Source organism: Eublepharis macularius, chromosome 12 (assembly GCF_028583425.1).
Source record: "Eublepharis macularius isolate TG4126 chromosome 12, MPM_Emac_v1.0, whole genome shotgun sequence".
Taxonomy (NCBI): Eukaryota; Metazoa; Chordata; class Lepidosauria; order Squamata; family Eublepharidae; genus Eublepharis; species Eublepharis macularius.
In genome coordinates, this window is record NC_072801.1 from 55,230,207 (window position 1) to 55,291,958 (window position 61,752).

General features: G+C 43.2%; 3 protein-coding genes across 3 annotated transcripts; all 3 read right to left on the bottom strand.

Annotated features, from left to right (window-relative positions):
- Positions 1-5,687: 5,687 nt before the first annotated feature.
- Positions 5,688-13,917, bottom strand: LOC129339431 (vomeronasal type-2 receptor 26-like). Its single transcript, XM_054994009.1, has 4 exons — positions 13,882-13,917; positions 12,387-12,614; positions 11,565-11,691; positions 5,688-6,589 (listed from the first exon to the last, which is right to left on the bottom strand). Exons 1-4 carry the CDS (start codon positions 13,915-13,917, stop codon positions 5,688-5,690), a joined length of 1,293 nt encoding a protein of 430 aa, XP_054849984.1.
- A 6,079-nt stretch (positions 13,918-19,996) lies between these two features.
- LOC129339432 (vomeronasal type-2 receptor 26-like) lies at positions 19,997-35,711 on the bottom strand. The gene is made up of 6 exons (XM_054994010.1): positions 35,676-35,711; positions 34,884-35,036; positions 34,209-34,514; positions 32,375-32,602; positions 23,088-23,214; positions 19,997-20,895 (listed from the first exon to the last, which is right to left on the bottom strand). The coding sequence occupies exons 1-6, from the start codon at positions 35,709-35,711 to the stop codon at positions 19,997-19,999; spliced, it is 1,749 nt and encodes a 582-aa protein (XP_054849985.1).
- Positions 35,712-42,972: 7,261 nt separating this feature from the next.
- LOC129339433 (vomeronasal type-2 receptor 26-like) lies at positions 42,973-55,459 on the bottom strand. Its single transcript, XM_054994011.1, has 7 exons — positions 55,146-55,459; positions 51,399-51,690; positions 49,187-49,385; positions 48,789-48,988; positions 46,556-46,682; positions 44,940-44,945; positions 42,973-43,874 (listed from the first exon to the last, which is right to left on the bottom strand). Exons 1-7 carry the CDS (start codon positions 55,457-55,459, stop codon positions 42,973-42,975), a joined length of 2,040 nt encoding a protein of 679 aa, XP_054849986.1.
- Between the last annotated feature and the right edge of the window lie 6,293 nt (positions 55,460-61,752).

Consider the following 61,752-nt stretch of genomic DNA (forward strand, 5'->3'; position numbering starts at 1 on the left):
AGTCAATACCACACGCCACACACGCAACCCCCAAAATTCAAGGCCCCGTTGCACAAGCCAAGTCAGCCCCCCCCCTGAAAGGCTAGGGCCAACCAGCAGCAAAACAAAACACATCCACCCAGCAGAGCTTCTGGCCTGTGCAGGCCAAAAGCTGGCACACTCATTTTTTAGTCCTGTGAAACATTAGTTCAAGCCCACCCCACACTCAAACTTGACAAATGAAACATGAAAGAAAGCAGGCACTGCAATCAATGCTGGCCCCCCTAACCCCCAAACAATGTCCTCTTGCCCAACCAGAAAATGCCCCCCCTAGCCCAAGCCATAAAGACCAAGCCAAAGCATATGCTCGCAGGTAGGCACAGCAGCAGACATAAGCTCAAAAAACAAATTTTACAACAACCCTACCAGTCCTCCACTACAGATGTCCAGCAATGTTGATCCTCCACGCAGAGATCTGCAGGCCGATGTCCACCAAGTGCAGTCCAGTCCAGAAGAGGTCCACCAACGATAAACAACCTGATTGTGAAGCAAAACTGTGAGTGCCAGGCCAGCAAACAGGAAGGGTTACCAAAGACGGAGCAGCAGGCCTGTGTGTGGGCCACAGGCTGGCACAGTTGTTCAGGACGGAGCCTGTTGGGAATCCTTGCAAGCAGGGGGCCAGACACAGGAAAAAAGCCCACACCATTCCAGTTTGTGAAGCAAAACTGTGAGTGCCAGGCCAGCAACCAAAAAGGGTTACCAAAGCCAGAGCAGCAGACCTGTGTGTGGGCCACAGGCTGGCACAGTTGTTCAGGACGGAGCCTGTTGGGAAGCCTTGGAAGCAGGGGACCAGACACAGGAAAAAAGCCCACACCATTCCAGTTTGTGAAGCAAAACTGTGAGTGCCAGGCCAGCAACCAAAAAGGGTTACCAAAGCCAGAGCAGCAGACCTGTGTGTGGGCCACAGGCTGGCACAGTTGTTCAGGAGCCTGTTGGGAAGCCTTGGAAGCAGGGGGCCAGACACAGGAAAAAAGCCCACACCATTCCAGTTTGTGAAGCAAAACTGTGAGTGCCAGGCCAGCAACCAAAAAGGGTTACCAAAGCCAGAGCAGCAGACCTGTGTGTGGGCCACAGGCTGGCACAGTTGTTCAGGAGCCTGTTGGGAAGCCTTGGAAGCAGGGGACCAGACACAGGAAAAAAGCCCACACCATTCCAGTTTGTGAAGCAAAAATGTGAGTGCCAGGCCAGCAACCAAAAAGGGTTACCAAAGCCAGAGCAACAGACCTGTGTGTGGGCCACAGGCTGGCACAGTTGTTCAGGACGGAGCCTGTTGGGAATCCTTGCAAGCAGGGGGCCAGACACAGGAAAAAAAGCCCACACCATTCCAGTTTGTGAAGCAAAACTGTGAGTGCCAGGCCAGCAACCAAAAAGGGTTACCAAAGCCAGAGCAGCAGACCTGTGTGTGGGCCACAGGCTGGCACAGTTGTTCAGGACGGAGCCTGTTGGGAATCCTTGCAAGCAGGGGGCCAGACACAGGAAAAAAGCCCACACCATTCCAGTTTGTGAAGCAAAACTGTGAGTGCCAGGCCAGCAACCAAAAAGGGTTACCAAAGCCAGAGCAGCAGACCTGTGTGTGGGCCACAGGCTGGCACAGTTGTTCAGGATGGAGCCTGTTGGGAAGCCTTGGAAGCAGGGGACCAGACACAGGAAAAAAGCCCACACCATTCCAGTTTGTGAAGCAAAACTGTGAGTGCCAGCCAGAAGAAAGGCACCAAAGACACCCAGCAGAGCTTCTGGCCTGTGTAGGCCCAAAGCTGGCACACTCTTGTTTTAATCTTAAAACAGTAGATCAAGCTTAAAGAAGGCAAGCACAACAACCAATGCTGAACCCCCCCCCCCACCATCAAACATTGTCTGCCCAACCTGTCCCCCAGGCCATGCCAAGAATAAACTGCAACACCTTTTTGCAGAGGCAGGCCACAGCAGCACATTGCCCAGCATCAAAAAAATTTACAAAAATTTTAAAAAGGCCTACCAGGTCTCCTCTCAGGACGTCCAGCACAGATGATCCTCCAGGCAGATGTCCTCCAGATGCAGTCTCTCTCCTCCTCTCTCAGGCAGCAGCAGCAACAGAAGTGTTCCAGACCAGTCTTGCTCCAAATTTAAATCCCCTGCTGCAGCCTCAGCCAAAGATTTAAATCTATTGGCTGGCATGAAAATACAGCAGAGGGATTGGTGACTCCTAAAGTCCCCCCTCCCCTGCCTTTCCCCACCCACACTCCAAGAGTCACCCTCCTCCTACTCCCCCTCCCCTACCTGTTAATTTTGGCGGGAATCTCTGCTGCTTTGCAAATGCAAAGTGCAATGCAATGCACTTTGTTATCCGCCCTGAGCCTGCGAAAGCAGGGAGGGCGGAATATAAATATAATAAATTAAATTAAATTAAATTAAATTAAATTAAATTTGCAAGGCAAAGCAGGATTCCCTATCCTCCTTTGCAAGAGGGGTGGGGGGTGACAGAAGGAGTGAGTGATTCACTCCTTCTCCCCCCCTCCCCTCTTCTAAGAGCCTGCAGGAAGCCTTAGCTTCCAGCAGGATTTTGCTAGCCGCTTGCTAAGGCAAACGGCTAGCAAAAACAAAATGGCGATTCTCGAATGCCGAAAGAAAGCCGAAAGAAGCCGAAACGTTTCGGCTTTTTTTCTTTCGGCTAAGCCGAAACGTTTTGGCTTTCTCCGAAACGTTTCGGCTTATCCGAAAGAAGCCGAAACACTTTTGTTTCGGCTTTCTTTCGGCATTCGGAAAGCCGAAACGCACATCCCTAGTCCCCACAATATGCAGTAGAAATCTTAGATCACTGCCTGACAGCTGTGGCCAAATGGCTGAAAATGAACAAATTGAAATTGAACCCGGACAAGATGGAAGTGATGCTTGTTGGGAAGGCAGCAATCTTGAAGGACATTGTACTCCCCATTTTTGATGGAGTTCATCTAACCCTTGCAGACTTTGTTAAGAGACTAGGGATTTTACTGGATCCAGCATTAGTACTAGAAAAGCAAGTTAAGGCAGCCACAAAAAAAATGCTTTCTACAACCTTTCCAGTGGTGTACCAACAGAGGGAGTGAAAACTCCTCTGAGGGTTGGGGAAAGCCAGGAGAGTGGCACATTGCCAGGTGGAGACTTGGATGGCTGGATCCAAAAAGGAAAGGTGACATCATGCAGCTTTTCTGAGCATATGCCAATTCTCTCTTTGTGTTCTTGTTTACAGTGTGGGCATAGAAGAATAGTGTTGACTGTGACATAGGAATACCATGACAGGGATCTTCCTACTCTGTTTCTAAGATGAGAGTTAATTAGCCTCATGTTCACCTACTTTGAGATCTTTAGGTTCTTGATCCAAGAGAAACGGCAGGGTATGTATGTATAAAGAAAGAAAGAAAGAAAGAAAGAAAGAAAGAAAGAAAGAAAGAAAGAAAGAAAGAAAGAAAGAAAGAAAGAAAGAAAGAAAGAAAGAAAGAAAGTTGATCTAGTTCAGTGTTTTCAGTCTGGGGTTCTACAGGACATTGTCAGGGGTTCCACAAGAAATTGTGGAATAAATACATTTAGAAAATTGACATACCATGAAAAATCCAAAATACCTGGCAAAATATTTTATTTCTTTCTTTATTAAGACATTTATTAGTTACCTTGCCTCCAAAGATACTCAAGGCAGCTTACAAAGTGAGCTGGTTATCTTTTGTATATATATGTGGGGGAGAGGAGAGCATTTATTGTATAACTAAAAGTCATTACAAACAAGCACAGAGAATTAAAAGAAAAGAAATATAAATTATGAACATCACCACTAAAACAACCAAGTTTAAAAATTCTTATATTAAAACATTGCACCCTTCAGATGCATTTTCCTAGCTGCCAAAGCAAAGAATTTTCAGGAATAGCAACCATCAAGTAAAGCTGTTGGCATGGTCTAAAACTGGATAGATATAAGTGCTATTCTGAGACTATGGAGAGTGATACAAGTCAGATAGGAGACTTAGGCGTGGTCTCTTTTAAAGCATTTATACCAGGGTGAAAATTTGGAGCTGGAGATTAATTGTCTATCTGAGGTGAATGTTTTGAATATTTGTGCCAGCTGTAGGGACACCATGGGAATAATCTGAGATGAAATAATGATGAGAAATGTTGTTATGACAAGCTACCTAGGCAGCATCTTTCTGCATTATCATAGACATTGCCTGCATAGTAAATGGGAAGTGAAATTCATGGTTCCCCCCCCCCAGAATCTGAGCATGGTGACATGTTCATGTGCCCTGAATGAAGGCCAGCCAAGTTCTGCCCACATCAGGGCTGCTGATGTACCTCTGGGTAGGACTAGAATTCTCTTTTAAAAGATATTTTGAATGGATTCCAATTTGTGACCTGGTGAACATTCCTGCCCTATACCTCCCCTCTCTCTTTCACACAGACACAAGCACACACACACAGAGCAACTCTTTGCAAATCAATTTTCTTGACAATAATTTAGCAGTAACTGAACTGTGCTCCCTGCCTTCAACTTTTTCTGGACTATAAAAGCATAATAATAATATTTGAATTATATATTGCCCTTTAGGACAACTTAATGCTCAGAAAGGTTTACAAAGTGTGTTATTATTATCCTCACAACAACAGTTACCCTATGAGGTGGGTGGGCCTGAGAGAGCTCTGAAAGAGCTGTGATTGACCCAAGGTCACCCAGCTGGCTTCAAGCAGAGGAGTGGGGAATCAAACCCAGTTCTCCAGATTAGAGTCCTGCTGCTCTTAACCACTACACCAAACTGACTCCTTGGGATCTGAAAAACTAATTTTGAGGGTTCCTTTATGGGAGAAAAGGTTAGGAAACACTGGTCTAATCGCACTTTTGTTCTGGTGTGAGTCTTTCTCTTTTATAAGTACTTTACCTGATCCAGGCCAAGCCTCGGCACTCAGATCAAATTGTGGGGCTGAGAACTGTGAACCTGTGATAACATTTCAACTGTCTGCTAGAGATGGCAACTGTAATAAATTTGTAATCCTGGACAATAGGAAGAGAAATGCATTCACTTGACAAACAGCATAGAGAAAAAAGGCAATGAATTCTATGACAGTCTTCTAAAACTGGCGTTAGAATATTCTCAGTTAACCCTGTAACACTTCTTTAGGCAGCTATTCCAATCCAGAATGGAAAATCTTCAGCTTGCAAAACTGATCTATATGAATGCATATTTGAATAAGCATCCATGCCTTCTCTCTCAGGTCAGTGTTCACTGGAACCATTCTGTACACACTGGATGCTGCATTCAGTGTAGATGTATTTCACGCTGTTGTGGGTGATTAGTTGGATCAGTGCAACTGTCTTCCCTAGACACCTTGAGTGAGGGCCTACCACTCAGCTATTTTTCTGAGGATGTTTCATAGTGAAGGTTAAAGGAATGAGAATTCCTTGACAAATGTTATTTTTTTTCCCAAGCCGCACTATCTGTGATGGTTTTCCACAAGGAGCCACAGGAATTGAAATGATCTAACATTTCCAAGGAACATGTTGACACAGAATGCAGATATAAACTCTGGGCCAAGCTACACATGACGAATGACACTTGAACAGCAAGTGTATTTCTCCCTGTTCACTTGCCCTCCACTCAATCCACTTGCCGTTCAAGTGTCATTCGTCATGTGTAGCTTGGCCCTCTGTTTCAATTTTTTCTCCTTATTATCTGCTCCCTGTTGTTCATCGTTGGTCTCAGGACAATGATGTAGCACTTTGGGAAAAAAATGCAACCCAGTAAGCCAGCACTGGAGGCCAAGATGGAGAAGATCTCCACAGCTACCATGTACTTTCCCTTGGTGCTTAGGTAGGTAGGGACAAAGCACAGCCATACACTGCAAAAGACCAACATGCTGAAGGTGAGAAACTTGGCTTCATTGAAACTGTCAGGCAACTTCCTGGCTGGGAAAGCCACCATGAAGCTGACAGTGGCCAGGAAACCCAAATAGCCCAGGACACAGTAAAACATGAAAGCAGAGCCCTCATTACATTCCAGTATGACTTTTGCATTCAGGGTGTGTGTGTCCATGTCAGGAAATGCAGGACATGTACTTAACCAAAAGATACAGATAATTGTTTGAATAAAGGAGCATAAAAGAACAATAAAATTTGCCACTCTTTTCCCTACCCATTTCCTCACCCTTGATCCCGGTTTGGTTGCCCTGAATGCCAGAACCACAGTGATGGTTTTGGCCAACACACTGGAAAGGGCCACAGCAAAGATGATGCCAAAAGCTGTTTGTCGGAGAAGGCAGGTCACTTTTCTAGGCTGCCCAATGAAGATCAAGGAGCAAAGGAAGCAAAGAAGGAGACAGAGGAGGAGAATGTAGGAGAGGTTCTGGTTGTTGGCTTTGACTATGGGGGTGTCGCGGTACTTTATAAAGATTCCAAGCACCGAAGCTGTGATCAGAGAGAAAGAAACAGCCAGGATGGCTAGGGTGATTCCTAATGGTTCATTGTAAGAGAGGTAGCTGATACCCTTTGGAATGCATTCATTTTGATCGTTGTTGGGGTAACTGTCTTCTAGACACAGGTCACAGGAATCCATGTCTGGAAAAAAAAAAAGGAATGGTTTAAATATTTCATAAATTCTTGTGGTTGTGGTTGATATACATAGTACTCTTATGGTGTTCTGCTTCTCACAGATTAATTACAAATAAGCTGCTCCCGCTCTTCAGGAGTTTACAGCAATTGGAAATGTAACTGGAGACCAAGTTGGGCAGAAAAGGAAGACTCAAGATTATTCAGTTACCTGTATGTGGAGCAGGACTTCCCAAAGCTTCCCAGAAAAGGTGTGTTTTGGGGAGGTATTTGAGCAAAGAGGCAAGATGGCATCACAATCTTCTAAGCTAATATCAATTGCTGTTTTTGTCTTCCTGCTCTTTGAACAGAGTGTGTGGGAGTTTCTGAGCTGGTGTAAAATAGATTTGACTGTGACAAAGGGAAACTCAGTGCAAGATCTCTCCACTCACATGAACTTATTGGATGGCTTTTGGTAAGGTATGCTCTATGCTTTAGCCTTGTACAGAGATCTGTCCTTCATGGTTATTGTAAGAACAACTGGTATTGTGCATGTGCAGCACTCTGCCTGCTCAGAAAATGGCACGTGTATTTTATGCAGTATTATCATGACTACGAAGATGACCTTACTTGCCACTGGAGATTACATTGACTATATAGGGAAGCTATATTAGCATAGCAATTATGTTTTTTACTACTCTATAGGCAGATGTTGAAGTCCATGCACTCCTGTAGGACTGCTGTATACTAGCTGCCCATTTATCAAGAGAAAATGTGTAGAATCTTGAAGGACACATACAGCAAAAAATGCAGGAAGGGTTTAGGTTAACAGCAGCCTCTCTGAAGTTTGTGATGTCTGAATCACAGAATCAAAACAATTTTAGGTGTGGCAATCATCCCCCATAGTCCTGCCTTTCCTCCGGATCTCTGAACCAATCACTGTGATTTTGACTTCATGCAAATCCAGGTGATTGTCAACCAATTAGAGCCCATGGAGCTGCCCTGGGGGTGAGCCAGCCTCAGTTAAGAAGGGGAAAAGAAACTTTCCCCCTCAGACAGGGTATTTGTGACTCTGGATAAGAACATCAGCATAGCCAGGTTTTTATCTAGCTTATTAGGTAGGATTTGAGGTATGTTTAGGAAGGAAAACCTGTTTTGGTGTGATAAATAGGCATGTTTAGGGCCTGACTTACAATCTCTCTTGTAGTGAAGCTGAGAGCTAGTTTTACTTTGTGTACTGAAATATTCCATAAAAAACTTTTACCCTGTTAAAGAACTTATTTTCTGTTAAATAAAAATCTCTTTATCTCCATCTGTGATTTGTCTTTCTAGTCCAATAGTTATAAGGAAGGGACTTATACTTACTTCATAAACAAGTACAACCATATCCTATTAGGGTCCCAAATAACAAATCTTGAGGGAGCACATAGCTTACATGTTATCAACACTTTAATTTAAGCTAGTGTCTTCTTTTTACCAGATTGCAGGCAGCTGGAGTTTTAAAAAAAGATATAAGGTGAGGCCAGAGTGTGGGACTGACCCTTTTGAAAAATTGTCTCACAGTCCTCCCACTTTCCCCTCCCCCAAAACTGCCACAGTAGCTATGTTGGTTTGCACTAGAAAAGCAAGATTTGAATCCACTAGCACCTTTCTGATGGGATATTAGGACTCAAAGATCACTATTTGTATTTGTATCAGACGGACTTTTACTCTAAAAATCTTAGGATCTTAGTCATCCTCACTTGTGCTCTCACTGATCAAGAGATGAATGTCAAGAATCTTGAAGGGCCCCCTGAACAAAAATACAGCAGTGAGGCTGGAGGTTACCAGTGCCCTGTCTGAATGTTACATTGTCTGAATCACAACAAGCGTGTTTTGCTAGAACCTGATCTAGGGATGAGATTCACTATAGTTTGGAATCTTATTTCACAAGAAGATTGATAAATAAATGACTTTGCCCCACTATTAGGAATAAGAGACAGACACAGTATTTTGGGTTATAAAATGGGCCGCTTTATTTTAAACAACAACCAGAAAACATTAACTACGGCAAGGGCCTAACTAGCGGTACAGGTCAGGCCCTGGGGTCGTTCCCTACCCCGCCCTGACCTGTCTGGGCGAGACACCCGCTGCCCCGGGTGTGAGCCATCACCAAATGGCTGGGACCCGGCCTGGCCAGGCGAAGTGGTTCACCCCTGTAAAGCTCCCCGTACGGCAGCGGGGGGAGACTGGCTTGTCCAGGGGTTCCACACCAGGGCGTCTAACCACGCAGCTGGGCCGTACGGCAGCCAGCCACATCTGGCAGACCCCAATTCCCCACCAATGGGGAGGTGCCAAGGGTGCTCACCGGCCCGCTACAGATTCTTCCCTAACTAACATCCTGCCACCCGTGGCATTAACTCAGACCCACCAAGCCAATTAACCCCCCCTCAAACAGTACGAAGTAGGTGAAAAAACTCCAGCCCCATGGCCAATCAGGGACTGTGAGAGAAAAAATTCCTACCTGGCTCCAAATTGGCAGCCGGCTAGTCCCGCACTGAAATAGGGTGAGGTGGGTGGGCCGAGCACGAGGCAAGACTGCAGCCACAGGGGCGGAGAAACAGCAAACACTGTGAGGCTCCGTCCCCAAGGCTGAGGCCCCGGATATGAGGCTTAATCGTCTGCCTCCATCCCTGCAGTGGGTCAAATGGCTGCCACCTGCTCAAAGGGGGCAAGCCCCTAGCAGGGTTGGCAGTATTTGTTGTAATTCTGACCAAAGCACACATTGCATAAACCATATTTACTAAATGTTCACTGAGTATGGTCATTTATGTGGCATGTATTGGAAATACAATGTCTTGTATACAGAGAAGGCAGAAGACACAGAATACCTGCAAGGGGCAGTGGGTCAGACTCAAGATCATTCCTAAGATATACCAGAGCCTACATTGTAGCAGAGGATGGTTTGTGGATTGATCTCTGATTAAAGGAATAAGACTCACTGGAGGCTCCCCTCATGAGCTGTGAGAGAGAGAGAGAGGGGAAAAAAAGATACAAAATGGCCACTTATAGCATTCAGCAAGTTGCAGTGATAGAAAGGCTGAACGAAAGAAATTATGAAATCTGGAAAGCCCACATGCCTGAACGCTCCACATGGGAAGACATAACAAAAATGCCTGCCAGAGAAGCAGAGAAGTGGAGAAGAGCTGCAGAAGAAGAGAATGAATCTCTTATCAAAAATCAGACATAGACCCTTGAAAAACTCCCTCCAGGGAAGAGAACAGTTGAGTGCAAGTGGATTTTCAAGACCAAACATGATGCAAAAAGTGAAGTGCAAAGATTGATTGCCGAAGGCTACACTCAGAAATACAGTGAAGACTACGATGAAACCTTTGCACCAGTGGTGAGACACACTTCAATAAGGGTACGCATGAGTATAGCTGCAGTGCAAAAGATGCACATGGAGCATCTAGACATAAAAACAGCCTTTCTGCATGGTGAAATTAAAGATGAAGTTTACATGGAAGAGCCACCAGAATTGGAACAATCCCAGGAAAGGCTTCTCATGTGTAAACTGCAAAAAAGCTTATATGGACTCAAACAAGCTGCAAAATGTTGGAATGAAAAACTACACCAAATGTTGACCAAAGAAGGTTTTAAGTAAGACAAAGCTGAACAATGCCTTTACTTAAGATACCAAGACAATAGATGGACTTACATTCTAGTTTACATCGATGATCTGATTTTGTGTTATGAAGAGAAGGACTACAATGAAATAGTCTAACATCTGAATCAAGAGGTTGAAGTGAAAGAGTTAGGAGTTATCACCTGGGAGTCCAAGTAGAAAGAGAAGAAGATGGGAGCTATGTTTTCAGCCAAAACCAGAAAGTCCTACAGTTTCTAGAACATATACAAATGAAAAATTGTAAACCAGCAAATACTCCTATGGAAGTAAATTACCTAAAGCAACATGGAAATGATGAAATCCTGCCCGACAATAAACAGTACAGGGAAGCAGTTGGAAAGTTGCTGTACATAAGTACCCTGACGCGTCCAGATATAGCAGCAGCAGTTGGCATGTTGTGCCGGAAGTCTGAGTCACCAAATAAAAGAGATTGGAATGCAGTCAAGAGATTGGCCAAATACCTGAATGGGACTATGCATCTGAAACTGAAGTTGCCGACAAGTGATAATCCCAGATTGGTGGGATATATGGATGCAGATTGGACACAATATACCAAAGACAGAAAGTCTACCAGTGGACATTTGTTCTTTTATGTCCAACTAATGAATGGCTTTGGGACAGAAGACCTCAAACCAAAAAACTCTTCAAAGACAATCAAAGGAGCATAAAACTTGCACAAACAGAAAAGATGAATTCTAGAAGCAAACATATTGATGTGAAACAACATCTAGTGAGAAATATGCAAGAGAATGGACTTATTGAGTTGAAGTATTGCTGCACAGAAGAGACGATGGCTGATATACTCACTAAGCCACTCCCTAAAGAAAAGTTTGAAAGTCTACGCAAGAAGTTAAACCTTGTGGATTATGTACACTAGACCTTCAGAAGGGATGTTGGAAATACAATGTCTTCTTGTGTACAGAGAAGGTAGTAGAAGTCACACAATACCTGCAGTGGGCAGCAAATCTGACAGATTAAAAAAAATAATAACTTTCTTAATCTCTTCTGTCCTTCTTGCATGTCTCCAGACTGGTATTCTTAGGCTACTTCCTGCTTCTTCCTGGAACTCTCTCTCTCTCCCAGTTTAGTAAGATAGTTAGTATCTATTCTATTTCTCTGCTTTTCTATCAGAGTTGTAGTTCCTGAATAAGCTCTCTTCATTCACTCCTTAATCAGACTCAGGATCATTCCTAAAAATATACCAGAACCTACAGTTTTAAGCTCTCAGTAGGTTTCACTCCAAGCCTTGACTATGTTTACTTTCTGCTTCCAAGATGTTAAAAACAGTAAAGCAGACTTTTTTTTAAAAAAGTTCAGTGGGCAACAAATCATATCCCCTACCTTTCTGGTCTGAGATCATCCCTTCTGGACAAGGAGCACAATCATAACAGCAAAATTTCTTGCCCTCCTTTTTCTTCCTGCTGTAGCCAGGATGGCACTGGTCATTGCACACAGAAAGGGGCACCACCTATTTGTAAACAGAGAGGAGATGCTGATCAGGATCAAGTAAATGCCAAATGGGAATGGGTGTTCTAGAACAGTAAAATGTTAATTATGGAATCTTGTACAATGGAACAAGTTGTTAACATTTCCTTTTCTGCTTTTGCCGAGACATGGGAGACATCTGTGATAAATCATATGGAGACCAGAAAGGGGCCATGACTTTGTGGGTGAGCATGCAGAAAATCCCCAGGTGCGTCTCCAAGTTCTCCATTAAAAAGAACCAGGTAGGAGATGATGTGAAAGACCTCTTTCTGACATCCTGGAGTGTCACTGCCAGTTTGAGTAGACAGTAGTGAATTGGAAGGACCAATGGCTTGATTCAGTATGAGGCAGCTTCATGAGGTCACGTATGACCTTCATAAATCTTTGCTGATCTCGCGCCCAGAATACGTAGATGTTTAGTTAGCTGACACAGAAAATCTGAATGAATAAATATGGTGTTATAGCTTGTGAAGCAGAAATTTACTAAGGCATTCAGAAAGATTGACACTGGTTCAAATGGCCAAGTCTGGCCAGAAAACAATAAGGGAACAAGGGAAACAACTCTGCTTTAAAGAATTTCTTGCTATCCAACCCCATTCACCACTTGAAGGTTAGGCAGAATGCTGGGCTACCTAAAATGGAACCTCCTTTATTTTTAATAGACCTTTTGCATCTCACCTGGTTAAAGCTTCTGTGCCACACAATCTGGTCGTCACTAAGGGTGAGCTCCCTGCCTGGAGATGCCTGAGGATCCAGACTTCCCACTTTTATTCTCACAAAAGAATTGTTTGGGAATGTTATCCAGTTTGTAACATCAAAACCTGCAATTAATTCTCCATTGCCATTGAACTGTATAGAGTCCCCTGCGCTGTTGTTGAACAAAATTATCCTTAGAAAATGATGGAGCTACATTATAAGATAAAATAAAATATATGTTGGACTCTTAACCATGAACGTCACAACTTTTCATGGCTTACCTCGCTCTAGATTATGAACATAAAAAATCAGTTCACTTTTACCACACATCTAAAAATTACTACATAACCAAATACATTGGCAAAGATTAGTAATTATGATTTAGATAGCACTCTTTTATTCAGCAATGTGTGAGAATGTGTGAGAAAGGGAGCATGAAGCATCAGTCTCTGAATCCATCACTGATTGCTGTGCTAGGCTCCCTTAAATGTCTACAGGCATTTCTGAGCTGAAATTACCTGCCAGGGTTGCACGTTTTGAAATTTTTCCCTTCTTCCTTCTGCCAAAGTTCTGGATTTGGCCCTTAAACTGTAAATGGCATGCAAGGAACGCGCTATGGCATGGACAGCATTGTAGATGTTGTAGCTCTGGCCAGTCATGCTCATTTCAAACAAAGTTCCTGGAAGGCTCTCCAGTTTCTCCTCTCCAGTGCATGGTTTATTGCACTCCTCGTGTTCATCAGAACATTTAAAAGTACAGTCGAATGCTTGCTCCCAGAATTCCTGGATAAAGCCATCACCTTTTGCCCAGGAAGGTGTTATGATCTGAAGGAATTTTTGGAAGCCTGGTGGCTGAATGGAGTGAATGGTGAAGGAAATGGCACCGTGGAAGATTTGAGTATCCCAGATCCTTTGAAATGACATTGATTGAAAAATCCATCGGGATGTAGTAATCCACACTTTACCAAGAGGAAGCGATGTAGCTCCTTCTACTGTGAACAGCAACATTCTCAAGGCATGCATTGATGGAGGTTGTCCGTATACAAAATATACATTGGCTTTGCTATCCAAAAGAACTGGATATTTGTCCATTAGTGCTGAAAGCAATTCTATCAAATCATCCGTGTAAGTCCGTTTTGGGGTTCTCAGTATGAAGTCATAACAGATTCTATTTTGGAAAAGGAGGGGCATCACTGTCTGCAAAAACTTGTCCCCAGTGTCATCTTCCACAGCAAAGAGGCCTATCCATGTCCATTTAAAGTGCTGAAGCAATCGGACAACGCCCATGTACTGAAAGGCATTGTCTGGGACCATCTTGTACGTGTAAGGAAACAGTGTTTTGTCACTGTGCACAGGTGAAAATGATCCATATGTGAACTGAAATAAAATATAGATTCATTTTTCATGTCAGTTACAACGGAAAGTTAAATTATATGCATCAGTTGTAAAATCTCCACACTCCCAAGCCTCTGACGTACCTGTGGTATCTTATAGATAGCTAATATGGTAGCCATATCGGCAGAAGTTTCACTGTCATGGGCTCCAATGACAGGTATAAGATTTTTCTGGGTATCACACTTGAAATTGGGGATAAAGTTATGCTGTGTTGAAAGTAGATTCAGGGTGACCTTATAAGTCATCTTTCCAAGGTAGAAACCATTGAGGAGGATGTGAAACCCCAAAGTGATATTTGGTAGGATTTGGGGATTCTCGTTGACCTCTTTTACAGCAAAGGCCAAGGCCAAAATGTTCTGGTAGTGCTTTGGGAGTGAACTGCAATGAGAATTATAGGCTGGTTAAACTAAATGCATTTGTCCCTTTCCTCATAAGAGCAGTAAATTATTATTTTTCTTGATGCTGTAAAAAAACCCTCACCTACATTGGTACACATCGGATGATGGTGGCAATGTTATGATCAATCAATAGCAATTGTTGGCAAATGGATTTTCTTGTGTGGACAAGAGAATCCAGTTGTGAACTATTGCTGTGATTGCATTTTATCTAATGACATGTTGATGCAGAAGAAATCTACAATTTGAATACAGGAACACAGAAATTATGTGATCCACCCTGAGCCCACTTGTGGGGAGGACGAAATAGAAGTTTAATAAAGTAAATAAATCAATAAACTCAAGAAGCTGCTTTATACTGAGTCAGACCCTTAGTCCACCAAGGTCAACATTGCTGGCTCAGGCTGGCAGCAGCTCTCTGGGTTTTAAGGCAGGTTTAGGTCTTCCACATCACTTCTTGATTCTTTTAATGGGAAATGCCAGGATTCAACCTTGGACATTCTGATGTCCAAGATGGTAAAGCTGATGCTCTACCACTGAGTCATGACCCTACTATTGAAAAGCCAATCGTACGAGGTTGAAGCGCTCTGTTACTTTAAATCTGCTTTCAGTTATTGTAAGCTGAACATTTTACAGAAGGAGGGAAAAAATCCTTACGGAGGTTTATGAATCGATTTCAGCGTAGGCTGCTCCATGAAAGAGGGGGAGTCTTGAAAAAAGAAGATGTGACTGATCAGCTCACCGATGATAACATCACCAGGCTGATAAAATCCATGAGAAATAGGGAGGAGGTCATCATATACGTTGCAATTAATAGAAAGTCCCTTGCATATAGTAGGAAAGAGGACAACAAACAGCAACAGCACAGTCATCGCTGTCTTGGTGCTAAGATGCAAATCCATACGATTCCACCTGCAGGTTTATTTGGTTTGCATCATTTTTTAAGAGTCTCCCTTGAATGGCAGATGATTCTGTTGGATTTGAAGACAACAAGAATCTTTCTCTGCACCCCTGTCTTAAAGCTAACAGTAGTTTGAGTTGTTCCTCTTTATCCTACATGAAAATCTCTTCCAATGGGTAGCCATGAGAGCCAGCAAAAATAAACAGGTACCACAAAATTCCTTTTTGGTCTTGTCCCTTGGAATCTCTGTAAAGCATATTCCTTTCACATTCTTATTTTGGGATTAGTACTCTGTTGTTTTGTCCCTTGTGTGGGTTTCTCTTAAAATGTCAGAATGCAACTGTGCAGGTACAGGAGTCCATAACGTTTGCAAGGAAAAACCAGGAAGATTCTCAGACCCCCACCCCCGCACTCCCTCCAGTACTGATAAGCAATAGGACTAGCAGCAGTGGAGGATGCAGTTCCATGGCCAGTTAGAAGAGCCCTGTATAAGTGTATACTTGTGTATTAAAAAAATCCTACTTTATGAGATAGAATTTTTTTCATTGTGAAGTCTAAACTGTTTAATCTTGGAAGGAAGAAGAGCCTTGGTGAAAAGTTTTTTAAAGTACTTTTTCTGTAAAAGTATGGAAATAATGCATGTGAGGAAATATAGCCTAACATATAAAAGGAAAATGTATACACGAAAGATTAACAGAATCCTGCTTCTCCCTACTTTGGTGTTATCATTATGTTGGTTTTTTATAGCATCTTTCAGGCCTCATATTGTTGGTTTAGTTGGTAGCCTCTAAAAATCCATTGGGGAGTAAAAAGAAAAGCATTCATTTTGGCAAATGATGGTGGAGATAATCCCCTCCCAGTGGACTGGCCTCTGCCAAGGCATTACGTGTAGCAAGGTAACTAGAAAGTTTATTCCCCTGAAATCCCACCTAAAAGTATTTCTTTCCTTCCAGAAATACTTGAATAAAGTAGCACATGGCCAACCATGGATGGATCTGTATGCTATATCTGCACCTCAATGAACCACTAAATATGCCAAGAGAATTAAAATATACTGGGTACCTTGAAAGATATTTATAATATAGGGACGATGCCAGTTGGTATTGTCACTGGAACAGAGAAGACGTTTTCCTGTTGTGTAGTGGAACAGTTTCATCTTGAAACATGCTTAAAAAAATGCATTTTACTTTGGAGGTTTGGGCTGTACCAGCCCTCCAGAGTAAAACACCTGTAGTTTTATAAAGTTTTCCTCTGTCTTTTAGCAGAGAACCAAGAGGAAGTGGAAGTCAAATATGCTCCATCAGTACCCAGCCGGGCTTTTAATATGCGAAAGGCCTGCTTGGCTGAAGACAATGGAGTAGTCATAGACACTCAGCAGGGAAGAGATTTGGGAGGTTTAAATCTCTTCCTGGAGACTTCAGGAAAGGCTTCTTTGACTCATGAAAGGGTGGGCAATAAGAGATAATAAAACTCCTTGGCATGGAGGAGAAGGGCTCTATTGGAGCTGATTCCATCTAGGCAGAAAGAACTCTCATACCTCACCTTCTGTTGTCTGTGTCCATTGTTATGCAGAGGGGACAAAGGGCTGCAATCCTGAACAAAGGCTACAAGGTAATGGGAAGCTTTTAGAACACCACAACTTCTCTAAGTTAAAGAACCTGCCTTAGAACCTGTTGACGGTCACACAGGAATCTTCCTACTCTGCCTCATGATCAAGCTAGGCAGCCTTTGGCAAGTCTCGGTCTCTGTATCAGCTCCATATCTACAATATGAGTATAACTCAACAACAACATTTGGCTACTCTGCTTTTTAAGGAGATCTATGTTGATTGCCAGTGCATTCAGCAGCAGCAAGCACCACAAGTAGGGTATGCATAATGGAATTTCCAAGCTGAAAATATATACAAAAATCACTGTTTCAGGTCAATACTGTGATTGTCCAGAATGGTAACACATACAGAATTCTTGGGAATTACTACCACTCTCCTTGAAAAATCAGTGTTGTTTTTCATGTTTGACTGCTAACCACCATCATTAGCAGATGTCTTGTTTTTCTTTGGTTCTCCAAATTTCACAGGCAGTGGTCCAGGGAAGATGGTTCTTGGCCAGTGCAAGCCAAGTTCAGGGACTGACAGAGCTGCAGTTCTGGCTCGTTCCTTGTCCTTCCTTCCCTTCTTTGTTGGGCTGGAGCCCTTTTTTCTTTTGCGAGTAGGAGGGCTGGGAGCATCTTATTCAGGACTCCACAGAATTGGATGGACCCCTTTGTTCAATTTCCTTGAAACTTGCAAGTTCTTTGGTGGACAGGAAGCACTAGCTTCCTCACTAGTTTAATGCCAATTGGTTGACAAACAGCCCCTTCAGACCCCTACAAAAGTCCTCCAAAGGGAATAATGGCAGAACTGAGTTTCTCCTTCCCGCCCTCCTTTGTTGTTTTTCTGCAAGTATAATGGCTGGGACACGAGTTCAGCAGCCCATAGCATTGGACTCCTTGCTCCAATTTGCTTGAGGAGTTATACATGTCACAGACAGGTGGAAAGTGGGACAGATGGGTTCTTTTATATTATAGAAGGTTTTGCACTTTACATACATAATGTTGCCTTCTGTAAAATCCTATGGTTAATATCTATTAACAAATGGAAATTATATTGTGTGACTGCATTAGGCTTCTTGGTTACCTTTCCATTTATACAAATGCTGTGATTAGAAGATCTGCGGTCAGTGTTCCCAACTGATTCATCACATTTACATCCTGTACTAGGTCCTGAGTGCAATTATGACCAAACACACAGTTTCCATGACTTATAGTTCTAAGGCACTGTCATTTGTACGTACTGTCTAGATATTTTTTGATCTTTTTTGTCACAGCTGGAACATGCAGAAAACAGCCACACTGACAGGCAGGAGGGAAGCTTGACCTTTTAATTTAATTTGGGATATGAGCTCTGCCTTCACCGAGGCCCTACCCCTGACTCTCCACCCCCTGGGTTCGTCTTTGGGGTGTATTCACAACTCAATCAGTAAATCCAGACTCCACTTATATCTTTTATTAGGTTTAGAGTGTGTTGCAAAACATGAAAGCACTACCCCCACAAACAAAACAGGCATCAGATACAAAACAACCTTACTGTTGCTAAACTAAATCTGTCTATCAAAAACTTTAAGAGCAGACTAACTTAAGCTTCTCTGGTTGGCATCCAATAGCTGTTCATCTTACCCATCTGGTAGCAAGTAGGCCCTCTCCATGCTGAGTTGGTACAGCATGGAGGCTTGCCAAAGTGAAGGAGAATGGTAGGTTGAGATATAACGTGTACTCAGAAGCCATCTTTTCTAGCCCTAAGCACATCACCAGGAGAGACAGGGGCCAATGAGGGCAAAGCAACTAATTGGAATTACTGCTCTGAAAACATTCGGGGAAGATAGGTAGAACTCTCTGAGACTAGTCTTCAAGGCCGTTTCACTAAGGACTCAGATACTGCATTCAGGTGTTGTTGATTTGCTGAGCCAGCATGTTTCAGCTAGGCCTGGGCCTACAAATACTACATTGACCTACACTGAACCAATGTTCAGCTGTCCTTGCTGGAATCCCATGCATTAGGTCCAACTTCCACACAATAGGAAAGGAAGTGCATTCACTTGATAAACAGCATAGGGGGAAAAGCACATTGAATTCTATGGCAGTTTTTTAAAAAAACAATCTACAAAAACTTGTCCCCATTGTCGGTATCCACAGCAAAGAGGCCTACCCATGTCCAGTTGAAGTGATAAAGTACTGAATGCCCATGTACTGAGAGGCCTTGTCTGGGACCATCTTGTACATGTAAGAAAACAGTTATGAAGGGGAAAGCCCCACCCTAAAAGTACAAATAGACCAGAGTTTCCCACTCTTTTTTCCAAAAGGAACCCACAAAATTAATCTTTCAAATCACAAGGAACATTGGCCTATGAAAATGTTTACAGCCCAAAAAACGCTGAATTCAGGGAGCACAGTTCAGTTACTGCTAAATTATTGTCAGGAAAGTTGATTTGTAAAGAGTTACTGTGTGTGAGAAAGAGCGGGGTGTGTGTGGATATGGGGCTGGAATGATCTCCTGGTCACAGCTTGGAATCTGTTCAAAATATTATATAAAAGAGAACTCTAGTCCTACCGAGGGGCACATTGGCAGCCCTGACGTGGCCAGAACTTGGTTGGGAAACTCTGGTCTAATTGCTCTTTTGTTCTGGTGCGGAGATTTCTTCTTTATAAGTACTTTACCTGATCCAGGCCAAGCCTCGGCACTCAGATCAAATTGTGGGGCTGAGAACTGTGAACCTGTGATAACATTTCAACTGTCTGCTAGAGATGGCAACTGTAATAAATTTGTAATCCTGGACAATAGGAAGAGAAATGCATTCACTTGACAAACAGCATAGAGAAAAAAGGCAATGAATTCTATGACAGTCTTCTAAAACTGGAATTAGAATATTCCCAGTTAACCCTGTAACACTTCTTTAGGCAGCTATTCCAATCCAGAATGTATAATCTCCAGCTTGCAAAACTGATATATATGAATGCATATTTGAATAAGCATCCATGCCTTCTCTCACAGGTCAATGCTCACTGGAACCATTCTGTACACACTGGATGCTGCATTCAGTGTAGATGTATTTCACACTGTTGTGGGTGACTAGTTGGATCAGTGCAACTGTCTTCCCTAGACACCTTGAGTGAGGGCCTACTACTCTGAACTATTTTTCTGAGGATGTTTCATAGTGAAGGTTAAAGGAATGAGAATTCCCTGACAAATGTTATTTTTCTCCCAAGCCACACTACTTATGATGGTTTTCCACAAGGAGCCACAGGAAAGGAAATGATCTAACATTTTCAAGAAATGTGCTGACATAGAATGCAAATATAAACTCTGTTTCAGTTCTTTCTCATTATCTGCTCCCTGTTGTTCATCGTTGGTCTCAGGACAATGATGTAGCACTTTGGGAAAAAAATGCAACCCAGTAAACCAGCGCTGGAGGCCAAGATGGAGAAGATCTCCACAGCTACCATGTACTTTCCCTTGGTGCTTAGGTAGGTAGGGACAAAGCACAGCCATACACTGCAAAAGACCAACATGCTGAAGGTGAGAAACTTGGCTTCATTGAAACTGTCAGGCAACTTCCTGGCTGGGAAAGCCACCATGAAGCTGACAGTGGCCAGGAAACCCAAATAGCCCAGGACACAGTAAAACATGAAAGCAGAGCCCTCATTACATTCCAGTATGACTTTTGCATTCAGGGTGTGTGTGTCCATGTCGGGAAATGGAGGACATGTACTTAACCAAAAGATACAGATAATTGTTTGAATAAAGGAGCATAAAAGAACAATAAAATTTGCCACTCTTTTCCCTATCCATTTCCTCACCCTTGATCCCGGTTTGGTTGCCCTGAATGCCAGAACCACAGTGATGGTTTTGGCCAACACACTGGAAAGGGCCACAGCAAAGATGATGCCAAAAGCTGTTTGTCGGAGAAGGCAGGTCACTTTTCTAGGCTGCCCAATGAAGATCAAGGAGCAAAGGAAGCAAAGAAGGAGACAGAGGAGGAGAATGTAGGAGAGGTTCTGGTTGTTGGCTTTGACTATGGGGGTGTCGCGGTACTTTATAAAGATTCCAAGCACCGAAGCTGTGATCAGAGAGAAAGAAACAGCCAGGATGGCTAGGGTGATTCCTAATGGTTCATTGTAAGAGAGGTAGCTGATTAGCTTTGGAATGCATTCATTTTGATCGTTGTTGGGGTAACTGTCTTCTAGACACAGGTCACAGGAATCCATGTCTGGAAAAAAAAAAGAAAAGGAATGGTTTAAATATTTCAAAAATGGTTGTGGTTGTTGTTGATATATGTGGTACTTGCTGTGCTGTAAGACTCTCCCAGTCTTCAAGAGTTTACAGCAATTGGAAACGTAACGGAAGGGAGACCAAATTGGGCAGAAAAGGAGGACGTCAGTTACCTGTCTATGGAGCAGGACTGTCTAAAGCTTCTCAGGAAAGGTGTGTTTTGAGGAGGTATTTGAGCAAAGAGGCAAGATGGCATCGTACTCATCTTCTGAGCTAATAGCAATTGCTGTTTTTGTCTTCTTGTTCTTTGAACTGAGTTTGTGGGAGGTTCTGAGCTGGTTGTAAAATAGATTTGACTGTGACAAAGGGAGACCCAGTGTGAGATTTCTCCATTCACCTGAACTTACAGAATGGCCTTTGGGAAGGCACTCTCTTTGCTTCAGCCTCGTGTCTCTAACGTGCAGAAAATTACCATGCCTTACATCGTTATTGTAAGAATGACAGGTATTGTGCATGTGCAACACTCTTCCTGCTCAGAAAATTCCATGTGCATTTTATACAGTATTATCAAGACTATGAAGATGATCTTTCTTGACACTAGAGATTACGTTGGCTGCAGAGGAAGGCTATATTAGCAACAATCTTTTTACTACTCAAAACTACAGGCAGATGTTGAATTCCATGCACTCCTGTAAGAGTCCTGTATCTTAGTTGCCCATACTTGTGTCTGCATTTATGAAGATATAAATGTGTAGAATCTTGAAGGACACATAGGGTAAAAACAGCAGTAAGGGTGTAGGTTACCAGCAACATTTGTGATGTCTGAATCACAGAATCAAAACAATTTTAGGTGTGGCAATCATTCCCCCAAAGTGCCGCCTGTCCTCCAGAGCCCTGAACTAATCCTTGTGATATTAGCCTCTTGCAAATTCAGGTGATTGGCAGCCCTGGAATTGGGGGTGGTGATGGTGATGGTGACCCAGCCTCACTTTTCCCCTAAGACAGGGAATTTGCAGCTCTGAAGAAGAGTGCCTGCCTAATGAGATTTTTTTGGGATGTTTAGGTAGGATTTGGGGCCTTCTAGGGATTTATATTTATCTCTTAAATAAGTACAATTGTATTCTATTAGGGTCCCAAATGAAAGACCTTTAGGGAACCCATAGCTTACATGTTACCAGCACTTTAATTCAAGCTTGTGTCTCCCTTTTACCTGATTGTGGGCAGTTGAGGTTTTAAAAAAAGAGAAAAGGTGAGGCCAGAGTGTGGGATTGGCCCTTTAATCAAATTGAGATGTCGTCTCAGAGTCCTCCTCTTTTCTCTCCCCGAATCTGCCACTTGGTCTGCACTAGAAAAACAAGATTTGAGTCCACTAGCACCTTTCTGATGGGATATTAGGACCGAAGGATCACCATTCGTATTTGTATCAGATGGACATTCACTCTAAAAACCTTATACCCTGAAAATCTTGTTGGTCTTTAAAGTGCTACTTGACCCCAAATTACAAACAGATATCGGAGTCCCTGCATCTCCAGTATCACATGATTGTAGTTGCCCTCATGTGCCCTCCCTTATCAAGAGCTAAATGTGAGGATGATTGAAGGACACGGAGGAAATCAGGCCAGTAAGGCTGTAGGTTGCCAGCATCCTGGCTCCAGTATATCATCATCTTAGTCATCCACACTGGTGGCCTCACTGATCAATAGGTTAATGTGAAGAATCTTGAAGGACCCCCTGAACAAAAATACAGCAGTGAGGCTGTAGGTTAAAATGTCTGAATCACAAGTGTGTTTTGGCATAACCTGATCTTCTAGAGATGAGACTCACTATAGTTGGGATTGGGAACCTTATTACACAAGAAGATGGATGAATAAATGACTGCTGTTCTTACTCCCAGTGAAGCACATTTACAAAATTCTTATTGAGTATGGTAATTTATGGGATGTGATGGATGTTTTGAACTGCAGAAAGCAGAAATTGAAGCTACTCGCAGCTTGAAATCAATGGGCTGAGACGAGTAACTCTGCTTAGGATTTCAGTTTTAGTCTGCAACACTGAACAATTCAAAGCCCTCAGTAGATTTCACTCCAAGTCTTGAATATGTTTAATTAGTGCTTCCAACATACTTCACAGTTAAAAACAGTAGGAAAGACTTAAAAAAAAGTTCAGTGGGCAACAGATCATATCCCCTACCTTTCTGGTGTGAAATCATCCCTTCTGGACAAGGAGCACAATCGTAACAGCAAAATTTCTTTCCTTCCTTTTTCTTCTTGCTGTAGCCAGGATGGCACTGGTCATTGCACACAGAAAGGGGCACCACCTATTTGTAAACAGAGAGGAGATGCCGATCAGGATCAAGTAAATGCCAAATGGGAATGGGTGTTCTAGAACAGTAAAATGTTAATTATGGAATCTTGTACAATGGAACAACCTTCATTCTTCATGCATTCCAGTGTGACATTAATAAAGCTTTGCTGTCCTCATGCTGAGAGTAGACACATTTTTATTTAGAAGGCAGAGAGAACCTGAATTAGTAAAAATGGTGTTACATATAGTTAAACTCAAAGCGGAAATTTACTCAGGCATTCATAAAGGTTGACACTGGTTCAAATGGCCAAATCTGGCCACAAAACAATAAGAGAAAATGATGGCAAGGTAGTCTTTTGGCACCAACAAGGGAAATAACTGGTTTAAAGAATTTCATGCTATCCACCCCTATTCACCTCTTGAAGTCTACACAGAATACTGGACTAACTAAAATGGAAACTTCTCTATTTTTAAAAGACCTGTTTCTGCTTCTCACCTGGTTAAAGCTTCTGTGCCACACAATCTGGTCATCACTAAGGGTGAGCTCCCTGCCTAGAGATGCCTGAGGATCCAGACTTCCATTCTCACAAAAGAATTGTTTGGGAATGTTATCCAGTTTGTAACATCAAAACCTGCAATTAATTCTCCATTGCCATTGAACTGTATAGAGTCCCCTGCGCTGTTGTTGAACAAGATTATCCTTAGAAAATGATGGAGCTACATTATAAGAGAAAATACAACATATGTTGACCTCTTAACCATGAATTTCACAACTTTTCGTGTCTTACCTAGCTCTAGATTATGAACATAAAAAAACTGTTCATTTTTACAACACACCTAAAAATTGCTACAAAACCAAATACATTGGCAAGGATTAGTAATTATGATGCTTATAGCCAAGGGGTTTTTTTGGGGGAAAGGGGTGGCGGATCTCTCAAGAGGAAAATGCGGAAGAAATACATGGGATTCTTTGAAATCATATTATTTTCAAGCACTATTGCCGAGTATTTTCAAGAGGTGCTGGAACTCCGTTCCCCCGCGTTCCCCCTGAAAAAAAGCCCTGCTTATAGCATTTGTTTATTCAGTAATGATATTTGTGTGTGGGAGAAAGGAGCATGTAACATCCATCTCTGATTGCTGTGCTAGGCTCCCTGAAATATCTACAGGCATTTCTGATCTGTAATTACCTGCCAGGGTTGCGCTTTCTGAAATTCTACCCTTCTTCCTTCTGCCAGAGTTCTGGATTTGGCTCTTAATTTGTAAGTGGCATGCAACGCACGTGCCACAGCATGGACAGCATTGTAAATATTGTAGCTCTGGCCAATCATGCTCATTTCAAACAAAGTTCCAGGAAGATTATCCAGCTTCTCCTCTCCAGTGCATGGTTTATTGCACTCCTTGTGTTCATCAGAACATTTTAAGGTACAGTCGAATGCCTGCTCCCAAAAGGCCTGGATAAAGCCATCACCTTTTGCCCAGGAAGGTTTTACAATCTGAAGGAATTTTTGGAAGCCTGGTGGCTGACTGGAATGAATGGTGAAGGAAATGGTACCATGGAAGATTTGGGTATCCCAGATCCTTGGAGGAGAGATTGACTGAAAAATCCATTGGGATGTAGCAATCCACACTTTACCAAAAGGAAGTGATGAAGCTCCTTCTGCTGTGAACAGCAACATTCTCAAGGCATGCATTGATGTAGGTTGTCCGTATACAAAATATACATTGGCTTTGCTATCCAAAAGAACTGGATATTTGTCCATTAGTGCTAAAAGCAGTTCTAGCAAATCATCCGTGTAAGTCCGTTTGGGGGTTCTCAGTATGAAGTCATAACAGATTCTATTTTGGAAAAGGAGAGGCATCACTGTCTGCAAAAACTTGTCCCCATTGTCATCATTCACAGCAAAGAGGCCTATCCATGTCCATTTAAAGTGCTGAAGCAATCGGATAACGCCCATGTACTGAAAGGCATTGTCTGGGACCATCTTGTACGTGTAAGGAAACAGTGTTTTGTCACCGTGCACAGGTGAAAATGATCCGTACGTGAACTGAAATAAAATTTAGATTCATTTTTCATATAAGTTAAAGGGAAAGTTAAATTATATGCATCAGTTGTGAAATCTCTGTACTCCCTTGCCTCTGGCCTACCTGTGGCATCTTGTAGCTGCCTAAGATGGTAGCCATATCGGCAGAAGTTTCACTGTCATGGGCTCCAATGACAGCTATAAGATTTTTCTGGGTATCACATTTAAAGCTGGGGAGAAACTTATGCTGTGTGGAAAGTAGCTCCAGGGTGGCCTTATAGGTCATCCTTCCAAGGGAATAACCATTGAGGAGGATGTGAAAACCCAAAGTGATATTTGGTAGGATTTGGGGATTTTCGTTGACCTCTTTTACAGCAAAGGCCAAGGCCAAAATGTTCTGGTAGTGCTTTGGGAGTGAACTGCAATGAGAATTATAGGCTGGTGAAACCAAACAGGGGAAGATTACTTTGTCTCCCTCCTAATAAGATTAGTGAATTATTCTTTAATTTGATCCTGCTAAAAGCCTCTCCTCATATGAACCCCAGAGGACTCTTTGCTCTAGCGATAAACATCTACTAAAGATCCCTGGCCCTAGGGAGGCCCGCCTGGCATCGACCAGGGCCAGGGCTTTTTCAGTCCTGGCCCCAGCCTGGTGGAACGCTCCGTCCAATGAGACCAGGGCCCGGAGAGACTTGTTAGCTTTTTGCCGGGCCTGTAAGACAGAGCTGTTGGTTGATGTGAGGCGGTGCCCCCTAGCCCAGGGAGTACAACATATGCCCTCCCTACTAGTGATACCTCCGTCTCTCATATTTCCCTGCCAAAATGCTTCGGGGACACAAACACACACACACACACACACACACACACACACACACACACACACACACACACACACACAATTTTAATGATGCATTACGGCAGAACATTACTACAACTTTACTACTGAAAAGTCAGTGAAGTGTTGCTGTAGAGGTCTTTTATTTTGAGGTCTGTTCTCTGTTATGCACTGAACATGTTACAGAAAGAAGAATAATTCCTTACAGAGGTGTATGAATTGACTTCAGCATGGGCTGCTTCATGAAAGAGGGAATGTCTGGTAATAAGAAGATGTGACTGACCATCTCACTGACGATGAGGTTCCCGGGCTGATAAAATCTGTGAGAAATAGGGAGTGGGTCATCATATACAGTGCAATGTATAGAAAGTTTCTTACACACAGAATGAGACAGCACTATCATCAGCAACACCACTATTAGCCCAAACCGGTTAATGAAACTTGCACAGGAGATGCACGTCTTCTTTATTCCACCTGCAGATTTTCTGGGTACTGTCATTTTTAAAAACTTCTCCTTGCTGCTGATTTATGGCTTATAAGAGTATCTCTCTGCACTTCTGTTATGATATATAATTATCATTATGAAGCCTACACAGCATAATCTTTGAAGACAAAAGAGACTCGATTCAGAACTATTTACAAGGGGGTTTTTTGGGAGGGGGGGGAGAATCAGTATGAGGAAATATAGCCTAAAATATAAAGGGGAAGCAGATAAATAAAAAGCTGTTCAGAGCCCTGCCTATCCCTACTTTGCTCTCATCATTACATTGGGTTTTTATAGCATCTTTCAGGCATAATTGTTGTCGGTCTAGTTTATTGTCTCTGGAAATGTATTGAGGAGTAAAAAGAAAAGCAATAATTTTGGTAAATGATGGTTGAAATAAGTTTCTCCCAGTGGATTTGCCTCTGCTGAGGCATCACTCCCCTTTTGATATTTTGAAAGATATGTTGATATTTTGAAAGTAGAATATGGTTGACTAAGGACAGATAGGTGTGATAAAGCTACATTTCAATGAACCATTAAATATACTAGAAAATTAAATCACAATGGGGTTGGCATGGAAAGAAGTTGTATCCTGTGTTTCATATTTTGGCATTAAGTAAACATGTGGGAGTTCTTAACAGTTGTGAAATTTACTCATATAAGATCTAATGTGATCCTATTTATTGATGATCTAATGTGAAGCAACGAAAAACAATAAATAACATTAAACAATCTCTAGTATTTATTCATTGCTGAATTTTTTTCAGAGTGATAATGTGAATCCTGAATGACAAAGTTTGGCATAATTACTTATGATTGCATATTGATTTGTCTGTGTGTGTTTGCAAGTGTTTGCAAGTGTTTTATCAACATATCTAATTCACAATAGGGTCCCAACTGTGAATACTTAAATACAAAGATTGGGGCCATAGGTAGATAGAATAGATCTTTCTGCAAACTTAAGAATAGCCCCAGGTTTGCACAAAAATCTGAAACCTTAAAAATACATGAAGGAGAGGGTAAGCCCCCAGATGATAACAGAAGCACCTGTTGCTTTAAGATACAGATACAGGTGCCTTGAGTGGCTATTGATATGCAACTAAAATAGTGTTACCAGCCTTCAGGCATTGTTTTCTGGCAGCAAAAGGCAGGGAGATGGATCAGGGCCCTTTCCGGGGCTGTTTTTGGCCTTTGAGAGAATAATAATTGGGGCCAGGCCTGACAGCAACCAGCGGGACCTAGAATTGCATGACTCGCCCAGGCCCTGCTGCTTGCTAGTATTCAAGAGCAGCCATTCCATAAAATTCAATTTCAACCCGTGCTCTGCCATGGAAGTTCACTGGGTGACCTTAGGCCAGTCAAATACTGTTAGCCTAACCTACCTCACAGGAAAGTAGGTTTTCCTCAGAGGAGAGGAAAAAGGATCTAAGGTATTCTCATTGTGGAGAAAGACAGGATATAAATAAAGGAAATAAATAATAAATACTGCTGAAGAAGGGATGCAAATAAAAGGTAGGTTGGTGGGTGGGAAGGAGATAAGGAAGCTGGGAAAGGTGAGGAGACATGGGTTGACAGGAGGAGGGAAAGAGGAAATAATGTGAGGATGATATATGGGGGAATGGAAGGTACCTTGTGCAAGTCATTGCCATTGCTCTAGCACTCACTCAACTGGGCCCAACTCAGGGCCAAGCTACAAGTGACGAATGACACTTGAACGGCAAGTGGATTGAGTGGAGGGCAAGTGAACAGGGAGAAATACACTTGCCGTTCAAGTGTCATTTGTCACTTGTAGCTTGGCCCTCAGTCAGCACTGTGCAATTCAGCCAGAGTTTTCTGAGGGAGAGGCTGCCATGGGGAGGGAAGGAAGGTGTGAGGTTTGTGCTGTGTCTCCCCACTACCACCGCATGGAGGTTCTAGGGACCTGGCAACCATGGTGGGAAGAAGAGAAGAAGCAGGGAAAGGGAAGAGGCTATGGAGGCTGCTAGGGAAAGGAAAGGAGGAATAGAAGGAGAGAGGAAAATGAGATGCCCCCTCATGTCCTTGTGGGTCCCCCACTTGTACTTTTATATTTTTATTTACAATTCATTGCCGTTTCTGAAAACAAATAAACAATAGTCAGTATAGTGTATTATTCTTGTCCATCTGCTCTTGGGAGGGTTATGTGTTCCAAGAACGAATACATCGACAATAGTAATCATACTGAGGTCACTTTAAACAGTTCTTGAAAGCAGTTGTCACCTTTTTTTCTCTCTGCAACCAAAGTGGTTCATTCCCCCCAGTGTCTTAAGTGGAGATGGCTGAGATTGTCTCATCATAGAATGGGCTCTGCCAAAACACAATACTTTGGACTCAGTTAAAAATAGGGCCAAATTAACTGCCTTTGGAATGTGGATCTTGAAATTCTTTTTAAAGTTTAAGCCATTAATAGGTTCATGTTCTTGTTATTTTTCCATTGATGTCTTCTGATTAATGTTACCCAGAGTATGATGAGACATGAAGGCTGTGCCCCACGCAGAGACCCAGTATATGATAGAGAAGGCTACTTTCTGTGCTTTCTTTAGACTCTAAATGTTTGCCAATGGAAATTCTAAGTCCAAAGAATAATGGGATTGATAGTTTACCAGGGATTCTGAGCCTAAATAATACAACTGAAGCCCTGGCAAGTTATAGTTCCTAAGGAACTCTGTGTCATTAGGTTGGAAACTCTAGCAGGAAGGCTATGATTGCCAAATCAAAGCTTCACGTTGTATTTTTAGGTAGCTGTTGCATCAAGATTGTGAGTGACTAGTCACATCAAAGTCGTCGGGGAGAATCAGCACCTGCTTGTTGCACAGAAATAATCTTTCATGTACTGCTTAAATGTTTGATGCAGTTTTTTTGCTTGGGTTGCAGAAGGCAAAAAGGAGGATGCCAATGCCATTTTTGGTATATAGCAGCATCTGGATTTTGATGGGAGTAGGAGGTCTGCTGATTTGGCAGGGAGTCTATTAGGGACTTTTGGTATTTTGAAGATAGGGTTTGGGTGCTGTTCTTGTCAAAAACAGTCAAAAGCTTTTGTCTGATATTACAAGCCTGAATCGGTCAAATAAGAAATCTACTTTGTAAGCTGCAGCTCTCCAGTAACCTTGTTAATGTAATACTGAGAGGGATGGAGAAAAGGAAGACAAACAACCAAGTCACACTTACTGAAATAAACCTATTTCTTAGTTGTTTCCATCACACCTACTGTGTGGTTCCTTCAAGACTACAACCCCTTCAAGTCTGGTTGACTTCTGTTCTTTCTAGTTCTGTTCTTTTCTCCATATGATGTTTTTTTGCCTTTTTGTTACAATGGCTGCTCCCCCTCCTGTCCCCAGATGCCTTATCCTTTCATAGGTGTGTCTTCTTCCCTCCCAAATGATAAGAATACTTGCACTTGTTTATTAATTTTGTTTTATATCCTGCTTTTTCCTTGTCCATAAAATGGCTTGCACTAGCAAAACAAAATAAAATCTAAAAAATTTACATCGGTATTGTTAGGACAGAGAGAGAGAGAGAGAGAGAGAGAGCAAGCAAATAAGGGGCCCAACTGGATAGGTAAAAGCATATTATTGGAAATATATGAGAAGTGTTCTGGGCAACATTTTCAACAGTGTGTTCCTCTGGTATGTAAAGGAGGCATTGGTTCTGCTGTGGCACATGCAGTTAAAGCCCTTGTGGATTCTACTGGTCATTAGTAGAGTTTCCAACATTACCCTATTGTTATTGAGATACTGCACCAGGGCCGTTTCCAAACGGCTTACCTTGTTCCAGAAAACAGTGAAACCTTGCACGAAATTGCACGAGAAGATGCTGTTATTGCGTAAAATCGTGAGAGAAGATGCTGTTATCGCATGAGAAGACGCGATAACGTGTCTTAACATTGTCTTACGCGATAGCAGTAATTTTGCTGTTTTCCGGAACAAGGTAAGCCGTGTGGAAACGGCTCAGGTCAGTCATGATTGAATCTCTGCTGCTGAAAAATACATGCATACAACAGGGAAAATATCTTCTTTACCTCCAAAGGCAGCCCAGCAAGTCTCTTGTCTCTGTATAGCAACCACCTCATACCTCTACCCAGGAGATTGACCTGACTGGTAGGCTTTGGGGGAGGAATGTAGAAAATATCTCTGAGGCAAATTTAAAAGTGTATTATAAGCTCACACAGGCAAATATAAGATTTAGAGAAATAAAGCATAGTATAAGAGCAAAAAATAAGTACAGTTGCTGTTGATGCTAAAATCACATAGTTTCTTTAGCAAAAGTAGTCTGAGATCTCCCAGTTGAAAACTGATGGTTGTCAGCTGGTGAGTGGATGCTGACAGTAAAGAATTTCCCTTGGACTGAATGGATGCATTTTCACATCTCCTAGGATGTGATTCTCTGTGCAAGACTAAGAGCCAGAAAGGTACCACAGTCTTTCCCAGATAACTCCGATAAATAGCTAATATAATATAATATAATATAATATAATATAATATAATATAATATAATATAATATAATATAATATAATATAATATAATATAATATAATATAATATAATATAATATAATATAATATAATATAATATAATATATAGCGAAGTAAATTCATAATAAACATAAACTTTTTTGCAGACTAGATTGTTATGATTTCCTGAAAGTGACTTTAGGAACAAAACTTGTGCTAGTTTTTGTGAGCTTGATGACTAAATGGAATTTCCATGCTCAGAGGCATTCACCCTCTGAACACTGGTGTTGCAGGGCAATAATGGGGATTGGCTTTGGCTTCCACGCCCTGGTTGTAAGAACTCTGAGGGTCAAACTATATAGGACATGTTCCTGTGGCTTCCACAAGGATGGTATCACCATTTTGATGTTATTTTGAAATGCTGTGAGGGCCCAGTCTTGAACAGGCCTGCAGCATGATGGGCTGAGGGGCTCTTGTCCCCCCTCCCGCCACAGCTGTTGAGGCACTTGAAAAGAAGCATGGGGGATATATAATATTAATTATAATGGTTATTTTGATACACAGAAATCAAAAAGTGAATCTGTTCAGGGAAGCTAATTGTTATTTTCATTACTGACCAGACTGATGTTAAGGACATAGTTAAATCTGTTGATTTAAAAGACTCCTGATTTGGGCCACTACAATGAGCACAAGTCCTTACAAGGTGTATCGTGAATCCCTGAATACCTTCACCTTCTACCTTCTGCATGTCAGATAGTTATTATTGGCCAGAATGTTTCTGTTCATTTGCTGACCTACTTTGCCTATGTCTTACTTTTCTGATCAGCAACCATGCCTTCTGGACACGGAGCACAATCATAGCAGCAAAATTTCTCTCCCTCCTTCTTTTTCTTGCTGTAGCCAGGGTGGCAGGGGTCATTGCACACAGAAAGGGGCTGCACCTGTCCATGAACAAAAAACGGAGATTAGCATCAAGAACTTGCATGTAGGAAATGCAGACCAAGAACATGTAACAGTAGAAAGCAGTAAGAATGGCCATCAGATGCTTTGCTGTTCTCAGGTCTGAACGCATAAGTATTCAGCTAGATGAACAAAATGGATCTTACATTTCCCCCTTCTTCTTTACCAAGTAGGGAAGAATCTGTGGTTTAGAAAATTTGAGGCGCAGTCTACTTCTAAGCAGGTCTCCTCAGAAATTTCATTTTATTCTTATGGGGCTTACTCCCATGACAGCAGTTCTCAGGGCTGGATTTTCATTTTGATCTATGCCCATTTAGCCCTTTAAGGCTAGGCAGATCTTTGAAACAGCTAAAATGGAATTTCCTTCAATTTCTATATAAATTCAAGCACCTCTTTAAGTCTCACCTGGTTAAAGTTTGTGTGCCACACAATTTGATCATCATAAAGAGTTAACCCTTTGGCTGGAGGAGCCTGGGGATCAAATCTTCCCACCTTTACTCTAGCAAAGGAGTTGTTTGAGAAAGTTACCCAGTTGGTAACATCAAATCCCGCCATAAACTCTCCATTTTCATTAAAATGGACAGTGTCTCCAGCACTATTATTGAACTGGATGCCCTTTATAAAGCTGTGGATCTAGATTGAAAGAGAAAATGAAACAAAAGAAAAATAAGGTACAGATGTCATTACACTGAGCTTTGCAATATCCTGGTTTAACTAGATAGAGATTACTTTGATTTTACCCTGACCTAGCTGGTCCAGGTTAGATCTCATCAGATATCAGAAGCTATTCAGGCTTGGCCATAGTTAGCACTTGGATGCAAGAACACCAAGGAAGGCTTGCTACAAAGAGGCAGGCAATGCAAACCCTCTCTGTTCATCTCTTGCCTTGAAAACCCTATGAGGTCACCATAAGTCTGCTGCAAGTTGACAGCACTTCTCTCTCTGTCTCTCTCACACACAAGCTTTGATTTCACATTATGTGATGATTATAGGTCTCTAGCACAGTATCTTTTCCCTCCTTTTGACCCCAGATAGCTAGGAAACATAACAGAAATGCTTTCAGTGTTGTATGACTTGTATATGGATTCACATATATGCCTATATGGGTTCACCAATGGAGTAGGTAGGGATTCTGTGGAAGTCCTGAACAGATGCATGGAGGTGGCAATGAGATGGATGAGGCCCAATAAACTGAAGCTCAACACAAACAAGACTGAGGTGCTGTGGGTCAATGACAAAGCTGCTTGAGAAGTGAGGAGTTAGCCTGGCCTGGAGGGGGTTGATTGCACTCCCCTTAAAGAAACAGGTTTCTAGCTTGGGGGTACTGCTGGATTCTGGCCTACAGCTGGTGGCTCCTATCTCCTTTGTGGTGTGTAGTGCCTTTTATCAGCTTTGGCGGATACGCCAGCAATGGCCGTTACGTGAAAAGTGTGATCTGTAGCCACAACAATCCACACTCTGATTGCAAGTTAGATTGCTGTTCATGGCTTTATGTCTAGGCCTTTCAATATGGTGCAGAAACTTTAGCTCATCCAAAACGCATCAACCAGGCTATTGTTGGGTGGGATACAGGGATCACATCACCCCAGATCTGCACTGACTGCCCATTTGTTTCTAGGAACAATTCAAATGGCTGGTTCTTGCCTTTAAAGCACTAAATGACTTGGGACCAGGGCACTTGAAGGACCTCCTCCCCCATGGGCTCCAGCCTGCCAGTTAAGGCTCAGATTGTGAGTGTCCCAGACTCTCCACCTTCAGAGGTGAGGTGGTGGCAATCAGAGACAGGGCTTTTTCAGTAGTGGCACCTTGTTTGAGTTACGCCCTTTCCCTTGAGGCTTGCCCGACACTTACATTGCTTTCCTTTAGGAGCCAAGCCAAATGTTTTCTGTCCACGCTGGCTTTTATTTAAGAGGTTGATTTTTTTTAAACACCCCCCCCCCTCCACACACACTATTTTAGCCTAGAAACTGTTATTTTAAGCTGTCTGTGATCTGTTTTTATGCTCTATTTATGTTGGGCTGGGGATTTTTTCATGCTGTCTTTTCATTAATATCTTCTAGAGTTTTTTTAAAAAAATATTTTTTAAGCTGCCTTGTTCAAAATAAATAAATAAATAAAGTTAGTGTCCATGATTTTGATAGCATTATTTATGCAGATGTCAAAGGCAGATGTTCAACTGCCTCTTATATGATATGCTGCAGTCTTTAAAAATGCTGTGATGTTTTTGAGGTGTAGTTACCTGCCACGCCTGCACATTCCTGAACTCCAGCTTCTCTCCTTCTACCTGAGTTCTGGATTTGGCTCTTAATCTGTAAATGGCATGCAAAGCACGTGCCACAACATGGACGGCATTGTAGACATTGTAGCTCTGGCCAGTCATGCTCACTTCAAACAAAGTCCTGGACAGGCTCTCCAGCTTTTCCTCTCCAGTGCATGTTTTTTTGATCTCCTCATGCTCATCAGAAATTTTTAAGGAACAGTCAAATGCCTGCTCCCAGAACTCCTGGATAAAGCCATCACCTTTTGCCCAAGAAGGTTTTATCATCTGAAGGAATTTTTGGAAGTCAGGTGGCTGATTGGAGTGAATGGTGAAGGATATACCTCCATGGAAGAGCTGTGTATCCCAAATCCTTTGAACAGACACTGATTCCATAGTCCACTGGGAATTTACAATCCACACTTTACCCAGAGGTAACAACGTTGTTGCTTCTGCTGTGAACAGTAGCATTGTCAGCACATACATTGATATAGGTTGTCCATATGCAAAATATACCTTGGCTTTGCTATCCACAAGAATGGGATACTTTGCCAAGGTTGTGTAAAGCAATTCTACCAGATCATCTATATAAGTCTTTTGCGGGGTTCTCAGTATAAAGTCATAGCAGATTTTGTTCTGGGAAAGCAGGGGCATTACTGACTCCAGAAACTTGTCCTCGTTGTCATCATCCACCGCAATGAGGCCAATCCATGTCCAATGAAAGTGGTGAAGTAACCGGACAACTCCTGTGTACTGAAAGGTTTCCTTGGGAACCATCTCATGCAAGGAAGGGAAGAATGTTTTGTCACCCTGCAGTGGTGAAAATGATCCATAAGTGAACTGAAAGAAAATATATAGAGTATTTTATTTTTTATTATATTTTATTTAGATTATTTATAGTCCGCCTTCCTCACTGAGACTCAAGGTAGATTACACAGTGTAAATCAATACAATCAACATGATGGCATACCTTGTACGTAATGTAATAAGATTAGGATTACAGAAATCTAAAACTGAGCAGAAATCTGAAGCAAGGTTAAAACAAAGTTGAAATAAAGCAGACACATCAACATATTAAACAATGCAAAAATTACATAGTAGGACAATAAATTCAGCAACAGCTAGTACATATTATACATTGTAGCATAGGCCACAGTCCCTTTCCCTTTATTAAAGCATCTTTCTGAACCTTTCTGTTATAATATAGCCCTATTACCTCTGTGAAATGCCTTCCTGAACAATTCAGTTTTGCGTAATTTGTGAAATGCCAGGAGGCCAGGACCTTGGGAGCATCATCAGGCAGGCAGGCTATTCCATAAGGTGGGGGCTACAACAGCAAATGTATGCGTAGGAGCAGCTGTTGATCTTGCCTTTTTGTAGGGCAGCACTTTCAGAAGACCCTGCTCAGATGAGCCAAGCTGTCACGGTGTGCCACACATCCAAACCTACCTGTGGAATCTTATAGTTGGCTAAGATGGTGGCCATATTGGCAGAGGCTTCAGTGACACGGGCTCCAATAACAGAAACAAGGTTTTCCTATGTATCACACTTGAAATTGGGCAGAAACTTTTGCTGTGTGGACAATAGGCTCAAAGAAGCCTTGTAAGTCGTCTTTGCGTGGTAGTAAACATTAAAGATTTCAAAACCCAAAGTGATATTTGGTAAAATTTTAGGATTCTCGTTGATCTCTTTTACTGCAAATGCCAAGGCCAAGATATTCTGGTAGTGCTTCGGCACTGAACTGCAAGGAGAGTTACAAATCAATTAGACAAACAAGCAAAAGGATGATTTCTTCCTTCCTTGTAACACCAGTCAATAATCTTCACTGGCTGATACATATACATCCAATGGCTGTTAGTGTGTCAAGAGGGCAGGACATGATTATTTACATGTTTTGCATGTTTTATTATTAAATTGTGTAAAGGTGTAACATCAAAACCATGCTGAAATTCAGCATGACATTTTTCCCTCCATAAAGAATTCAATAAAAATGAGGGGAAATTTCTCTAAAAATAAAACTGTGTGTAGCCGTATGTTTTACACTTATAAGCCAACTTGAATGCTATTGCGGGGCGGGGGAGAGGGGGAAGGCAGGCAAAAATAAAGTTTAGTCTGCGTAAAACATATTTTTATATTAGAATTGCGTTTATATTTATCATGACACAAATAAACAGCAAGCAGAATTAGCTAAACTGCAGGAAACTAAAAAAGGATAAAAGTTAAAATATGAAACAAAATAACTAGAAATAGCAGCAAGCAGTTGAATATGCACTCAGTTACTCTAGAATATGCAGAAAAGTAAAAATAAAACAGACAAGAATCTGTACATGGGACAAAATCAACTTTTCATAGTCCTCTGAAATAAAGCATTTTTTACTTCTGGCAGAAGTTGGAGGCAATGGTGCTAACCACACCTCTGTAGGGAGTTCCACATCCTGGGGAGTAATACAAATCTGGAAAGGGCAGAATCTGGGCCAGGATTTGCCCATCCAGGGCAGGTCCAGTGGGGTCAAGATGTGGAACCCGTTGGGATCAAGAGATGGAGACCATAAGCCCAGGGACAAAGACGTCTGGTAAAAAGTTCAAAGTCCATATAAAACAGTATATGTATCTAAGATGTACACAGTTATTACATGAACCCATATATGACAATATGCCTAAACAGATCAATTTACTATAAATCAGATGACTATTTTGTCTCTAGCAAAAAGCTAAAACCATTTTAAATAAAATAAAAAGATCACAAACTAAGCAGAGAAAGGAACAGAGCAGAAAATAGTTTTGAAAAATAGAGCTTGATGGCAGTATTTGTAAAATAAAATGTAATCAAACTAACAAAAAATGGAAGGAGAAGTCTGCATAGGAAGAACTAATGAAAAAGTGAGAGGAGATAAAATGCTGAAAGAAGAAGAATAGTATTTCTAGAATTAAATAAACACACAATTCACTGAGCGGCTGTCTTCTGCACAAGCCCCAAAGAAATGCAGGGTTTGAGTCCTGCTGTTCTACTGTAGACCAGCACAGCTCTCCACCCAAACTAACACCATAGAAATGTTCAGGTTCCATGCAGTTCAATCCATGCAGGAGAACTTCTCATTGAGTTATGCCCAACAATACAACGTGGAAGGCAAGGCAACCAAAATAACTGATAAATCCCAGTGTTCCCCTGGGATACTGTCTTTAATGCTGAAAAAGAACCCAAGTGTTACTGAAGGGTTTTTATTGCTCTATTCTCAGCTGTATTTTGCAAGTTTCATAGAAGGAAAAAAACAGAATTCCTTACAGGTGTTCATTGGTCATCTTCCATGTGGGTTGTTCCTTAAAAGTAGGAGAATCATCAAGCAAGAAGATATGAGTGACAATCTCACCAATGACAAGCTTTCCAGGCTGATAAAATTCATGAAAAATAGGTTGGGGATCATTGTATATGGTGCAGTTTATAGAATGTGTCTTTATAGAGTGAGGCAGCTGTGCAAGTAGTGATGTCACTATCAGCACCATCTTGATAGCGCAACTTCCCCTCGGAATGCAGAGTCTCATGTTTCACCTACAGATTTATCCAGCTAGAATAAATTTTCTTAAAGTGTTTGTGAATAGTAAATGATTCTCTTGTCAAATTGATTTAAAACCTACAAGGTGATCTATTCACCAGTGTACTGGAGATAAGGATGGCTTCCTTTGTTAAATCTTGTTCATCAGTGACTCAGTTTAGCATATCCCCTCTATGTCCTCGTTTTCTCGGCTCAGGAAAAATGTTCCTTGGGAAAATTTTGTGCTTTTGGAAGGCCTCTTTTCAAGAACTGAAATATATATCTGTGGTTAGAGATGCCCGCAACTTTGCCTAAGGGGGCAAAGAAAAAGATGACAATTCTCAGACTTCCTTTTTTTCAGACTTCCTTAGCACTAAAACTGGTGATAATCAAATAATTTGCAGCCCCTAAGAAACGCCTTGTAGTAAAAGAGTTTGTATGTGTGTGTTTATAAATCTGCTGTTAACAGGTACAATTTTTATCCTTCAAAAACCAACTTAATCCTAATCTGGAAAAGAGGAGAGACTAGGTGCAGAGTAATTCCAGAGTATGATTCTTTTTTAAAAAAAGAATAGTGGGGGAATCAGTTTGAGAAAACGTGTGTGTGTGTGCAGTCAAGCTGAATAGTAAAGAGTCCAGTAGCACCTTTAAGGCTAACCAACTTTACTGTAGCATAAGCTTTGGTGAAATTCTAACTCACGAATGCCAGCTCTCAACTCTAAGTTTGATGGCAGTTTCCCAAAAGATGCTTAAAGCAATTCCTGCTTCAGCTTATTTATAATGCTAATGCAAAACTTATATCGGTTAGAATGCTCTTTTCAATTTCAAATGTCTCTTTTCGCTTGCTCTCCATTTCCTCAATGATCACATAAGTAGCATGATAGAGGCTCACATGCTACTGAAGTCTCATGGATGAATATATTCAGGTGCTTTTGTCTCACATTGTGAATACAAGCTGTTACACAAGAAGGCACCTTGAGTCAGAGGAAGGTGGAAATATTTTCTGCCCTTAGCCAGCTCTGACCTGGATGTTTTGATGTCTGCTGATGTCTGAACAGTTTTTCTCTCTTCAGTGTCATCCTACACACTTCTTGACAAAGTATGTTCTAGAGTACCTTTGTGCTCCTGATGCCGGCTCGGATCATCCTTGCTGAACCTTAGAGAATTATACTCAATTATAGAGAAGCTGCCACAACTGAGAGCTGGCATGAAAGAACAAGAAGTTGGTTCTGGTAAACACTAAGTAGCCAAAACCTAAGGCTAAACCATATCTTCATTTTGATGACTTAATATATGTTAGAAAATTATACCAAAACATTACAACATAGATCTTTGCCCCTTTAGGTCCCTCGAGGCCAATGCTATCATGATGGGTATGTTGATGTTCAATTCCTGGACTAAGGAAAGGAACAATAACTGAACCTGAATAATTTAGGCCAACATGGTACATTTAAATGTTTTTATTATTTTTATTAGTCATACTCAAGCACCTGTCCGTTCAGCTCAAATCCTGCTTGCCAGTTGCTATACCTAATGTGTTGCATCTTGTGGGTACTTTTGTACCCACATAGTCAGAGAATAAAACCTTTCCAATCCCTGAAGAAGAAAACATGTTCCACCATGTGTCATGGGTGGGTCATTGAAGCAACCTACTTGTTGAGCGCAGAATCACTTTTGAACCTTTGTAGTCAGATGGTTCTGTTGAGATGGTGGTTATTTGTTCTTGGCCTATCCATTGTTTGTGGGTCTGGCTGCTGAATGTGGTAGTTAATGGAACTACAGTGCTGCATGAGTAGTACGACAGTGTGAAGAATGTTATGGGGGGTGGAGTGAGCAGGGAGATAAGGTTGCACACTAACTGTTCATCCATTTTCCTTTCCTTGGCAATGTCTCTCAGTGAACCCCTGCTTCAATCTTGATGTATAATGTTCCAGTAAAGAGTTGGTATAACAAGGCATGCTTGATTGAGACTTTGACTGAGGGTATGTAGTTCATCATTAACTCCAGTGTTTGAGGTTTGTCCTAATTCTCCATAAATCTTCCTTCTTTCACATAATCCTAGTGCATACTATTGCTAACCTGAATTTTGTGTTACATGGTCAGATTAGATACCCCTTTGGTGAATTGTTCATCTGACTCTCTAGTAACTGTTCTGTCTGAGCTCTGGAGCTTACTTCTAGCCTAATGTTGGAGATTTCTAGGTTAATAGTCCTAGAAGACTTTAACATCCTTGTGGAAGTAGCTTTGACATGCGCAGGACTTTTTGGCTGTCCTAACTACCTTGGGTCTGTCCAGAATTGTTTGAGCCCAACATATGAGAAAGAATATGCAATAGATTTCTTTTTTGTACCAACAGGTTTCCAATTGTCTGTCATGGGGAATGAATATACAGACAGTGCCATGATTGGACCATTCACTGCTGAAGGCAGGGTGGTTGTAGTGCATCCTCTCCACAAGAGTAGCAGGTTGGTTAGAATGGATCTTTTAGAGTTCCAGAATGCTTTGGAGTATTCTGATATACTTAGGATTTCAAATGGTGATTTTACCAAAATATTTGTGGAAGCCTGGGATATGGGTTTCTTGGGATGATAAACTCATTCCCTAGATTTCTGTCTCTCACAGGTGGCTTACAAAAACCTGTTGCAAAAGCCTTGCTGGCTTTTAATCAACTATAGGCCTAGTTCTAATCTGCCAAATGTGAAACAATGGAGCAGCAGGTAGTGGCAATGAACCTGCAGGGTTGCCTGAATGGCTCACCTACTTTTGATACTTTTTAGTATGGCTTCAAGTCAGACAGTCTTAGCTGTGCTGATGGACTATTATCATTGACAGATGACTGAAGAGACTAAAGCACTTTAGGTCTTACTTGATCATTTGGCTGCCTTTAAGGTCCCAGGTGCCTGCTTATGGCAGGCAATATCCCAGGAATTGCTGCCTCTGCCCTCTGATCCTCAGATGATCAGCGGGTGGAACCAGGCCAGCAAAAGAGGGGGCATGATCATCATCCCAGTAGGATGACATCACTTCCAGTGCAACTTGGAAGCAATGAAGTTGCAATGGCGCCAATTCTTCAGAACCTGGCCAAAACCAGCATTTTTTTAAACCAGAAAAATGCTTATGTTTTTGGCAGTGCTAAAGAATCAGCCCCAGTATGATGACATCACTTCCAGGTCATGCCAGAAGTGATGTCATGGTATGGGGACAATGATTGCTCCCGTCTTGGTAAGTTACGGCCTCCCCCCCATCTTGTGCCAATTTCTGGTATGTGTATGTGTGTGTGGAGAGCTGGCAACCCTACCTTTGACAAATGATTAACTGGTATCAAGTGCTTAGAGAACAGAGTAGGGAGTCAGTAAGGGTATGGAAGATGATACAGAATGAGGAGTTTCCTGGATGTGGCAACCAGAAGTGATGCTGCTGCATCCACAATGTCCCCCTTGTGTTTTCTCCCACCGGGAAAAACAGTGGGGGCGGGGTGGAAGGTTGTTCGCTGTGGCAGGCAATCTGGGAAGCCTCAATCAGAGGATTGTTGCTCTGATAGTTTAGGTTCTTTTTGCAGGGCTGGTTATTGATGAATACTCACCCCTTATTCCCAATGTAACCATTGTAAGTTTCACTGAAGTTTTGGAACATTTTTCTGCTGGGCTTCAGTTGTGTCTCACTCTTCTGTTTTTTCTAGTACCATTATTTTCTCCTCATTATGCAACTATCCAATTTTTTCTTTTGCCAAGATGGCTGCTCCTCTCTCTCTGTGTCTCTGTGTGAGTGAGTGTGTGCACATGCATATGTGTAATTGTATACCCTGCTTTTTTACATTTCCCTAAAATGGCTCATGATGACAGCAATAAAAAAAATCAGTACAATTTTAATGTTTATATCTGCCCCGACAAAGTCAAAAAAGGAACCAACCAGCCTGGTAGGCAAAGATGTTGTATGGGGCATACATGTTCCGTCTTGTGGACCTCTGCAAAATGGAGTGGGGAGGGGGAAGAAACTGAAAAAATCTCCCCATTTGTGTTGAAGATAAGAGAGACTACTTGCATGATAAATGTAAAGGAAGACAGGCAGGTTCAGCATAAGACTGGGCTGAACTTTCAAAGGTTAAGGGCCTCAAATTTTCTTCAGGTTGTTATCCACTCCAGTTTCTAGGTAGGTAGGTGTGTACTGTGCCATCAAGTCACAATCAATGTATGGCAACACCGTCAAGGGGGTTTCAAGGCAAGTGAGGAGAAGAGGTGGTTTGCCATTCCCTTCCTCTGTAGAGCAACCACTTAGTGGTCTTCCATTCAAGTACTATCTGGGGCTGATCCTGCTTAGCTTTTGAGATCTGACAAGATCAGGCTATACCATGCTGCCTTTCCTCTTTTTCTACTCCCTCCCCCAACAGTTCCTGTTTCTACTAAAAAAATAAGATGTTGAACAAAGTCTTAAATGAGTAGTACCTTGGTTATAATCAGTCTTATCATCACCTAGTTGATCAAAATGTATTTTTGTACCGTTGAGGGAATATCTCCTTTATAATCAGTACAACTGATCCAAGTTAAGCTTAGACATTGAAATCAAATGGGGCTGACCTTTGTGAACCTGTGATAACATTTAGTCTCTCTGCTGGAGATGGAAATTATAATAAATTTGTAAAGTTAGGACAACAGGAAGAGAGCTTCTTTGGGAGAGGGAAGTTCATACACTGGGCAAACAGCAAAGGGAAGGGGCAAAGTATTCTATGGCAGGTATTAAAACTCTCACCATAATGATTTCAATAAAGCAGCACTTCTTTAAGCAGCCATTCAAACCAAGCAATTGAGAATCTTCTGCCTGCAAAGCTGATGAGGATATGAAGCATATTTGGATATGAAGCCAAAGATGGCATACCATTTCCCACAGATTAATGCTCACTGAAGCCACTCTGGATTTGCTAGGCAGTTCATTTAATGTAAATGCATTTCACAGAGTTTTGGGCGATTAGAGCTGGATTAGAGTTGGATCAGTGTAGAAGTCTTCTGCAGATACCTTGAACAAATACATAGCACCCTGAAATATATTTTTGGGAATGTTTCATAGTAAAGTTTAAAGGAATGATGATTCTCTGACAAATTAATTTCCCCCCAAACCACACAAACTATGATGGTTTTCTAAAAGGAGCCACAGGAATAAAAATTATCTAACACATCCAGGAAACTTGTTGACATAGAAGGCAGACATCAATGTGCATTCTTTTAGTTCTTTTTTCTTATCATTTGCTCCCTATTGTTCATTTTAGGTCTTAGTACTATAATGTAACATTTAGGGAAAAAAATGCAACCCAGTAAACCAGCACTGAAGGCCAAGATAGAGAATATCTCCACAGCCACCATGTATTTTCCCTTGGTGCTTAGGTAGGTAGGGACAAAGCACAGCCATACACTGCAAAAGACCAACATGCTGAAAGTGATAAACTTGGCTTCATTGAATGTATCAGGCAACTTCCGGGCAAGAAAAGCCACTGTGAAGCTGATAATGGCCAAGAAGCCCATAAAGCCCAGGACACAGTAAAACATGGCTGTTGAGCCCTCATTACATTCCAATATGATTATCCCATTCAATGAGTACATGTCTGCGTCTGGGAATGGAGGGGAAGTACTTAACCAAAGCGTACAAAGACTTGATTGAGCAAAGGTGCAGGAAAGAACTAGAGAATTTGCCATTCTTTTCCCCACCCATTTCCTTGCCCTGGATCCTGGCTTGCTGGCCATGAATGCCAGAACCACAGTGATGGTTTTGGCCAACACACTGGAAAGGGCAACAGAGAAGATGATCCCAAAAGCTGTTTGTCGGAGAAGGCAGGTCACTTTTCTGGGCTGCCCAATGAAGAGCAAGGAGCAGAGGAAGCAAAGCAAGAGGGAGATGAGGAGAATGTAGGAGAGGTTCCGGTTGTTGGCTTTGACTATGGGGGTGTCCTGATGCTTCACAAATGTTGCAAGGATCAAGGTAGTGCTCAGAGAGAAAGAAAGAGCCATTACTGCTAAGATGATGCCCAAATGTTCTGTGTAAGAGAGGAAACTTATAATCCTGTGAATGCATTCATTTTGTTCCTTGTTTGGGTATCTGTCTTCTGAACATTTGACACAGGCATCCATGTCTGAAAAAACAAAACAAAACACTTTAGTGATTTCACTCCCCCTGCCCCAGCTGTTTTTGTTATCCATTTAGGCAGTGCTTCCAATATACACAGCTCTTCACAAATTAATAAATAGGTCTCTGCCTTCAGTTTTCCTTCTAAAATTCAATACAGGGGAGAGAATACTAGGTAGAGGAAGCAGACATGGTGCTTTGGGTGAACAGGCAGATACTTTGCTTCCATTCAGTTGCTACCATGAACATGAGGACTGAAGTGTTATGCTTAAGTCTTTCCTGAAAAGATGTATGTTGAGATTTAATAATAAAAATAACATTCGATTTACATACCACCCTTCAGGACAACTTAATACCACAGAATGGTTTACAAAGTGTGTTATTATCCTCACAACAATCACCCTGTGAGGTGGGTGGGGCTCAGAGAGCTCCGAGAAAGCTGTGACTGACCCAAGGTTACCCAGCTGGCTTCAAGCAGAGGAGTGCGGAATCAAACCCAGTTCTCCAGATTAGAGTCCTGCCGCTCCTAACCACAACACCAAACTAGCAAAGAGGACAATTGGCACTATGTGAGTCTTCTTTGTTAATGTTATCCCTCTTTTGGTGTTGGAAGACTGAATTTGTGTAGAATAATGTTGACTTTGACCTAGGAAGTCTCTTGCTGAGAGCTCCCCACACCCATTGACATATTTAGGATGTCACTCTGATTCAATCCTTTATTTATAAAGTGAGTATAACAATACACCCTAATTCAGAGTATTGCCAAAAGAATGACTGAGATCAGGGCCGTTTCCACACGGCTTACCTTGTTCTGGAAAACAGAGAAATCTCACGCGAAATCTCATGAGAAGACGCAGTTATCATGTCTTCTCGCGCGATAACAGCATCTTCTCTCATGATTTCACGCGATAATAGCGTCTTCTCGCGTGATTTCATGCGAGATTTCGCTGTTTTCCAGAACAAGGTAAGCCGTGTGGAAATGGCCCATGATGTGCAGTATTTACATTACGAATTTAGATAACGTTTATATGATATTGTTATTATGAGTGATGAACATGATTTCAGAGATAACACTGACCTGTTGGGAAGTTAGAAAAGTTACATTACAATCTTTGCATATAAAAATAACTAAATATTTGGGCTATCACAAGCAGAATTATAACCATCTAAGTCCATTGATATCAATGAGCTTAGATGGGTGCAAACCTAGTTAGGCTAGCATGGTTAATCCCCAGAACTGTAGTCAGATGCTGAAGTCCCTGGATTTCCAGTAGTTGTCCAGATTTTGTTTGTTGAGAATATATCTGTCTCTGTAATAATAACATGAGGTGTCTGTCCATGGCACACATTTGCATCATTTACATTTCCATCAGTAAACAAAGCCAAGAACCTTAAAACTGGCCACCGGCTTCAGGATGATCATGCAAGTTGCAGTGCCAGACATGGTAGGAATTGGAACATTCTGGCCCATGCAACAAACAACAACAAAAGCAGCAGGATAACAATATTAGAGTTTTTTTTATAAGCAGGAATAAAACAAAGGGAACAGTGAAAAGGCAGAGGGTGACAAAATCAGTAAATGAGAAGATTGTGAGAATGATACAAAGGCACAGACTATCATAAGTTAAAGCATATTTAGGATATTTGAATGAGCACCTATTGACTTGGCACTTTTAGCTGTGTATATTTGGGCTGCAGTAATGAGCAAATGATGAACCAGCCCTCAGTGGATTCATCTTTAAGTCTTGAATAGCTTCACATTCTGCTTTTTGTATATCAAACTAAACAGCTGTACCTGGAAGGTAGATTTCAGAAGGGGGTGCTGGGGACTGCTGCTCAGCTTGTTGGCCTTTGGAGTCCCACAAGGTTCCATCTTTTCCTCCTCACTCTTCAATGTCTACATGAAACTATTGAATAAGATCATCTAGAGATTTGTGCTGGGCTATCATGTAGATATGTAGATAATACCCAGCTCTATCTTACTGCTCCAGGAGATCCCAGTAGGGTTGGCAGGTTCCCTTACCCTCCCAGCAGGAAGGTGGAGACCCAGTGCTTACCTTTCTGCTGCTCTGTGGATGCCTTGTGCAACTGTGATGATGTCACTTCCAGGAAGTGATGTCATCGCATAAGCCTGGGATCATATCACTTCAGGCTTGGCTTATCTACACTGGCTCTCTGTTTGTTTATGGGCCCAGTAAGGTACTGGTGTTTAAAGTCCTGTATGGTTTGGGCCTAAGAACCACCTACTCCTATATGAATCTTCCCAACAACTACGATCACCTATAAGGCCCCACTTTGGGTCCCTCTGCCTTGTTTAGTTTAAGTGAGTAGCAAACTGAGAGAGATCCTTCTTGGTCACGGCATCTAAACTGTAGAACTCCATCCCGTGGAATACTTGTCTGTCCCCTTCCACCCCTATCTTCAGCTGGAAGGTGAAAAAAATCTTTTTGTTTGGTATTCTCTCAAATACCTTTCTTTCCCCTCCTGTGTTTTAATTGCTGTTTTTCATATATGTTTTATCTTTGGTTTTAGCTGATTTTATGATGCTTTGAATAATTAGCTACTTCAGTGGCTGTGTTTGGGCTGAACAGTGGGATATCAATTTTGTAAGGAAGTAAATAAATAATAAAAGGCAAGATTTTTTCCCTTCTGTTCCTTTGTCAATCTATGGTATGTTTTGTTTCCTACCCTTCTGGCCTGAGATCATTCCTTCTGGGCAAGGGGCACAATTATAGCAGCAAAATTTCTTTCCTTCCTTCTTTTCCTTGCTATAGCCAGCTTGGCAGGGGTCATTGCACACTGAACGGGGCACCACCTGACCATAAATCAGAAAACGTGATTACCATCAAATAAATATATAAATGATTTAGCTTGTCAAATACAAATTGGCTCAGCTGTTGACATAGAATGATTATCTCAAAGAATTTGCCATTTGTACCTTGAATATATCAGGTTGTTTGCACTTTGTTGACTATTTTTTCCCCTGACAAACAAGCCGTGTGAAAAATCACCAATACAGAGATCAAAAAGGGTGACTATCAAAATGCTTTGATACTTTCATATCCAAAACAGATACATATTGAATTATGTGACAAAGAGATATCAGGGAGACTTTGATCTTTTTGAATTAATACAGATAGGGTCATGATTCAGCCACAGCAATGCTGAAATCCACTATCATATATTCAAAAGGGCTAATTCGTTTTCTGCAGTCAAACATGGTCATAGAACAAGAAATGAAACTGGAGCTAACTGGGATGCATTTTCCTGTTGCTGTTGTTAGATAAACTCATGACTCCAAAATTTATTGAGAGACTGTTCATTGTGAGACCATTCTTATCATGAAGAATTCAAGTTTGATCTCAACAGTTTTCCTGTTCCATAGAAACAAAGGGGAAAACAGGGGCTTTAAAGAATACCATGTAAATCTGCCTTAATCATCACTTGAAGGCCGAGTAGAGTTCTGAAAGAATTAAAATGGATTTCCCCCCAGTTTTTATATAGACCATGTTTCCATGTCTAACCTGGTTAAAACTTCTGTGCCACACAATTTGATCATCATAAAGAGTTAACTCTTTGGTTGGAGGAGCCCAGGGATCCAATCTTCCCACCTTTACTCTAGCAAAGGAGTTATTTGGGAAAGTTACCCAGTTGGTAACATCAAAACCTGTTGTTATTTCTCCATGTTCATCAAAACTCACAGTGTCTCCAGCACTATTGTTGAATGGGATGCTTCTTAGAAAGTGATGGAGCTAAGTTGAAAGAGCAAATGAGTCAAAAGATTAGTGAGGTGAAAACTCTCCACTGAGCTTTGCCTCATCCTGCCTTCCCTGGATAGATATTATTTCTGCTGCAGCCTGAATACTAGAAGTGCTTTATTTTATTTATGTCATTTATAGTCCACCTTTCTCACTGAGACTCAAGATGGATTACATAGTGTGACATTAGTACAATCAATATCAAGGACATTTCCATAAACAATGCCATAGTATGAATAAACACAAGTTTACAAAGACTTGAAGAAATGCTGAAATAGAACATAAGCAATTTTAGGACTGACATTAGACAACATATAATTACTCAGTAGGATCATACTTGAAGCACAGGTAGCACATAGGAGCACATACTTAAAGCAAGAGAGAGGATGTAAGGCAACATAGTGATGAAGTCTGTGGTCCCTAACTTGTTAGTGAAACATCTTTTTGAGATCATCTCCCTACAATATAGCCCTCTTCTGTGTAAAAAGACTTTTTTGAAAAATCCAATTTTGCATCATTTATAGAAAGTCAGGGGAGTGGGGGCTCTCCTGCCCTCCTCAGGCAGGCTGTTCCACAGGATAGAGGCCACCAGAGAGAATGCACGTGTATGGGCAGCTGTTGATTTCGCCCATGTGCAGGGTGGCTGGCTTAAGTATATGGAAAACTATTTCCTAAGAAACCCTTTCCCTCTTTATCAGATAGCTAGCAGTATTTAACCAGACTGACTTAATCAGTGCAGGGAGGCAACATAAGGGCCTCTATGCCCTGTTGTTGGCCCTCCAGAGTAACTGGCTGGCCATTGTGTGAGACAGGAAGCTGAACCAGATGAAGCACTGGCCTGATCCAGCAAGGCTCTTTGTATATTCTTACATTCTTATGAATGCCAAAATTGAATGACCATCACTTGGGTGGAGCTATTTTAGACTCAATAAAAGGGCATAATTCCATCCATTCCTGGATGATGTTTTAAGGTTTTTAAAAAAAAAAAATGAATTGCATCTTTGAGCTATAATTACCTGCCATGGCTCCAAATTCTGAAACTTCCACTTCTGTTGTTGCATTAATGCTCTGGATTTGAACTGAAGTGTGTACAAGGCATGCAAAACATGTGCCACAGCATGGACAGCATTGTAGACATTGTAGCTCTGCCCAGTCATGCTCACTTCAAACAGCGTCCCAGGAAGACCCTCCAGCTTCTCTTCTCCAGTGCAGGGTTTCTTGCTCTCCTCGTGTTCAACAGAAAATGTTAAAGAACAGTCAAATGCCTGTTCCCAAAATTCCTTGATAAAGCCATCTCCTTTTGCCCAGGAAGGTTTTATGATCTGAAGGAATTCTTGGAATCCTGGTGGCTGACCGGAGTGAACTGTGAAGGAAATGGCACCATGGAAAATCTGTGTGTCCCAAATCCTTTGAAGGGATACTGATTCAAAAACCCATTGTGATGTAATAATCCACACTTTACTCAGAGGAGGCAATGAAGATTCTTGAGCGACACCTAGCAACATTCTCAAAGTGTACATTGATGTAGAAAGTCCGTATACGAAACATGCGTTGGCCTTACTGTTTACAAGAATGGGATATTTTTCCAGCAGGTTTAAAAGCTGTTCTACCAAATCATCGGTATCGGTGCGTTTGGGGGTTCTTAGAGTGAAGTCGTAGCAGATTCTATTCTGGGAAAGGAGGGGCATCACTGTCTGCAAAAACTTGTCCCCGTTGTCATCATCCACAGCAAAGAGGCCTATCCATGTCCATTTAAAGTGCTGAAGCAATTGGACAATCCCCATGTACTGAAAGGCTTCATTAGGGACCATTTCATACATGGATGGGAACAGTATTTTATCACCATGTGCTGGGGTAAATGATTCATAAGTGAACTGGAAGAAAAATATATATTCTTCAGATATATTAATTCATTTATGTGAAAAATCTGTATTGTGCCTCTTTATGTTAAGGTTTTCAATATGTTGAAAACAATCTTCCCCCAAATTAAGAAGCAAAATAAAATGATAAATGAACATAGCAAATCTAACAGTGGTCGGATCTATCAAGAGAGGGAGGAAAAAGAATCAAAGACCTGGAAGAACAGGAAAGTTTCCCCCTGGCACCTAAAGTTACAGACAGTTAGTGCCAGGTGAATGGTTTTGGGGGCAGAATCCCACAAGTGGTTTGCTAATGCAGAGAATGCCCTGCCTCCTTTGGGTAGAGACCTCAGTACCTTATTGAGAACACATATAGCAAAGCTTCCAGATTTATACATACTCAAGAGGTTCTTCAGACACCCTTGTTTCAAAATATTTAGAATTTTAAAGGTAATAATTAACACTTTGAATTTTGACCTTAGGCAAAAAAAAGGCAACCAGTGCAGGTCTGTCAAAACTAGAGACAGGTATTCTTGCTAAATAATGATACTAAGAACAGCTTAGAGGTCCAGGAGAATCAACAAGATTGCACTCCTCATCTCCTTGCCAATGAAGGTCAACTGAAACTAGGTCTGAGGCAGGATTGAAATGTATTCAGATAATTGGTTTCATTCAAGAGAACCTGAAGCTCTATTGTTATTATCAGCTCAATCACCTTGCTTGCAAAGATGGTGCATACTACTAGCTGATAGTTATTTAGACTAGTCACTAGTCAGCTTCAAAGGTGGAATTCTTCAGGAGAGGTTTCACAACTGCCTCCTTCAAAGAGGCTGGGACTTACACATCCTTGAAGGCAGTATTCACTATTTTCAGGACCCAAACATCCCCCTTCTGGCTAGATGTAAATAGTTACAATGAGGAATGACTAAGCATAGTGATAGTAAAACATAAGCATTTAAGCAGGTTGTCCACATCCTCTGACTGCAATAAATAAAACTCATCCAAGCCTTTGTGACTAGATTATGCTATAGGCCCCTCTACTTCAACATGATCAAAGCAAAAGATAGTGGTCAATCTGTAATAAAGGTGACACAGAAAATCTCCCTACTACTGAACTGCTTAACTCCAAACCAAACCAGATAACTAACTGCACACCCCAGGCTGTCGTAGGGTCTTTATGGTGGCCAGACTAAATGCCTTTCCCTCCAATGTCCTTCAGGGGAGATACCAGCGAGTCCCCTTTTCAGAAAGACATTGTTTGTGTGGAGCCAACTGCCCAGATACCATCCAGCATATAATTTTGGAATGCCATTAATGCTGTTTGAGAGGTTGCCAAAACGTATTGAACACCAGGACAATTTATCCTTTTGTCGTTTTCTGTTAAAGGATAATGATACAGCGATTTCTAAAGTGGTTGCAGTTTTTTTAGTGGGTGTGCTTAAGATTCATACAAGTTTTGTATAAATATATTGACTTCTGATATTTTATGTAATTTTATAGTGACTTGTTTGCTGTCTTAGATCTTTGTATGCCATTAAAGGTATTTGAATTGAATTGAACTAACTGCACATTTGAGACTGTGATTTACCTGAGGCAGTCACATAACCATAATGGAGGGTCTGCAGTCCTTCATTGCCCCAGACAATGTGAGACCAGCATGGATATTTTAGTTTCCAAGGATCAACAACAGATCTGAGGCTGCTTCCATTAGCTCAGAAGCTTGGGCAGCATAACGGGTAGTATATCAACAGGCCCACCCCAAACCCTCAATCTCCAAAAATAAGTAGACACTTGAAACAAGGACTCAGACTGCTTGATGAGGGCAATGCCAGCCTTATAGACCTTCCCCCTTTCTGACCTTCAGGTCTGGGCTGTTGCTTCACTTGGCATCTCTATCCCATGCCTACAGCTTACCTGAGGAATCTTGTAGTTAGTTAAGATGGTGGCCATACTGGCATAGGTTTCGGTGAGGCGTGATCCAATGACAGATATCACTTTTCTCTGGGTATCACACTTGAAGTTGGGGATGAACATATTGTGTGTGGAAAGCAAGCTCAGGGTGGCCTTATAGGTGATCTTTGCAAGGTAGTAACTACTGAGGATATAGAAACCCAAAGTTATATTTGGTAAAATGTTGGGATTTTCATTGACCTCTTTTACAGCAAACACCAAGGCCAGGATGTTCTGGTAGTGCTTTGGCACTGAGCTGCAATGAGAATGATAGGTCAGTTAGCCGAAGAAGAGAAAGGGCATTTGCTTCCTTCATCATAACAGCACTGAACAAACTCTTATCTTGCTACTGTCACAAGCTTCATCTGTGACTTCTGCATATCAAAGAGCTGTTCGTATGACAAAAGAACAAACCAACTTGTTTGTCTGTGTCCTGCATGCTTTATCAGTTGAGATACATTGAGGTATAGTTTCAAACTCATATCTAAAGTTATTCCCAAATAGCAGACCTTCCCCCCACCAAAGGCCAAATTAGACCTTATTTTACATTATGATCCTAAGTGTAACTTAAAAGTGTTGAGAAGAGGTAGGAACAAAACTGAATTGTATATTGTGATTAGGCTTAAGGCTGCAATGAGGGTGGCATCCTTATTGAGTATGCTTTTAATGTGAACTCTGGAGTTGCCACAATATTATGTGTAAAACTGTCCTCCTGAGCCGACAGAGAAATCTAGAGGGGAACATTAGAAAAAAGTATAAAACAAAAAGACGAGAGGAGGAATGGTGGGAGTGGGGGGAGAGAAAGGAAAAGTTATATGGGAATGATGTGTTGACAGAAAAGTTGTGGTGAATCCACATTTAAATGAGGGCACAATCCACTGAGTGTCACCTTCTACACAAATCACATCAAAATGTGTAGCTTCAGTTCAGTTCAATGGGGTTGGTGCAGGAGAGTTCTTGGAGAATTTTGTCCCACAATAGTGTGGAAGACACAGCAAACATGATTGACAACCGCAATGTTCCCCAGAACATGATGTTTCAATAGGAAACACAAGTGTGAATTAAGTACTCTGTCTCTTTAATATCTGTCAGATCTAAAAAATGTTACTGAAAGAAGAAAAAAATCCTTACAAACGTCCATCAATCGGCTTTTGCGTGGGTTGTTCTCTGAAAGAGGGAGAATCATGAAGCAAGAAGATATGACTGACAATCTCACCAATGACAAAGTCTCCTGGCTGATAAAATTCATGGAAAATAGGAAGGGGGTCATCGTATATTGTGCAGTTAATCGAATGTGTGTTGCATACAGCATGACACAGCAGAACAAGTAGCAGCACCACTATCAGTACCATCCGGATTACCAGACTTTCCCTCCATAGGCAGACACCCATGTTTCCATTGACAGTGTTATCTAACAACAATTCTGAAATCAACTCCCCTGAATGACAAATCACGCATTTGCCATATTGATTTAAAGCTCAGTCTACAAAGATATCTTCGGGCGCTCCACTTCATATTCTTCATGGCTCATTTTGTTACTTTTCATAGCTCAGCATCTCTAGACAGCATTTGCTTCCAATGTCCTCACTTTCACATCTCAGAACTTGGCATGGACTGTTGCTGTGGTCCTGTATAATTTTTAAAGAAATCTTTAGATACGGCTGTGCAACTACCGAGGCTAGCAACTGTGTGAACAAAGGAAAAAGATGAATATACTCAGTAAGACTATTGTTTGTAATGTTTGTAATGTAACAATGGAGGGCACAGGATTGTTGCCAATAAGAAAAGCTATTCAATAAGGCAGTATGAATATCTGTATATATGAGATAATTGTACCTTTTAAAGTACAGTATTTCTCACTGTAACCCTTAGATTGATTTCAAACCTAATCTGGAAAAGAAGAGATACTAGGTGCAAAATTATTCACAGGTATCTTCTTTCATGAAAAATAGAGAGTTAGCATGATGAAAAGTATCCTAAAATATAAAAGGTAAATGAAAAAAATATACAGGTAAGAAGACAAAAGATTTACAGTGCTCTGCGTATCCTTATTTGTGTTTTTAAGCCTCTCTCAAGCATAGTTATTGTTGGTTTTAAGCCTCTGAAAATCCATTGGGGAATAAAAAGAAAAGTATTAATTTTGGCAAACTATGGTGGAGATAATTACCTCCCAGTGGGTTGGCTTCTGCTGAGGCAATACCAGTAGCATGATAACTAGAAAGTTTATTCCCTTGAAATCTCATCCCAAAATTTTTTCCCCTGTTTGAAAGATACACAAACAAAGTAGCACATTGTTGGCTAAGAAATTACTGAGGTGCACAAGCTATATCCTAAACGAGTCAGTGAATGTGGTAGGAAAATTAAAACATGGTTGTTTTGGCATGGAATATGTCATGGCCACCCAGTACTGTGTCTTTTTGTTTCAAGGGATGTTGTGAGAAGATGAGATAATTCCATGTACTATGTGCCATGGAAATATGATGGGGTAGAGATGTGATAAAGGCAAAAATAAACTACAATGGAGCACAGTAGACTACTGCAGATGAAATATAGGTTAGCGGATTGACTACATTCTTGCAGTTGGGTCACGGGCCGTGATTGAAGTAGGATTCTAACTTATACTAAGGGCCAAGCTACACATGACGAATGACACTTGAATGGCAAGTGTATTTCTCCCTGTTCACTTGCCCTCCACTCAATCCACTTGCCTTTCAAGTGTCATTCATCATGTGTAGCTTGGCCCTAAGCCAGAACTCACTTGAATGACAGTTGTCACAAAGGTTACAAAAAGGAATTCTTGCTATTTGGTTAATTTGTACTTTGAATGCAAAGCCTACATAGGGCAGAGTTAGTATTGCTTGCTGAGAGCTGGAAACATCTACTTTCTCAATGGTTAAATGGAGAGCATGGCAGAGACTCAGAGCCAAACTACAAGTGACGAATGACACAGGTTGGACACTTGTCAGCTTCCCTCAACTTTTGATGGGAAATGTAGGCAGCTTGGCGGAATGTTGGACAAGTGACAGTTGAAAAGTCCATTGGACAGCAGTTGGAGAGCCAAGCTGCAAGACCAGGATGCCTACATTTCCCATCAAAACTTGAGGGAAGCTGACAAGTGTCCAACTAGTGTCAGGTGTCAATTGTAGTTTGGCTCACAGAGGCCGGTGAAGCCTCCTGAATGAAAATACTCTGATTGCTTTTGTTTCTCATTATGGATAGAAATTGTAGCACAAGAAGCAATCCTGAGGCAAGTGGTGTTTGCAACTTTTGAATGACATTCACCAGCGTGGCCCTTGATGTGTTTGCCTGCTGCTGCCAGCTGTGAAATTTTCTTGTTGATATTATTACATGACAAGTTTGTACAAAGAAGCAGCTGTGTCTAAAGAGCTGAACAAGGTTTTTTTCTCTGTAGAACCATCTTATGTAATATAATCATTTTCTTGACAAGGTATATTCCAAAATACCATTATGCCCCTGCTGTGAGCTCTAGTCATGCTTAAAGGACCTCTGACAATTATACAGCACTTACCCAGCTGCTGCGTTGCAGCTTAGCTGGGTGCTGGTTTTGCTCCCACGGCTGGAGGAGAGACAGACTTTTCCCGGGCATCCGGGTCCTTGGCTGGTGGGCGGAGACAGGAGCCTTAGTAGGCGTCTCCGCCCTCCAGCAGCAGTCCCTTCCACGCGATCGGCTGGGAAGGACGTGTCTCGCACGCTCCCAGCGATCCGTGGAGGGGGCGACGACGGAGGATCGGCCTTTGGCGAGGAGAGCGGCGGCTTAGCGGCGGCGAGTCCCTGCGCCCGTCTCCTTGTCCGGGGGCCTTCACATCGTCGGCCGCCGCTTGTCGTGGCGGCACGGTTTGCGCCGCGTTTGCGGCTTTATTGAGTCTTGGGCGGCTCGGCTTGCTTGCGGCCGGTGCTGCCCCGGCGGGCTTTGGGTGGCTTGGTTCGCCGCATTGTCTGCGTTGCCCGGGCCTTTCTTTTGGCCCTCTTTGGGGTGCCATCTTCTCGGCAGGCCCGGCCGCCATTTTACCTGCGTCCGCGTCCGCGGCGCATTGCCCCCCCCCCCTTGGTGGATCGGCTTCCTTGGGCTTCTTGGCGGTGGGGCGTTGGGAGGGATAAGATTCCTCTTCTTTCAACTCTGGCTAGTGGCCAAGTTGAGCCCTGGTCTCTGGGTTGGGGCAGGCTGTTTCATTTAGGCCCCACTAATATTGTTCCATTTGGAGTATTGCAACCATTGTTGGGGCTGTGTCACTGCTCGTTAGTGCACTTGGTACTTAAGCCTTGGTGCAGTTTTGCCCATTTACAGTTTACTGATGGCCTCCAAGAAAGGCAAGGGCCCTTCTAAGGGCAAGCAGCCTGCTAAGAGACAGCCTTCTAAACGGGTTCCTGTGGCTGTTTCTTCATCTGATGATGAGGGGGAAGAAAATTTCCATTTTGAAATCCTGAAACGCCTTGAGGCTTTAGAGAAAGCTAAGGGTGGTGATCCTGGTGCTGTAGAGGCGCAGAAGCGCTCTAGGCCGGTTAGAGCTGCTTCCAAGTCAGCTTTTTGGATGGAGGTCTTAAAACGGATTTCTGCCCTTGAGTCTGCAGCTGGAGCGGCTGGAGCTGGACCCAGTCAGGAGATGGAAGCCGAACCGTCGGAGGATCCTGCTGTGGCTGTGGTGGAATCGGGTGATCTAGGTGAAGGGGAGCAGGTGGCTGTGGCCGTACAGCCTGCCAGCGTGGAGGGTAAGTCCCCCCTGCCTGTTCAGGCATGCACATGGCCATGGGGGCCCTGGGGTCAGGCCGCTGCCTCCGGGTCCCCAGGTCTTGCTACACCTTCACATACACAGAATGCACCCATTCAGCCTGCAGCAGGTTATCTGGGATGGCCTGGGTTACCCCCGGTCGGTGCCCCCACGGCTGTGGGGGGGTATCCTCAACTGCCGTGGGGGGTTAGTGAGGGGCAGCATACTGGTGCCCAGTCAGCTACGGGTCAGTTTACAACTTATCCTTCTTGGGGGTTCCCTCCTTATGGTATGTCTCCTTATGGAATGGTTCCTTACCGCGCTTTGCCCTTTGGCGACACGGCACTTCCATTGGGTGATCATCTCACCCAGGCAACAAGGGACAAGATAGTCAAAGGGGAATATGTCGATGTTTTCAGCCTTCTCTTCAGGGATCTGGAGAAGAAGGACAAGGAAGACTTGGACGATCGGGATAAAGAAAAGATTAAGCGGAGGAAAGTGGACCGCAACTGGCACAACTGGCTGCCGGGTTTTCTTATTTACGCGGGGGTACTTGGCAGGGCCCAGCCTTTACGGGCCGTGGCCCTATTCCAGTACCTGAATATTATTTACCGCGGGTACACGGACTTCGTTGGTGCTGCATGGTTGCAGTACGACGAAGAGTTTAGGATGCGCGCAGCACTCCACCCTCAGTTGCCGTGGGACCAAATCCACCAGCAACTATGGCTGCAGGTCATGTCCCCTGCTAAGCCAAATGCGGGTGACAGGGCCGACAGTGGCCATTTGATACATCGCCCTCAGGCGGCGTCATTGGCCCGCTCTCAGGCGGGGCAGCCGGTTCAACCCCGGTTGCTCTGCTGGGACTTCACGTCCAAGGGAGTGTGTAACCGCAGGTCGTGCAAGTATAGGCATGAATGCCCTTCTTGCTCGGGTCCCCACCCTTACTCTTCCTGTCCAAAACCCAAGCCTGGGGGGGGGGGGTGGCCGGAAGCCAGGCGGTGGGGGACCCCACCAGTTTCCTAGTAAAGGGCCCCAGCCCGGTAAGGGTGAGAGTGCTTGAGAACTTATTGGAAGGTTACCCTAGGCGTCAGGATGCCTTATATTTGTTTGAAGGTTTTCAGTTTGGTTTCAGAATACCGTTTCAGGGGGCTAGAGCCCCCTTCATGTCCGACAACTTACGTTCTGTGGTCGGCATGGAGGACATTGTTCGTGAGAAAATCAGGAGGGAATGTGCTGAGGGCCGAGTCCTAGGCCCGTTTCCCACACCCCCTGTACAGTGCCTTAGGGTTTCTCCGTTGGGGGTAGTCCCCAAAAAGGCCGCGGGTGAATTTCGTTTAATTCACCATCTGTCCTTCCCTAAGGGAGCTTCGGTGAATGATTTCATCCCCGGGGATCTTTGTTCCGTGCGTTACACCTCTTTTGACCTGGCGGTCAAGGTTGTGCGTCGGTGTGGGTGGGGAGCTGAGATGGCGAAATGCGACATTAAGTCAGCATTCCGCCTTCTCCCTGTGCACCCGGATGATTTTGAATTGCTGGGGTTTTATTTTGAGGGAGGATACTACATGGATCGTTCCCTTCCTATGGGTTGCTCAATATCATGCTCTGCCTTTGAGCGTTTTAGTTCATTTTTAGAGTGGGAGTTGCGTCGGCGGCTTCATTGCCGCGACACGGCGCATTACCTTGATGATTTTTTATTCGTTGGGCCGTTAGGTACCGCCCAATGCGCCAGGCTCTTAGCTGGTTTTCAAGCCCTCGCTAAGGAATTGGGCGTTCCTCTAGCGGAGGAGAAAACTGAAGGCCCTGCCCAGGTATTAACCTTTTTGGGCATTGAGATTGACACTGTCCACCAGACTTTCCGCCTGCCGGAGGACAAAGTGGTCAAGCTTAGGGAGCGCTTGCAAGACATTAGGGGCAAAAGGAAGGTTTCTTTGCTAGAGTTGCAGCAGCTCGTGGGGTATTTGAATTTCGCATGCAGGGCTGTTGCTCCCGGGCGCCCCTTTTTGCGCAGGATGTGTGATGCAATGGCATTGCTCCGTGCGCCTCACCACCGGCTTCGGATTAATAGGGGCATGCAGGCGGATATCGAGATTTGGTACGAGTTTTTGGGGTCTTTTAACGGTGTCACTTTTTGGAGGGATGACCTCCTGGTGGGCGATGGTTTGCAGGTTTCTTCTGATGCCGCAGGCACCATAGGTTTTGGTGTTTACTTTAGGGGCCACTGGTGTGCTGACCGCTGGCCTCGGGAGTGGCTGGCCATGGGTCTAGGCAGGGATCTCACGTTCCTTGAGTTTTTTCCCATTCTGGTTGCGGTTTTTGTATGGGGTCGAGAACTATCAAACCATGTTGTGCACTTCTGGTGCGATAACATGGCGGTGGTTCAAGTAGTTAATTCCCTCACCTCCAAATCGGCCAGGGTTATGTGTTTAGTTAGGGCATTTACGCTGAGGTGCCTTCGGCTCAACATTCTGTTTAGGGCCAGGCATGTCCCTGGCGTGGACAACAGTCTGGCAGATGCCTTGTCTCGCCAACAGATGGACCGTTTTCACCAGCTAGCCCCCGACGCCGACAGGTTTCCCTGCAGAGTCCCCCCAGAGGTGTGGCGGCTTGGGAATCTGAAGTGAACAGAGCTATTCTGTTGGCCATTGCCCCCAGCACGCGAAAATCGTATGGACGTGCGGTAGGACAGTTGCAGGACTTTCGGGCCCGGGTTGGGTTGCAGGAACACTGGCCCATTCCAGTCGACCACCTGTTGCAGTTTTGCATTGCGCAGCGGGAGCGCGGTCTGGCTGTCCGGTCCATTAGGGGGCAGCTTGCTGCATTTGCTTTCATTAGTAAGGCCCGCGGATTCGGTGATTTCAGTGGCGATTTCCGTTTAAGGAAAATGCTCGAGGGTTGGGCCAGGGAGCTTTCTGTTTCCGGAGATAAGCGTCAGCCTATTTCCCCTTCGATTCTTAGGGGTCTTCGAGCTGTTTGGGGACTGGTCTGTGCTTCACAGTTTGAAGTACGGCTCTTTCACGCGGCCTCACTTACTGCCTTTTTTGGTGCTCTGAGGGTGGGGGAGCTGGTTGTCCAGTCGCGGCTTGGTGATCCTGGCCGGGCCCTTCAGGCACAGGATCTCACCTTTTCTGATGGCCAGGTTTCTATTAGAGTTAGGCGTTCTAAGACAGACCAGATGGGCAGGGGGTCAGTTATTGTTTTGGGCCCCTGTAGTGAAAAAGGTTTATGCCCTGTGAAGGCTCTGCGGCGCTATTTAGTCGTGCGGGGCAGCGCCCCGGGGGTGCTGTTTCGTCATGAGGATCTTTCCCCATTGACACGCTATCAATTCTGGTCGGTAACCAGTACGGCCTTAAAGCGTTTGGGTCTAGAGGGAGTTAGGTTTGGCACCCATTCCTTCCGGATTGGGGCCGCCTCTACTGCAGCTGTAATGGGGTACTCTAGTGACACGATTCGAAGGTTGGGCAGATGGCGTTCTTCTGCCTATCGATCATATGTGCGTCCGTTGCCGGTGTGTGGACTGTCTACTGACTGATTATTTTCTTTAGGTGTGGCAGGGCGTCCAGATCGGAAGCGGATCCTTATTGTGGGACACAGTATGGTGTTCTGGGCCGCAGCGCATGCCAGAAAATCCCCGATTGGATCTCAGCTCGGGCTGAGCGACGGTGCCGTCATTGAATGGTGCGGCCGACGGGGGCTTCGATGGTCAGGGTTGTTGCCGCTTTTGTTCAGGGGAAGGATGGGTCCTCCCCCGCATGTTGTTTTAATTCATTTGGGCGGCAATGACCTTGGCCTTTTGAAAGGTCGGGCCCTTTCGGCGCAAGTGATTGCCGACTTCCGGGTGATCAAGGCACGTTGGCCGCATACATACATATTTTGGTCTGCAATGCTCCCTCGAAGGGCATGGAGAGAGACCCTCGAGCCTAGGGGCATGGCGCGGGCCTTGCGCCGGGCCAATAGGGCCATTCAGAAGGCTTTAGCCAAGGGGTTGGGGATTTTTCTTCCGCACCCCAGGATTAGGGCCGCTTCTGCCAACCTTTATAGGTCTGACGGGGTTCACCTGTCGGCGGCAGGTAATGATATCTTCTTAGATGATCTGCGGCTAGGCCTCAGGTTGGCGCTAGGCCACCTGTGGGGCGCGGGGGCCTAAGCAGAGGCTTGGCCATCCGCGTTGGCAGGAGAAAGTCGGGGAGTAGGGAGCGGGCCGGTGAGCACCCCCTTTGGCAAGTCCCCATAGGTGGGGAAAGGGGTCGGTCAGGAAGGATGGCATGCTTCATGGCTGCCACCACCTGGCTAGACTGCCTACTGGGAACCCCGGGTGCAAGTCCTTTCCTCATGCTGTATGGCTGAGGCGTTAGGATCTTGAGGGGGAACCCTTTGCCTGGCCGGCCGGGTCTAGGCCATTCTTCGAATGGCTCAAGCCCGGGGCAGCGGGGCTCGCCCAGGCAGGTCAAGGCGGAGGTACTGGTTGGACCCCGTGGCTTGACCTGTACCGCAGTTGGCCTTGCCGCAGTTTAATGTTATTGTTATGTTTAATAAAGCGGCCCTTAGTTCCAAATACTGTGTCTGCCTCTTTCTTCCGACTGTGGGGGGGCAATACAGCACTTACCCAGCTGCTGCGTTGCAGCTTAGCTGGGTGCTGGTTTTGCTCCCACGGCTGGAGGAGAGACAGACTTTTCCCGGGCATCCGGGTCCTTGGCTGGTGGGCGGAGACAGGAGCCTTAGTAGGCGTCTCCGCCCTCCAGCAGCAGTCCCTTCCACGCGATCGGCCCACCCGCCTCGCCCTGTTGCAGTGCAGGATTAGCCGGCTGCTGTTGAGCCAGGTAGGAATTTTTTCCCATTCCTGAATTGGCCATATGGGTTTGGGTTTTTCGCCTACCTTGTATTGTAGCAGGACGAGAGGCTATTTTTGGGTGTCGCTGTGTAGGTGTCCTGGCAGGAGAAAGTCGGGGAGTAGGGAGCGGGCCGGTGAGCACCCCCTTTGGCAAGTCCCCATAGGTGGGGAAAGGGGTCGGTCAGGAAGGATGGCATGCTTCATGGCTGCCACCACCTGGCTAGACCGCCTACTGGGAACCCCGGGTGCAAGTCCTTTCCTCATGCTGTATGGCTGAGGCGTTAGGATCTTGAGGGGGAACCCTTTGCCTGGCCGGCCGGGTCTAGGCCATTCTTCGAATGGCTCAAGCCCGGGGCAGCGGGGCTCGCCCAGGCAGGTCAAGGCGGAGGTACTGGTTGGACCCCGTGGCTTGACCTGTACCGCAGTTGGCCTTGCCGCAGTTTAATGTTATTGTTATGTTTAATAAAGCGGCCCTTAGTTCCAAATACTGTGTCTGCCTCTTTCTTCCGACTGTGGGGGGGCAATACTTAATTATAGGGAAGATGTCACATCTGAGAGTTGGCACAAAACAGCAAGAAGTTGGTTCAGGTAAACAAAGATTAAATGGCGCCACTTAGTGAGAATAACTCAATGCAGACCAGAAAGTTCCATCAAGGCCTTCCAGTTTTGATTACGGTTTCTTTCTTTCATCCATTTATTTAAAACATTTCATCCTCTGTTACCTCCCTAAGCTTCCCATTTGCCCAGTTCACTTATTAGGAAT

Excerpts from the sequence above, each read along its gene's own strand:
- LOC129339433 (XM_054994011.1), bottom strand. The coding sequence starts at position 55,459 with ATGGCGGCCGGGCCTGCCGAGAAGATGGCACCCCAAAGAGGGCCAAAA. Across the intron at positions 51,691-55,145 it reads CTCCACGGATCGCTGGGAGC|CTCAGTGCCAAAGCACTACC; the intron begins GTGCGAGACACG and ends TTCTCATTGCAG. Across the intron at positions 48,989-49,186 it reads ATATCCCATTCTTGTAAACA|TTCACTCCGGTCAGCCACCA; the intron begins GTAAGGCCAACG and ends TTTCCTTCACAG.
- LOC129339431 (XM_054994009.1), bottom strand. The coding sequence starts at position 13,917 with ATGGCTACCATATTAGCTATCTATAAGATACCACAG. Across the intron at positions 12,615-13,881 it reads CTATCTATAAGATACCACAG|CTCCATCATTTTCTAAGGAT; the intron begins GTACGTCAGAGG and ends CTTATAATGTAG. Across the intron at positions 11,692-12,386 it reads GGCACAGAAGCTTTAACCAG|GTGGTGCCCCTTTCTGTGTG; the intron begins GTGAGATGCAAA and ends GTTTACAAATAG.
- LOC129339432 (XM_054994010.1), bottom strand. The coding sequence starts at position 35,711 with ATGGCCACCATCTTAGCCAACTATAAGATTCCACAG. Across the intron at positions 34,515-34,883 it reads AGGACAAGTTTCTGGAGTCA|ATGATAAAACCTTCTTGGGC; the intron begins GTAATGCCCCTG and ends AAATTCCTTCAG. Across the intron at positions 20,896-23,087 it reads GATGATTTCACACCAGAAAG|ACATGGATTCCTGTGACCTG; the intron begins GTAGGGGATATG and ends TTTTTTTTCCAG.